Source organism: Brienomyrus brachyistius, chromosome 16 (assembly GCF_023856365.1).
Source record: "Brienomyrus brachyistius isolate T26 chromosome 16, BBRACH_0.4, whole genome shotgun sequence".
Classification (NCBI taxonomy): Eukaryota; Metazoa; Chordata; class Actinopteri; order Osteoglossiformes; family Mormyridae; genus Brienomyrus; species Brienomyrus brachyistius.
The window spans coordinates 1,635,792-1,696,739 of NC_064548.1; the positions used below are offsets into that span (position 1 = coordinate 1,635,792).

Consider the following 60,948-nt stretch of genomic DNA (forward strand, 5'->3'; position numbering starts at 1 on the left):
CCCAGAACTGTTTCTTGTCTCAGACCTCAGTTACATGTAACTTAAATACTCTATTACATTTATAAAATAAAGACTGCTGAGTGTGGATTACTTTCAGTTGCTCTAGAAAGAAAAAACCATCTGATAAACTATATTCCATGATAGAGGAGATCATATTTGGGAATATTTTTAGGATCAATGGGACTCTGGACGATGAGTTTTCCTCGCATGGCTCCCCGATAAATGACCTCAATCAAGTCTATAAAATCTTGCTTAGTCTTGAAACTCCCTACGAACTTTGTGTGATCAGGGGACCTGTAGATGATTACATGGGGAAAAGAAAGACACACCCACATGCACATTTTAATGTTAACCACAAAAAGAAAAATAAATGGTGCATAAACATGCGAGTTCCAGAATTCTGAGTAGTTCAAAAAAGCTATTTAATTTAATTCAATTATGGGTCATTCCACACCAACTCACCTAGAATCTTCATAAAAAAAAAAATCCATAAAATTTGCCCATTTTAGCAAAAAGGTTTAGCAAAAACCCAAGTTTTTCTGTGAACATGTTGTTAAAATAAGTAATTTTCACTATTCTGAACTTACATATGTTTAAGCTCACGAATGGCTCAAATCATAATGGATTTAGTTAGGCATGAATAAGATCTTTCAGATGCTGTCCGCTGATTTACAATTTGATTTGTGTTCCTGAATTTATGTAGCTGTTAATTTAACTTGAACAGGTCATGTTTTATGCATGTGTACAAACATCAATAAAAAAAAAAACAAATTATACTTCAGGTATTTTTTTGTATTACTTTCCCAGATTTTAAAAAGTTGCCCTCGCTTACAGAGTTTTGTCAATCTTAAAAAAACTGTTCTTAAGAAAAAAATCAAAAGCTCCACATTCCTGGGAAAATGCCACTAAAGGTTAAAAAAAAACATTTTATTTGAATTTTGACCATATATTTTCTCAAAAGGGATTTATTTGGTGAGTTAGCATGGAATGACCCTTAAACTCTTAATTGATCTGTGCATCTGCTTAGAGTACACAATTTATAAAAAATTTTAATCTCACAGAAGAACTCAGATATTCAAAAACAAACACCAATGCCACTCTTACCCATAGTCAACCTTCATATGCTGTCCATTAAAGAAAAAAACTGTAGAAGGGATGTAGCTGATGTCAAAATAACGTGCATAAATCTGAACTCTGTCCACATCAACTAGATATATTGATGCCATGTTGCGAAGGTCATTGGTGGTCTTTGCCAGCTGTCCATTGCAAATAAAGAAAAGAGGTTAGCATTAAACCATAATACTGTGCAATGTATATCAAACTGTTAAATACAATGGATGACAAACTTGTTGGTAAAACTGGCTTTTGCCAATGTTGAGTCTCACTTACTACGTTTATTACATAGGCTACAACTCCCTATTGGCATAAATGAGCGATGCGGAGATGAAATTGCTCCCTTCGATATACTAAAGCAAAAAATCTGACTATACTTTACTGTCTACAACATTTTTATTTAGTAAAGTGTATTTGAGAAGAAAAACGTGATTTTGCTGTTACATTTCATTTCTCGGATTTACATTTAAGTTTATTAGTGATTGCTTGGATACCAGTCACATTTCTTACTTTAACTAAATAAAGGCTGGTATACCCTTTACCGTAGACCGTTTAGCTCCTCATCACATTACCATACAATTTCCGACCGCGTATAGTGGGGTCGTGGGGGGGCTGTGGTACACTCAGGACAAAATATCAGTCCGTTGCTGGGCACAAACACACAATGATACACTATGGGCAATTCCCAGGTGACAGTGAGTTAACTATATGCCTTTAAACTGAGCCAGTGCTCAAACACCACTGTCGTAAATCTCAAAGTTTGTTTTAACTTCCCAGTCGTATTTTTGTTACATTAATACTTACTATCTCATCCAACTGGAGACACACCGAATCGTCATCCTTTCCGAACCGTAAAACCAAAACCTTTTCTGCTACGTTCTTTATAACTTCGTCAATTTCTTTCTTAGATGTTAGCTTGGGGAGCAGAAAACTCATTTCGTTATTCGAAACCAACTGTGTTTTATGTGAAGAGTCATGAAACCATCAATCTTGTGATATTCTTCCGGCGAGGTACTCATGACCCGGAATGTGTATAATACGTAAGTTGCAGACGCGCAATTTACCATGTATGCGATTTCCAACCCAGTTTCTTTTTTCTTATTTATTTACTTACTTACTATCATCAAGAAGATATATTCAATATAAAACATAAAATATAGAGTTTAATGCTAGCGGGGGAAATCACTTATATAAAGATTCCTAATTCATATCAAGCCGTTACAGTCCTAACTTCCTTTTGTTTTGAAGAGTAGGCCTACTTAATTGAACAAATGTCTTGTTTGAACTCGTTCTCAAAAGCAATAAAACATGGCTTCTTACTCGCAAATTTACATTTATGTATATGACATTTTGCCATCAAAATAATAAAGGTTAATCAATGTAACGTCAATGTCCTTTTTAAACCTTCGTTTAATAAACCATTTAGCTGGACAGAATCTGTGAATAAGTTTAAAATAAATTTCCTTAATTTTATTTGTAATTCAATATTTATTAAGGAGAAGCCAGAACTTCTTCCAAGTCACATCATCTACAAAGTAACTCCGGTATGAAATCACACAAGGTACAGTTGTAATATCTCTCTGAAACAGACTTTGTACAGCTCTGTTGTTATTACTAGAACCAATGGAAAACATATCTTACCTACAGGAGTATGAACCAGAGATATATAGGGCAGATGTTGGGCAAACCTAATTCTCTGCTGAGATTTAAATATCATATTAACAGGAGAAGATATTGCACCAAAGACTTTCGCATGATCCCGTGAAGGTATAGGAATTTTATATTCTGATAAGAACTCCCGATACTGTACGTGAAGAAAAGACCATCGTTAAGAAATAACTGATCCAGCAATACAATATTGTTACGTGCCGTAAGGTTCAGGGGAGGGGACCCATTATCAAACCACTGTTTCATAAAGAGAAAATTATGCTTATACAAACTGTCCTTGTTATTTCATATATAGTAATTATGAGGAGAAATAAATATGTTTGTAGATGAGGGACAAAGACAAGAAAGCCTGACGACGAAATGCAGATATTTCCAATCCAGTTTCAGTAAACTATGACCCAAGTTGTGTAACGAAACCATTCATTGACAAATGTGTCTTATTTGTGTGCCGTCAAGCGTAACTCGGGTGCTGTTACTATAAACTGAGGTCACAATTAAAACTATGTTGTATACATAGTTAATCTAGATTGCAAAACAGTCGTACAGTTCATGATCACAGGATTCGTTTTCGTTGTCGGGGTTCTTGGTTTACTGGACATGAGTTGGAAAATCGCGTATATGCATTTAGCTATGCTGAGATATTTTACATGAAACATATCGAGAAATATTAAAAATCGTAAATCGTCTTTTTGGTTATTAGTTTCCTTGAACATGCTCTTACATAATTAATAAAGTGGACTGCCTAAATAAAGCTACCTTGCAGTCTTTGGATTTCCCTGCCCCCATCGCCCCCAGATAGCCTTTGATATTTTTCTTTGATAGTTTTTAAATCTATATTTATATCCACAATATACTCCAATGTTCGTCTCATCTTAACCACGTCTGGGTAAAACCGACGTCTAATAATCAGCAATCTGTTGTCGATCATTGTATTCACTTCCTAAGTAATTTTAGCTGACCAAAGAAAACTGCAAATTTCACTTTTATTTATTTACTGTGCTGTTTCTTTCCCACAAGTCCGGGAGCGTCGCGGAAGGGGTCACACGGCGGAAATAGGCGGCTTTACGGCTTTATCAGTGATAATGGCGGAGGAAAGGCGTAATGACGAACAGCTCTCCGATGATGGAGGTGAAATTAGTGTTTTTCTTCAAAGCTCCAATTCGCATTCTGAATGTTTTTGGAAATTAGTTGTATTCATAGAGCTATGATCATTTTAAGACGAGAAATACAGGCCTTTACGAAGTGTAACTATTGTGAGTGTATACCCGTCTGGCGACGGTCTAAGGCTAATGAAATAGCTAGCACGATGTTTTGTTTTTAACATTTATTTCGATAGGCAAAAACGATCTCAAAGGGGTTAGATGGCCGCGTGCGCGCGTTTGAGGTACCAAGACTTAAGGTACATTAACTATGTTTTAGTTGATGCCTGACAAGTTATTTAAGTCATTAGGTTTTGTTTCTGTTAGTTTGTAACGTTTCGGCCTATTCTTAAGTAGGACGGAGCCTAGAATGCCTGCATGAATAGTTTTTATGACATATTGTTTGATAGACCAGATTGCTTTATGTGTTAGAGACAGGAAAACGACGTTTTTCCGTTGAAACTAACTACGTAGACATGGCCAGCTTTTCGTGTATACTATTATATACAATTAGTGATCAGCCTAATCGTTATAAACTTTAACACCACTATGTCTGAACACACGACCATTCTTGGTTTTTATGTTGTAATTTTAAGTACGTTATCCTGTGGCATAAGTGTGGTCAATATTCATGTCGAGGTCCCTTAGCTTGGTTAATAACTGCAGTTCTTTACCCGCTGGCCCAGTGTCAGGCTGCAGCTGCTCCCATCTCCCAGGTAAAAAGTAGCTCACCTTGGTAAGTTGTTTCGACTCCAGCAGGACCGGAGGAGAGGGGAGGCAGTGTCAAAACTAAGACTGTCTCTTCCAGCAATGGAGGGGGGGTTGCAGGGAAGCGATCGGCCCGTGAGCCTGTGGGCCACCCGGTGCTGCCCAAAATGTCCAAGAGTGGACATGGGCTAACCAGCCTGTCTGCTAAGAAGCCTGCCCCTATCTCCATTAAGCTGGGTGCTAACGTAAGTAGCAGTGCCTTGTGTGTCCCGAGTAGCTCTGTGAAGTGTATTAACTGCTGAATAAACAGAGATCCTCCCTGTACCAGTGCAAGTAGTACTGCTGTTGTAGTCAATCCATACATCCATTTTATATCCAAAGTTTGGAGATGTCAGTCAGCCTAACTAAATATGTTGGCACTCTGGGGGAAACCATATTACCTGAATGAAACCTGTGAAACACAGTGAGAGGACAAAGTGGAGGCATGCTGTTATATTGTTAAACGAAATTGAGTGTGTCAGTGGGTTTCATTTTGGGAAATGATCCAGGTTTTGTGTAGTTCACACAGATGTCTTTGTGTAACACAGAAACCGAAAGAGCCTGTCCCTGCTCTTCCTGCAAAGAAACCGGCATTGGCCTCTGTGTTTAATGAGGATGAGGATGTAAGCAGATTCCAATTTCCTTACACACACACACACACACACACACACACACACACACACACACACACACACACGCATTTGTATTCATATCTTTGTGGGGACTCTACATTCATTTCTATGGGGAAAACCCCTTATCCCAGTAATAACACTAACCCCTACCCATCCTTAACCTTAACCATAAGTAACCAAACAGAATTAAATAATTTAGGCATTTTTAGTTTTTTGATTGCATTGACAGATGTTTACAAAAATTAAGGTTTATATTATGGGGACCTGAAAAATATCTCCACAAGCTAAAAGTTTTACCAGTCTTTACCACATTGTGGAGACATTTATCAGGTCCCCGTAATATAAACCTTAATTTTTGTAAAAATCTTGTCAATGCCATCAAAAGCTTTTTAGTTGCACTTTTTAGTTTTTAGATTTATATTGTTCTTGAACGATGCTGATGCCTCTGGCTGCAGAGTGAACCAGAAGAGATGCCTCCAGAGGCCAAAATGAGGATGAAGAACATAGGCAGGTGAGTCGTCATTCAAGTCACACGATTGGGTCTGCTTATTTCAACGTGTCACTTGTGTTGTACTAATTCATTTTCTTCTACTTTCACTCTGTTTAGAATAACGATAATTTGTACTTACAATTAGCTAATCATTTTATGACCAGTAGATAAAACAAGAAGTGCACTTGAATTATATCTCCAGCCGTATTTCCCTCTCTTAAATCCTCCATGCAGGGACACGCCCACTTCAGCTGGCCCCAACTCTTTCAACAAGGGCAAGCATGGCTTCTCTGACCACCAGAAGCTTTGGGAGCGGAAACTTAAGTCCCAAGTTGATAAATAAATTTATCCATATTGTTGCTAGTTGAAGCATGTTGGAGGGAGTCTGGGGCAGGGCAGAGAGTATGTTTAGAGAAGAGTTTTTTTTTTTTTTTATTTTATTTTATTTACTTTTTCATGTAAAATTAACTTCAATTTGTTTGCGTCTACAGTATAAATTGTATATATTTAACACAATGTTAATGTGCTAAGAGCATTTTATTAATGTTCTGCTGATTTATGGCTGTGTAGCATCAAGACTGAACAGTTCACCTGAAAGGACATTTTCACAGCCCACTCAGATACTGCTCAGAGCCTGAAGATTGATACTTCATTAAAACACTGAGTTTCAAAACACTGCTTTATGGCATTCTGTTTATTAGCATGTCCCCTTTGGAACGAGTCATAAAATGGAAGAGGATTAAAGTGAGCTTTTAATATCTGTCGGTGTATGTGGTACAGTGTGCCTCTATTCTCTTGTAATATTGTATAATAGTTAAACGCGTCTTTAATGTTAGTAGCTTTTGGTGTAGATTCCTTGAAGACTACTGGATTCAGTTATTTTACCTCAGTTCTCCAGTGTGGTACAGCACAGTTATAACAGTCCATACCTGTGCGAATATTACAATATAAATCAAAATATGTGGGTGGGTGGGATGATGCGGTAGCTGAAGCTAGACAGTCATTGATATCAAGAGAGCTCACATAAACACATCACTCCAAATGGGCCACCTTTATGGTCTTTATGGTTTCAAAGATATTTGGTTCACCGAGTCCTCCAGTTTATCCATGAATGGTAGTATCTCCTGGGCCATCACATAATTAATGACCTTTATGATACTCCGTTCAGACAACATGACCTCTGTCAGAACACTGATGGCAAGCTCCACCAAAGTGCCCTACTTGTGGAACTGCAGTCCAGCATGATCTTGCCTGGTAAGTGGTGTGTGCTCGTGCACGTGTGAATGTGGGTATTCTGACTTGGGGATAGAGTTTGACTGTCACACAGCTCAAATGAGCCACTCAAATGGCTTCATGCCTGTGGGGGTTAGGAAGCTTTCATCCAAAGCAATATATAATTTGTATTCTTTTAAGAATCTTGGTATTGATGGAAAGTACTTTGCTTTAGAGTCTAAGAGGTACTGTGGTCTTGTATACAGCTGTAAAAAGAAGACAAAAAAATCGAGACAGAAATTCCTATTAAGGGTTTGATAGTTTAGCAATTGAATAATTGATTGATTAATACAAGAACACAAGGTAAGAACCCAGAGGAGCAGTACCTTGGACAACAATGGACACAGAGATGTTGGTGAAATTAACCTTAAGAGCTCAGCCATGTTGTGGGCATGATACCAATCCTTCCATCTGTAGAATTACCACATACCTAATAATGAAATGGTATTTATTAAAGCCCAGGTATTTATTGATGTACCTTTGCTTAACAGAAACTGTTGTTGCAAAACCATCTCTGCCATCACACAAAGCCAGTAAATAAATAAATAAAGCTGGTTGTGGACTTTAGGAAGCAGGCTCCTCTTTCCATCCCTGTCACCATCAGAGGAACAGGTGTTGAGGTGGTTGAGGATTACAGATACCTGGGGGTACACATTGATAAGCTGGACTGGTCCAAGAACACAGATACTGTTTTCAAGAAAGGGCAGAGCCGGCTTTACCTAATAAGGAGGCTCAGGTCTTTCAATGTTTGTAGGAAAATGCTGACTATGTTCTATCACTGTGGTAGAGAGCGTAGTGTTTTTTGCAGCTGTGTGCTGGGGCAATGGGGTGAAGGCAGCTGATGCCAACAGGCTGAACAAGCTGATTAAAAAAGCTGGTTCTGTCCTGGGGGTCAGACTGGAGAACCTGGCAGAGTGTCTGAGAGGAGAATGCTGAAAAAGCTTCTCAGTATCATGGACAACCCCTCCCACCCCATGCACGCTGCCATGATGGGTCATCAGAGCTCCCACAGCAAAAGACTAATTGCCTCCAAATGCAGAACCGAACGCCACAGGAAATCCTTTGTAGGTGATCTTTTTCAGAATTTGTCATTAAGCCTAATTCGGATTGTGCAATATTACTCATCTGTTTGTTATTGAATGTTTGTTTTATCCCATCATCACATGCTGCTATCTCAATTATTCAAGGCACAAATACTAAGTCACTTTTTATTACCATGTGCACTAATAATTAGTTATTTTATTATATTTGTTATAGCTTAGTTATAGTTATTTTTTACTTTGTAAAGAGTATGAGTATTCATACAGTTATAATACAAAGTATGATTAGTCATAGTTATTTGCACTACTACTTCTATTACTATTACTTCTGTTCCCTTTAAACTCTTTACCTTACTTTTATTCCTCTTGTTGCACTGAGCATGTATATGACAAAAGAATTTCCCTCGGGATAAATAAAGTTTTTTCTTATCTTAAACTGGACTCACATTCCCTTCTGGATTCTTAACAATGTAAACAAAGAGGTACCAAATAACACTTTACCTTTACCTCTCCCCCAATACTTTTAAGAAACATGTTGCTAGTCAAGGTGTAAGGTCGTATCACTGGAGCAGGATCCATGCCTGTTTTTGCAGCCAAAAGCTACATGGTGCATAAGGCATTGCTTGGACTTCTCCAATATAGTGTAGTCACATGATAGCAGGTCTAGTAAATACGCATCATTGGGCCATCCCATCTCTCTCTGTGTTCCTGGTGTTTGAGTCCTTCCTAATTGTTAACGACCTTCACCTTTTTCTCATTATTCCTAGCTCTGGTGTTTAGTTAATCATCAATGGTCAGTACCAATTTCTTGACTAGCCGTAGTTACTTGTGCATGATTGTGGTAGCCTTTGCCCTGTTCCTGAAATGGTCATTGTGTATTACTTGCCAGTCCTTCTGTACATGTTGCAGAGTTTAGGTGTTTCTTGCATTCCCTCTGCTTTTCCTTGCTTTTATTCCAGGCCAAGTTTGTTCTTGTTTTCCTACCTGCTTTGGTTTTGACCTCTCATGGTCACTTTATTGTTTATTTAGTTATTTAAATAAAAGCCCCTTGTTGTTAGTAAGTGGCACCGTGGATTGTTCTTTCCATTAAGCGATGCTGACTATGCTCCTGCTGGGAATTTTATATGTAAAGACAATCCTTAACTTGGTCAAATTGTACAATTGGACCATTCTTCAACCCTTTACGCAAGTCAAAATTTACATATGTCAGATTCCCCCTCCTCCCCCATCATTCAACATAGCCTAGTCTAGGCGTCTCTTGCAAAATTATACAATTCCCATAATTTTCTAAATGTCAGACATATTAGATACGGTAATGCAATATGTTTTCATTCCAATCCTACCTTAATCGGACTCATATGGTCCTTAATAGACATTAGCAAAATTGTAGTAATGAACATGGCAGGTTGAAAGCAGTGCAGGATGGAATGAAAATATTCTGGTTGTGGGGGTGAGTCAGGAACAGGATTGAGAACCACTGCTGGAATGGGACATAGGCCAAGTCAATGAAATTAATTCTTTATATTTGTATAAAGCACTACAGTAATTAGAATAGCTGTATTTGTAGCAGAAGACACATGAGTACTGTGAAGAAACACGTGCCTGCCTTGTTTGGCTATGTCAACGTGCTAGTAATGTACTTCAAATCATTTGCATAAGTGCCCTCCATAAATAATGTGTAATGGGACTTCTTACTTTAGTGCAAATTTAAGTAAATATTTGTCTGAACATTTAGGTTGTCGTTAAAGATGTTCTTGAAATGCATGTTCTGTGAAATTTGCTCTTATTAAAATTTTAAATGAGTGAATTGTCAGTGTACCAGTGGAGACTATTTGGCGTGTTAATCAGAATGTGAAGTATTGACTTGCTGTGATGGCTGCCCTGCCATTAAAGTAGTACCTACAGATTTCTTACTCAGTTCATATTAATTTCTTTATGCATTTCCATTAGTTATATTTGCAGTACTCAGGGAATAAAAAGATATTGTTATTTGTTTGTCAAGTTTTACTTTAGTAACACATTTTGATTGCATGCACATTTAGTAGATTTCTTTGCAATGTCAATTATTTGATACACGTGCACGTTATAGTTATGTTTTCTTCTGTTTGAGTTACCCTTTTGCTCTTGTTTCTAATGGAATGTGACAAATAGGTTACGGGGCTAGTGCAAAGAAGCAGGAAACTGGACTGGTCCACAAGGGTGTTGGACAGGGGTGTGGGAGTTGTAGCAATTTTTACTTAACATTTGGATTTGTTCCTTTTCAGCTGGATTAGAATTTCAGTTTAATTGTGGATGCATGTTGTATGTTTAACAGACCAAGTGGATCCCATGCAGCCTGCCTACCATGCACACACAGGTGTGGACGATGCTCTGATCCACTTGTTTCACAGAGCCAACTCCCATGTAGACAAAACTGGCACCACAGTCAGGATCCTGTTCTTTGACATGTCCAGTACCTTTAACACCACCCCGCCTCTCTAACAGGATAACAAGCTCAGGACAATGCAGCTTGATGCTCCACAGTCTCCTGCATCATGGATTACCTAAGTAACAGATGACAGTTTGTGAATCTCTGGGATTGTGAGTCGGAGATGGTGGTGAGTAAAACTGAGGCACCTCAGGGAAGTGTTCTATCTCCCTTCAAAGATGTAGTCAGAGATGTAACCAGAGTACAGAGGTTTGTGAAGGACTTCTTCATCCGGTGCAGGGAAAATAACCTGGAGGTCAGCATCAGCAACACAAAGGAGCTGGTGGTGGACTTCTAGTGTAACAGGAAGCCCCTGAGACCAGTCACCGTCAACGGGGAGGAATTGGAAGTTGTGCAAGGCTACCAATACCTGGCGGTACACCTGAACTGCAAACTGGACTTGACAGACAACTGAGCAGCACTGCGCAAGAAAGGCCAGAGCAGATTCTACTTTCAGAGAAGCCTCAGGTCTTGTAATGTGTGTGGCAGGCTGCTGTGTATGTTTTGTCAGTTCTAGTAGCCAGCATCCTTTTCTATTCTGTGTCCTGCTGGGGAAGTGCCATTGATTACAGTGATGCCAAATGCCTGAGCAAACTCATCAGGAAGGCCATGTCCATCACAGGACTGACCCTGGACCCACTTGAGGCAGTAGCAAAAAAAAAAGGATATTAGCAGAATTGTACAATATTTATTGCCCATCTGCTTCAGGGGGTACTATCATTAGTACTCATTTAGCCACTGGCTCATCCCATCATAGTCTGCTATGACCTGTTTCCGGAGATCATTCCTGCCTGCCACCATCAGACACCACGACGTCTCCTCCTTAGACATGCCACTTCCCACCCACAGCCATAACTCATCAGGAAACATCCTGTTTTGTCAACTGCTTTCTGTTCTGAATTCACACAGTTTCTTTGCATATACTTATTATTCTTACCTTTAAATATTTAGTTTTGGTATCACATTATTTTTCTCAGAATATTTCATTAATCTATGTACTGTGTACTTATTTCACTACATTTACTTTGTGTGTACTATGTGTACTTCATACCTTGTGTCTTCGTCACTATATATATATATATATATATATATATATATATATATGTGTGTGTGTGTGTGTTCCTCTGTGCACTGTGGTCTTACTGAGTTTGCACCAGAAACTTCCCCAGGAATTAATAAGGTTAATCTCAATCTTTTTCTCCCCATGTTCCTTGTATCATGCTCCCTTGGTTTGCTACACCATTCCCAGTAAACACAGACTTTATAAGTTCTATAAGTCTGTTTGGCAGATAAGTTCTATTTAACTGCAGTTTATTTTTCTTTGCAAAAATTTCAAAATCACAATGTGAATTTTTCATTGTTCAAGACAACTTTTAATATTTTAAAACATCCTTTTGCAGCAACGAATGATAGCTCATTTCGTATGGAAATAAATTAATAGAGTAGCCTATAAGCCAGAGAAGTATTGTTAGGATTTTGCTGTTAAAAATAAAGAAATCGCCATTTGTCGTAACTGCCCAAAACAGGGGCTATTAAACATTACTTTAATTTTATGTTTAATTTCATTTCAGTTAAAATTTTAAGCTACTTTTTAATGATTTACATTATCATTTTGCAGCAATGAGTAATATCTCATTTTATAGGCTATGGAAAGAAGGCTGAGTTGTGAGCATGATAAATTGAATAGTGGTACAAAGCCTAGCTAAGCTCAAAATAAATAAATTACAAGGCCCTGATTGTCACGGGAGATCGCAGGCAGAGCGGCGATCGTGCGGGCAGACGTGGAAGGAGCAGGCAGGCAAGCGGGATACGGGGAAAACGGGGGTTTATTTGGGGAAACTGGAGCAGGACGGGAAACAGGCATTGACAACATCACTGACGGACACTGGACTCGGGTAAGACACGGACTGAAATACACAGGACTGATTGAAAACAAACGGAAACAGCTGGGTACAATCCGGGAAACACACGTGGGTAAGCAGGGGCGTGGCACACAGGAGGAGCCGACGAGCAGGGCATGACACTGATGGCATCTTATCTATAGCATTAAAAGAGATAATTCAAGATTCAAGAACTTTATTGTCATTCCACACATGTTACCTCACACTCTGATGTACATTGTGCTCTTGTACCCCTCACCATATCCGCACTGTCACACTTGTAATTTTTTTCTTTTTTTAATATCTCTGTTACCATTAATTTTGAACATACTTCTCTGCTTGCATTTTAGGTTTCTGCACTTTAACCAGTTTATATAATTGGATTTTAACTTGCACAGTCTAAAAAAGAGTGGTTCAGGATGCATTTCACTTTGTGTTGTACTTTGTATGACTATGTATGTGACAATTAAAGAACCTTGAATGTTTGCACATGCCATGGAGCAAAATTAAGTATTCAAGTCTTGGATAAACCACAGAGCTAGTCACACACACTTTTAAATATAAAGATGAAAATTAAATATAAAAGTATTGGAGTATAAAGTATGGAGTATAAATTAGCAGTATGTACAGTGTCCAAAACGCAGAAGCAGACATAGAATGGATGCGACATAAACAGATCTAGGTAAATTACTCTATAATAGTAATAACTTAGTTACTTGTTATAATGAGCATTGCACATATGGGCTTATTGCACGTGTTAAATATCATTGCGGTTGGTGGTGATAACAATTTAAATACTATGTTAGGGGAACATTGCACATATGAGTGTATTGCGCATGTAATATGTTATATATCACTTTGGTCTGCTGGTGGCGGGGGTCGGGTTATAGTCTATTAGTACTTTGTGTGGTGGAGATGGGAGGGGGGGCAGAGTTCAGCAGTCTTACAGCATCTGGAAAGAAGCTGTTACACAGTCTGGTGGTCCTACTCTTGATGCTCCTCAGCCTTCTGCCTGAGGGGAGAGGAACAAACAATTTGTGCGCTGGATGGATGTGGTTCCTCATAATGCAAGAAGCCCTTCTCTTGCATCTGCTGATGTAAATGTCAGTGGTGGTGGGTAAGCTGCTCCCCACCTCCCTCTGAGCTGTCTTCACCACCTTGTGCAGTCCTTTCTTTTCTGTAGCCGTGCAGTCGGCATGCCATTCTGTGATGCTGAAAGAGAGAATGCTCTCCACCGCACACCTGTAGGAGGTGGTCAAGACTGTACTCCTGAGTCAAGCTCACCTCAGCTTCCTGAGGAAACAGAGACGTTTATGGGCTTTCTTGATAAGTGACGATGTATTTATAGTCCAAGTGATGTCCCTGGTGAGGAGTACACCCAGGTACTTGAAGCTGGAGACCACCTCCATAGGTGCTCCTCCGACATGTGGGGGGGGTGTCTGCGCTTCCTGAAATCCATGATTACTTCCTTAGTTTTCTTTACGTTGATGCAGACATTTTTCCTGCATCAATCCTCCAAGTGCTCCACCTCCTATCTGTATGCGGATTCATCATCATTCCTGATGCATCCCACTACCGTGTCATCCACAAACTTCACAATCTGACCGCTGTGATGTTTAGCTGAACAGTCGTGCGTCAGTAAGATGAACAGGAGGGGGCTCAGCACACAGCCCTGGGGGGAGCCAGTACTGAGGGTAATGGTGGAGGAGGAGAGGTCGTGGATATTAACATGCTGTGGTCTGTTTGTCAAGAAGTCCAGGACCCAGTTGCAGATGGGAGAGCTCAGTCCAAGTGTCCTGAGTTTTCTCACCAGTATCTGCGGGACTATTGTGTTAAATGCAGATGTGAAGTCCACAAACAGAAGGCGGACATATGAGTCCTTGCTCTTTAGATGGGTGAGAGCCGTGTGAACCACTGCAGAGACAGGGTCGTCAGTGGATCTGTTCCTGTGATAGGCGTACTGATGTAGGTCCGCAGTGATATTGATGGAGCTCTTAATGTGGGCCATAACCAGACTCTCGAGGCACTTCATGACAATCGGGGTGAGAATAATCGGCCGATAGTCATTCGGGCCTTCCACTGTGAAGCTTTTGGGGACTGGGATGATGGTGGCTGTCTTCAGGAAGCTTGGAACAGCTGCCTGTGTGAGTGAGGCATTGAAGATGTCCATCAGCACCTTAGAGAGCTGATGTGCACAGTTTTTTAGTACCCGCCCAGGGATGTTATCTGGGCTTGCAGCCTTGCGTGGGTTAATCCTCTGCAGGGTCCTACAGACCTCCGCAGTGGTCATGCTAAGGGGCACTTCTCCAGGTGATGGATGGAGCCTGGTGTTGGAGGAAGGGATGGTTTTGGGTTCCTCGAAGTGGGCGTAAAAGGTGTTTAGGGCATCAGGCAGGAAAGGATCCCTGGAGCACTGTGCCTCACTGGGTTTGTAGTCAGTGAAGCACTTAATATCCCTTCACATGATCCTCGGGTCACTGGAGGAAAAATGACTGTACCTTTGCCCCTTTGCAGCCTTTGCCCTCTTTATGCCCACCGTCAGGTCCCTCCTGGCCGCTCTCAGCACATCTTTTTCACCAGACCTGAATGCCGCATTCCTGGCTTGCAGCAGAGAACAAACCTCTGTGTTCAGCCAGGGTTTATGGTTGTTGTAGATGGTGATCTTCTTTGTGGTGGTGACATCATGAACACACTTAGAGATGTAGCTGAGGACAGTCGGGGTATATTCCTCCAGGTCTACCTCTCCCTCACTTGTAGCTGCATGTTTGAAGACCTGCCAATCTGTGCACTAAAAGTAGTCTTGCAGCATGGAGTCAGCGTCACACGACCACACAGTCAGTTCTCTGTAAGGGTTTACTGTGCTTGACCTACTTGAGATATGAATATAGATATTGATTACATGACATTGAATCACTATTAATGTTTGGGTGTTCCATTGATTAATGATTAACACATTGACGTATTGTCATTAAATCACTGCAAATACATGGTTAATATATGATTAATATGATTAACATAATTACTTATACATTTGCACTACCGCATAGCATGCTATATATTGTCTGCCGAAACTATTTTATAAAGCTATAACTGGCTGTGCACCAGTTGGGACAGCTTCGAATCTCTTCCTGCAGGTGGTTTCTCCCCCCCTTTTGTTCTGCCGTCTGCCTCTCCAAGGTCCGAGATTTCCCCAGGGTCTGCGGAACTTACTGCAGGCAGCTATCGTGAAGCGAGGTCACACAATATTCAAAACAATCTCTTCTTGCTTAAGGCCTAAGACATAACAGACCCAATATGCCAACCTCCCGGGCCTACCAATGTCCAATTTTACTTCCACACACCCTAATCAGTGCCTATGCACCAACACTGGACGCAGATTTTAACATCAAAGAAGACTTCTACAGAAGCCTTGATGCAGCCATCCAGAAAACCCCAGTCACAGACAAATTTTTAATTATGGGCGACTTTAATGTCAGAGTGGGCACAGAACATCATGTCTGGAATAAGAGCATAGGCCAGCACGGGCTGGTAAAAATGAACAGCAACGACCATCAGCTTCTCACCCTCTGTGCGGAACAACAACTGGACCTCATAAATACCACCTCTCAGATGCCTTGGAAACCACCTGGAAGCACCCTAGATCAAGACACTGGCATCTGCTGGATTACATCATTGTCCGTCAAAAGGACAGACAGGATGATCTTATCACCAGAGTTGTGCGTGGGGCTGAATGCTGGACAGACCACTGTATGGTCAGGTCCAAAATTCGCTGCGATATTCCACCCTGTCACCCAAAGAGGACCCCAAACAAAAGACTGAACTATGCAGCACTAACTAGTCCCAACACCAAAAGGTACCTCCGTAGACTCCTTGCATGCAAACTTATAGAACTGCAGAAAGATGCCAATGTCCTTGGCACAAGTAGGAAAAATAATCAGGACTGGGTTGATAGCAACTCCACTCAAATCCAGTCACTCCACCGAGAGAAACACAACGTATGCAAAGCTCTCCTGCCAAGCCCTGGATCCTCCATCCTGAAATCAATCTTTTCCAAGGCTAAAGCTGCAACCCAACAGACTTTACAGACCATGGAAGACACCTGGTGGTTGCAAAAAGCGGAAGAAATACAACACTTTGCTGATTGCAATGATATCCAGGGCTTCTGTACTGCCATTAAAACCTTATACGGTCCTAGAAGGCAGATTTACGTCCCTGTTCGATCTGTAGATGTAAACTATTAATAAATGAAATGATTACTGATTTTAGTCTTGGTGCCCTATGCCTTACTGAGACCTGGTTTAAACCAAATGAATTCATGGTACTAAATGAATCTACTCCAGCCGAATATAGCTATAAGCATATCCCTCGACCAAATGGCAAAGGTGGTAGTGTTGCTGCAATTTTTCAGTCCAACCTAGGAGTGTCTGAGAAATGTAGTTTTAGTTTCAGCACATTTGAAACTCTTCGTCTTAGCCTTGCTAGCTCATCTCTTTGCAGCTCTCCACCCCAAATCACCATTGTTACTGTGTATCAATTAGTGCTGTCAAGCGATTAAATTTATTTATCTAATTAATTACATGGTGTGGCGATTAATTAATCTAATTAATCACATTTAATCGCACATCGAACACAAACCTATGAATTAGGTTACAGTATATGACAGTTGTAACTTATTGAACACAAACCAATGACATTGGTTACAATGTCACAATTGGTTACAAATGACAGTTTTAATTATTACTGAACATAAACCAATGTTTAAGGTAACAACGGCCATGACAATTTTGTTTATTACTGAACACAAGCCTATCAACTAAATTGCAATGGACATGACATTGTTGTTATTGAACATAAGCTTGTTACTTATACTACACTAGTCTAAATTCTTATTTCTCTTTTAACCAGTTGCTAAGACAGACTAACTTGTTCACATTTTCTGAGTTTAAAGATGCAGTTTTATTCTGCACAACATTGCCAGCCAGTGAGAAAAGTCTTTCGCATGGTACTGTGGTTGTAGGGGTGGCCAAATATTTGAGAGCTAAGGAAGACAGTGTGGCATGGGCTCCGGCATGAGCTGACCACCACTCTAGAGGACACTGATCCATTGCAATATTGGGCTCAGCTTTGTAATGATGTAAATCATTGCTTTGGTGATTTTCTTCCTCTGAATCAGAGTCTGAACCCAGCAGGAGGATTCTCTTCTTCTTAGCTGGCTCATGTTTCTCACAAGGCTGTGGAGTATTTGCGCTGAGTCCTCCTTCCTCTAGTATTTTCTCAAGGCTAGACCCCATCTGTTCTCTCTCTCCTCTTGATAGGCACTTCAAGTCCTTAAACCGTGGGTCAAGTGCTGAAGCTAGTTCATTCATTCATGTCAGCTTGGCGTTCAGCAAGGTCCTTGCTGAAGGCAGTCTTGAACCTAACCACATAGGCTGGATCCTCATCAGAGACTCTCATTACATGGTGAAGGTGGCAGAATGCAGGAAGCACTACAGAGCAGGAGACATAAGCCTCACCCCCAAGGAGTTCAGTGAGTAGAAGTAGAAGATAATACAAACCATAAATAATGTTCAGTGCATTTAGTTTAGGCAAAATAAGTTAATTTATTTAGCATCAATTACAAAGGATGATTTACTGGAAAATACTTTTTTTTCATTTGTTCATTTGATGACGTCTTAAAAATCTTTAAAAAATATTTTTAGGGTTGTAATTCTCAGTAAGAGCATTTAGGCATGATATTCCATTTCACAGTCTATGACAACATGCATAAAACAACAATAATATAACATGGTACTAATGTAATGTAACTTGCATGGTTCAAGAAGGTTCTGCAGCTTGTGCAGTTTGTCCCACTCAGATGCAGTCAGCATGACTAACTTGTGTTTATGTTGGGCCAGAGTAGTCTTAACAGCCTCTTCATTCCGTAAGAGACAGGTGATCATATTGAGTGATGAGTTCCACCTCGTTGACACGTCTTGTATCAGTTGCTCTCTCTGTTGTCCTAGTGAAATTTGTTGTTAATGAAGTTCTTCTGTATTAGCAGGGCTGTGCTTAAAATGTGCAACAATTTTGCAACACTTTGTCATTGTATCCGCGAATCCACTATCAGAGAGGCAAACAGTAATGGTCCGCTGTAATATATGGGCAGCGCACGGCATGTGATGAAAGGGAAGCTTTCTTGCCGCTGGGACCATGTTGCGTGCGCTGTCAGTTCCGACTGTGGTCACCTTTTCCTGGATTCCCCAGTCGTCAGCCACTGTTAGAAACTGTTCGGCACATGCATCAGAATAGTGCCGTGTGACTGACTTCAACACAGTTAACGCGAAGGACGTAAGTTTCCAGTCACAATCGATTATGTGTGCAGTAACACCTAGGTAGTTGTGATTACTGATCGACGTCCAGTGATCTCCGGTTAGGGCCACATGGTTAGCATGAGCTAAGTTGTCTCGTTTTGATATTTTTTCTGTGTCATACAGCTGATTTATTCTCGAAAGTACTGTACCTCTTGACGGTAGTGTGTAGGTTGTGTCGGAGGAAGCGATTGAAAATGCATCCATAAGCCCCTTGTCTTCCAAGTGCAAGTTGAAATCCAATTATGTAAACTAGTTAAAGGGCAAAAAGCTAAAATGCAAGCTAAAAGTGCAAGCAGTGACCAGTGTGACAGTGCGGATATGGTGAGGGGTACAAGAGCACAATGTACATCAGGGTGTGAGGTGCAATGGCATGTCCAAGTTCATAAACCTTATGGCCTGGGGGTAGAAACTCCTCCTAAGCCTCTCAGTTCAGGCCATGATGTTCCTGAGTCTCTTTACTGTTTTCATAAGCTGAAACAGGCTGTTATTGGAGTGGGATGTGTCCTTCATGATCCTGAAGGCCCTGCTCCTACAACTCTTGATGTAAATGTCCTGAAGAGATGGAAGCTCTGCTCATTCTGCTGCACGGATCACCCTCTGGAGGGCTTTGCAATCCTGAACACAGCTATTCCCGAACCAGGAACTAATGTTCTGAATCAGAATGCTCTCCACAGCGCCTGAGTAGAAAGTCTGTAGGATCGTTGGAGAGACCCTGAACTTCCTCAGCTGTCGCAAGTGGTACAGGCGCTGCTTAGCCCTTTTGGACTGGACTTGGATGTGAATAGTCCACGTCAGATCCTCGGAAATGTGAACACCCAGATATTTAAAACTCCTCACCCTCTCCACAGGAGACCCGTTGATGGGGAGGGGAGTATAGGCTCACTGCTGCCTCCTACTGAAGTCCACCACCAGCTCCTTTGTCTTGTCGACATTGAACTGGAGACTGTTGTTGTGACACCACGTTGCTAGGTTCTCCATCTCTGCCATGTAGGCTGACTCATCGTTGTTGGTGATGGTGGCCTTTCTACACAACCTAACACAGTGGTCAGCAATCTTGGTCTTGTAGTTGATGCAGAATCATGTTTCAGTACTCACATAAGAAGCATTACCAGAACTGCGTTTTATCATCTACGGAATATAACCAGGCTTCGGAAGGTGGTCTCTTCATGATGCAGAAAAATTAATACATGCCTTTATAACTTCCAGACTGGACTTCTGTAATGCCCTCCTTTCTGGTTGCCCAACTAGATCCTTACACAAACTTCAGCTGGTACAGAATGCAAAAATTCGATCACATTAGCCCTGTCTTATCCTCCCTTCACTGGCTGGTTAAGTTTGACTATAAAGTCAAAGTCAAAGTCAAAGTAAACTTTATTGTCATCTCTGCTATATACTGTACAGGTACATAGAGAGACGAGATGACGTGGCTCCAGTTTTTTTTTTTTTTCAGTGCATACGAGAGAAAGACATGTAACAAATAGGCACGTGGTAAATAGAGTAAATAAATATAAGGTATACAAAAAATATATACTATATTTGGAGATAGAGGTAGAGGAGGTTATAATAGTTATGTATGGAAAATGTGCAAATAAGTGGCAGAAGTGCAAAAATGCTTGTAGCAGAGTTTGTGTGTAAAGTGCAGATGTGCAGGAGTCAATTTGTTCGCAGTCCGGGTGTGTGTGGGGGGGTAAGTGTGTTCAGGAGTCTAATGGCTACTGGGAAAAAGCTATCCTGCAGCCTGGAAGATCGAGTCCTGATGCTGCGATAGCGTCTGCCAGATGGGAGGAGTGTGAAGAGTCCGTGTGAAGGATGAGAGGAGTCAAGCACGATGCAGGAGGCCCTCCTGATGCAGCGCTTGTTGAATATGTCTTGCAGCGATGGACGCACCGATGATGTTCCCAGCTGCTTTGATGATCCTTTGAAGCCGTCGGTTATCAGAAACCGTGCTGTTTCCAAACCAGTCGGAGATGCAGCTGGTCAGGACACTCTCTATGGTGCCCCTGTAGAACACGGTGAGGGTGGGAGGTGGGAGGTTGGCTCGCTTAAGCCGTCTCAGGAAGTGGAGACGTTGCTGGGCCTTTTTGGTGATGGAGGTGGTGTTGGTCGTCCAGGTGAGGTCGTCTGAGATGTGAACTCCCAGGAACTTGGTGTTTTTTACCATCTCAACCGTGGAACCGTGGATGCTGAGTGGTGTGTGGCTGGGGCGAGGTCTCCTGAAGTCGACAACCATTTCCTTGGTTTTGTCCACATTCAACGACAGGTTGTTTTCACTGCACCACGTGGACAGCTGCTGAACCTCATCTCTATACGCCGACTCATCGTTGTTGCTGATGAGTCCCACCACCGTCGTATCGTCTGCGAATTTGATGATGTGGTTTGAGCTGTGTAGGGCAGTGCAGTCATGGGTCAGGAGTGTGAAAAGAAGTGGACTGAGAACACAGCCCTGAGGAGCACCTGTGCTCAGTCTGATGGTGCTGGAGACGCTGTTGTTGATTCGAACAGACTGAGGCCTCTGAGAGAAAATCCAGAATCCAGTTGCAGAGTGAGGTGCTCAGTCCCAATCCGCTCAGTTTCACACACAGTCTTTGTGGAATGATGGTGTTGAAGGCTGAACTAAAGTCTATGAACAGTAGTCGCACGTAAGAGTCTTTATTGTCCAGATGAGAGAGGGAAAGGTGAAGTGCGGTGTATATGGCGTCCTCGGTTGACCTATTTGTGCGATCCAGTGATCGGGGGAGGTTGCTTTTCACCTGCGACATGACGAGTCTTTCGAAGCACTTCATGGCGATGGGTGTCAGAGCGATGGGACGGTAGTCATTCAGGCAGGAGACTGAAGACTTCTTTGGCACTGGGATGATGGTGGTGGATTTGAAGCATGCTGGGATGATCATCTGGCTCAGTGATGTGTTGAAGATGTCTGAGAAGACTTCAGCCAGCTGATCAGCGCAATCTCTGAGCACGCGAGCAGGAATGTTGTCTGGACCGGCAGCCTTCCGTGGGTTGACTTTGGCAAAAGTTCTCCTCACATCGGCTGCAGGCAGAGAGATGATCTTGTCAGTGATGGGAGGCGTGGCTTTCGACATATGTGTGTTGTTCAATGCGTCGAATCGTGCATAGAACTTGTTCAGCTCCTCAGGAAGTGTGGCATCTCCCTCACAGCTGCTTGGTGCTGGCTTGTATTGAGAGACAGCCTGGATGCCTTGCCATAGACTGCGAGTCTTTTGTGTCCCTGAAGTGGTTGTGGATCTTTTGTGTGTGTGCTCGCTTTGCCTGTCGGATGGAGCGAGAGAGGTTTGCTCTGGCTGTTTTAAGAGCAACTTTGTTCCCAGACCTGAAAGCAGCGTCTCTCTCTCTTAGCCGTGCACGCACCTGTGCTGTGAACCAGGGTTTCTCGTTGGCTCTGGTGGTTATGTTCTTAAGGACAGTAACATCCTCTATGCACTTGCTGATGTAGCAGGTCACAGATTCTGCAAACTCGTCCAGATTGATGCAACCATTGAGCGTCGCTGCCTCTTTAAAAACATCCCAGTCCGTGCACTCAAAGCAGTCCTGGATTGCTGAGACAGCTCCACTGGGCCAGACTCTGACGGTTTTTTTGGAAGGTCTTGTGCGTTTTAGCAGAGAGAAGTATGTGGGCAGTAGCATCACCGTCGTGTGGTCAGAAGAGCCGATGTGTGGGCACGCTGTTGCTTTGTAGGCACCACGCACGTTGGTGTAAACTTTGTCCAGGCAGTTCTCCCCCCTCGTAGCAAAGTCCACATGTTGATGGAATTTGGGGAGAACTAACTTCAGGTCTGCGTGGTTGAAGTCGCCAGCGATGATGAGAAAGCCGTCCGGGTGCACAGTCTGGAGTTTATTAACAGCCTCATGAAGTTCGGCTAGCGCCTGGTTAGCATTCACGCTAGGTGGCAGGTACACGGCTATAACTAGCACCACGGAGAATTCTCTCGGCAGGTAGAACGGGCGGCACTTTATCACCAAAAACTATCTGTGGTGAGCAGTGGCGAGTCAATTCATTCAATTGAGTTCGTGCACCAGAGTTTCTTAATGTAGATGTACACACCGCCTCCGCGGCTCTTACCGGACAATGAGGGTTCTCTATCGGGCCGATAGCATACTAACTCCTTTAGCTGGATAGCGGAGTCCGCGATGCCCGCGTTCAGCCACGTTTCCGTGAAAATAAAGATGCAGCAGTTCTTTATCTCACGTTCGCTTGCCTGCTGGAGCCAGAGATAGTCCATCTTGTTGTCCAGTGAGCGGACGTTGGAGAGGAGGACAGATGGAAGTGCCGGTCGGACGGGGTTAGCTTTTAGCCTCGCGCTAGCGCCCGCGCGCTTTCCTCGCTTTTGTTTGCGTGAGCAGCGCTTGCGTTTCGGCCAGCTGTGCTTCGCTGCCTCGCCTAGGATCCGTAGCGTCTCCAACGGTAGATTTAGCGGTGGAATCGTGCATTTGGAATCGCCACATAAAATACTGCTATTGACTTATAAAGCACTGAATGGCCTTGCATCAGAATACCTTAGTGATCTGCTGACCTCATACAACCCTCCACGCTTGCTTCATTCTCAAGACGCAGGATATGTTAGTACCTGTGGTAGAAAGAGCTATGGCAGGCTGCAGAGCTTTCTCCTACAGAGCTCCTCAGCTGTGGAATGGTTTTCCACCAGATGTGAGGGATTCAGCCTCACTCTCAATATTCAAGTCTAGACTAAAAACAAACTTATTCAGTCTAGCCTATGGGACTCTAGTCCTACTTTAGGTAATTGTTCACCCCCACTTATATCTATAGTGTGAGGTGTAGAGCTGGGTGGGGATTGGTGCCACTGGCTTTGGATAAACTGAGCTGTCAGTGCTGTCACTCTAGCTTCACACCCCCTTGTGGAATTGGAGTGCTGACATTCAGGGACTCCCCATGTCTGCATTCCTACTTGCCTCTCCCTCCTACTTATGCTGCCATAGCCATATCTGCTGTAACGTATACATTGCACTTACATATTGCACTCACCTAACTGTTAGCACTGCCTATTGTCTCCTCTACTTTGACTAATTCCATATTTTTTTTCCCTACACCTCCTGGGGTATGCTGCCTGGAGACCCCAATTTATCAAGATATCCTGCACACCCTGTAACATGCGATGTCTCTACTATGCATGACGTCCCTTTGTCCAGCTCGCCCTTCTGCCTGTGTTGTCCTCCATGTATGATCGGCTGGCTTACTACTGGTTGCCCAGCAAGCTGAATGAATGCCAACACTGGCTTTTCATCACGTCCCTGCTACCCGGTAGTGACTCATATTTTATGACTTAGACTGTGTGACCTGCCACTTAGCCATCTCTCCAATTTGACTCTCCCTGCCGGCCCCTGGAGGACGGGCTCCCCCTTTGAGTCTGGATAGGGTTAGGGCTTCCTCTGCTGCCCACTGGAGGACGGGCTCCCCCTTTGAGTCTGGTTAGGGTTAGGGCTTCCTCTGCTGCCCACTGGAGGACGGGCTCCCCCTTTGAGTCTGGTTAGGGTTAGGGCTTCCTCTGCTGCCCCCTGGAGGACGGGCTCTCCCTTTGAGTCTGGTTAGGGTTAGGGCTTCCTCTGCTGCCCACTGGAGGACGGGCTCCCCCTTTGAGTCTGGTTAGGGTTAGGGCTTCCTCTGCTGCCCACTGGAGGACGGGCTCCCCCTTTGAGTCTGGTTAGGGTTAGGGCTTCCTCTGCTGCCCACTGGAGGACGGGTTCCCCCTTTGGGTCTGGTTAGGTTTAGGGCTTCCTCTGCTGCCCACTGGAGGACAGGCTCCCCCTTTGAGTCTGGTTAGGGTTAGGGCTTCCTCTGCTGCCCCCTGGAGGATAGACTCCCCCTTTGAGTCTGGTTAGGGTTAGGGCTTCCTCTGCTGCCCACTGGAGGACGGGTTCCCCCTTTGGGTCTGGTTAGGTTTAGGGCTTCCTCTGCTGCCCACTGGAGGACGGGCTCCCCCTTTGAGTCTGGTTAGGGTTAGGGCTTCCTCTGCTGCCCCCTGGAGGATAGACTCCCCCTTTGAGTCTGGTTAGGGTTAGGGCTTCCTCTGCTGCCCACTGGAGGACGGGCTCCCCCTTTGGGTCTGGTTAGGATTAGGGCTTCCTCTGCTGCCCCCTGGAGGATGGGCTCCCCCTTTGAGTCTGGTTAGGGCTTCCTCTGCTGCCCACTGGAGGACAGGCTCCCCCTTTGAGTCTGGTTAGGGTTAGGGCTTCCTCTGCTGCCCCCTGGAGGACGGGCTCTCCCTTTGAGTCTGGTTAGGGTTAGGGCTTCCTCTGCTGCCCACTGGAGGACGGGCTCCCCCTTTGAGTCTGGTTAGGGTTAGGGCTTCCTCTGCTGCCCACTGGAGGACGGGCTCCCCCTTTGAGTCTGGTTAGGGTTAGGGCTTCCTCTGCTGCCCACTGGAGGACGGGCTCTCCCTTTGAGTCTGGTTAGGGTTAGGGCTTCCTCTGCTGCCCACTGGAGGACGGGCTCCCCCTTTGGGTCTGGTTAGGATTAGGGCTTCTTCTGCTGCCCACTGGAGGACGGGCTCCCCCTTTGAGTCTGGTTAGGGTTAGGGCTTCCTCTGCTGCCCCCTGGAGGATGGGCTCTCCCTTTCAGTCTGGTTAGGGTTAGGGCTTCCTCTGCTGCCCACTGGAGGACGGGCTCCCCCTTTGAGTCTGGTTAGGGCTTCCTCTGCTGCCCACTGGAGGATGGGCTCTCCCTTTGAGTCTGGTCCCTCCCAAGGTTTCTTCCTCATAGAGTTTTTCCTTGCCACCATCGCCTCTGGCTTACTCACTGGGGGCTTTGGGCAGGGATGCTGTAAAGCGTTTTGAGTTCATGTAATGTTGTGAAAACGCGCTATACAAAAACAAATCTGTTTTTGTTGTTTAATTAGGTAAATGGTTACTAAATGTAAAAGTGTTATATTTTCAGGTCAAGTGGTGTACTTACTTTTCACAGCACTGTAAATTTCCATGGCTCAAAGATCAAACACCCATAGAGTACGATGTGTGTGTGTGTTTGTTATGTTCTGGTACCACATTCAGGACATTAAATTGACAGCTGTAACGTCACTCGTGAACGAGACTCCGATACACTTGAATTCCTCCCGGATGGTGGGCCCATCTGGGGATGATCCACCATACCTCTTTTGAACTGGGTCTGGCTAGGCCCCAAGGCCCAAGGCCTGGCCACCAGGCGCTCGCCCACGGGCTCCTCACCCAGGCCTGGCTCCAGGTTGGAGCCCCGGTGACCCTAGTCCAGGTGAGGGAAACAAGACCATGCTATTATTTTTTCTAATTAAGGGATTTTTCGGGTTGCTCTTTGTCTGGCCCCTCAACTGGGACCTTTATGCCTTGGGAGACCCTACCAGGGGCAATCACCCCCGACAACATAGCCCCCAGGGTCACTGAGGCATGCAAACCCATCCCCCACAATAAGCTGGCAATGCAAAGGGGGACACTATATTGCCAAACGTTTCGGGACACCCCTTCAAATCATTTAATTTAGGTGTTTCAATCACTTCCATAGCCACAGGTATACAAAAATCAAGCACTTAGTCATGCATACTGCTTCTACAAAAATTGGTAAAAGAATGAGTCACTCTCAGGAGCTCAGTGAATTCAACCTTTGTACCACTACTAAATATTCAACAGTCAACTGTTAATGGTCTTGGAAGCAATTGGGAACAACTCAGCCATGAAGTGGTAGGTCACGTAAAATTGGAGTGGGGGCAATGCATGCTGAGGCGCAGTGTGCAGAAGTCGGTAACTCTCTGTAGAAGCAATAACTACAGACCTCCAAACTTCATGTGGCCTTCAGATTAGCTCAAGAACAGTGTGCAGAGAACTTCATGGAATGGATTTCCATGGACGATGCACAATGCAAAGCAGCAGATGCAGTGGTGTAAAGCATGTTGCCACTGGACTCGAGCAGTGGAGACGTGTTCTCTGGAGTAACAAATCATGCTTCTCTGTCTGGCAATATGATGGACGAGTCTGGGTTTGGCAGTTGCCAGAACGGTACTTGCCTGACTGTATTGTGCCAAGTGTAAAGTTTGGTGGAGGGGGGATTATGGTGTGGGAGTGTTTTTCCAGGGGTTGCACTTAGCCCCTTATTTCCAGGTAAAGGAACTCTTAATACTGCAGTATTCAAAGCCATTTTGGACAATTTCGTGCTCCCAACTTTGTGGGAACAGTTTGAGGATGGCCCCTTTCTGTTTCAGTATGGCTGCGCACCAGTGCACAAAGCAAGGTCACAGATGAGTGAGTTTGGTGTGTGGTACAAAGAACCTTGACTGACCTACACGGAGCCCTGACCTCAACCTGATAGAACACTTTTGGGATGAATTAGAGTGGAGGCTGCGAGCCATGCCTTCTCGTCCAACATCAGTGCCTGACCTCACAAATGCTCTCCTGAAAGAATGGCCAAAAATACCCATAAAGACACTCTATAAATTGTGGACAACCTTCCCAGTAGAGTTGAAGCTGCAAAGGGTGGGCCAACTCCATATTAAAGCCTATGTATTAAGAATGGGACGTCATTAAGGGTCGTATGTGTAAAGGCAGGTGTCCCAATACTTTTGCCAATATAGTATATCTGGTTTACCTTGCTTTCTCTTTATTTTCAGTTTAACTTTACTTGGGGGGGGGGTCCTTATTACACTATTTTATTATACTATTTCTTTATGTTTATGTTATTGCTTTCCACTAATTCTTACTATGGTGGAGTTTATCACCAACGGGTATTGATATTCCCCTTGTTATTCAGTAAAAGGTGCTGGTATTCAGTACCAGAACATATTGAAAGGTGCCGGTACTCTGAAAATAAAAACAAAGAGGTGCTGGTATCGTGTACACGTGAGTACTGGCCCACATCAAACATGAATCCATTTTTTTTGTGGTCATATAATTTCAACAGACACAGATATTGCATCAAGTAAATGTGGAAGGCCTATTTGTATAGTGTGTTTTCGGCAGGGATAATGTAAAGTGATTTGAGACAATGTAATGTGAAAATGCACTATATAAATAAAACTGAATTGAAAAAAAATAAAGAGATATCGATAAACTTTCTAATATCTAGAAATTCCTATTTCACTCCAGCTACTATTTTTCCATATTTTTCCTGAAACCATCCTACTTTGATATTTTCATAAATGGAGGGCTCTGTTAATAGAGATGGGGTACAAACAAGACTAAGAATGGGCAGATGAAAAACTCTGATAATCATTTGCACCTGGTTAAGTATCTTTATGCATCAACCTGACAAAAAGTAGTTTTTAGCACCATGATCTGCAAATTTCATTGTACATACATCAAAATCCATCAAAATACATACATAAAAAAATCCAGCAAACACAATCAAAAAGGGGAACAGTATTATTGAGTTTATTGACTGCCGATCTCCAGCACCAAAATTACCGCTTTCCTCCAACACGAGGGGCACTGGCTTTCATGGGCTTGGCGATTTTCTGCTTGAGAGCAGCCTTGGTAGGAGCCTGTAGAAATCACCATTACAAACTGAATCAGAATAGAAAGCAGAAAACTGTGGCATCACCCATATCCTAAGATGATTAATGCACAGAGAGCAGATTTTCCACAGAAACATTACATTTCAAAATTGCAGTCCCTAGGCTCCACTCCTATCACTGTAGTACACCATGGTTCACTATAGCAGCCAGTTTACGCTACGTATGCAGTGTGAAGCTATCCTATCTAGACTGGAGGGCAATACCTTAAGTCCTTTAACCTTGGAGGCATGCAAATCTGGACCCAACAATTATGATCTCTAGCCAAAAGACAACAAAACAGTAATTCTATGCTATCCTGCCTCATGTGACAAGATCTGTCGCTATCATAATTATATAGCTTCTTTATTCCAGATAATTTCTTGGGACCATCCATATCAACTGAAGGCTCACTAGTGAAAATGAACCATACTTAGAAAGTGTGTGAACACATTACAAGGGCAGCTTTCTAAAAGCTGGTTCATAGTTCTCAACACAAACACAATAAGCTTATTCACTTTGCATATGTGTACATGGAAACGTTCATATTTCCCCGGTCAAGCCACATAATTTGCACATGCGCACAACGTGTTGTATTTATATATTTTTTATTAATAATGATAATATAAATTATTCAGATTTTCCCTGGACACGTACCACAGCAATGAGGACACTAGCAAATTGATCATGCTTAGAATGTCCAGAGCTGTGCGTTCACCACCTATATTTAAAACCTATATTTCAAAATTGATCATTTTTTTTACTAAAGCAAGACCATAATGTCATGAACATCTCTAGAAAATGTGATCTTTGGCTTTTAAGTTGTTAATGAGGTATCTTGACATAAAGGTAGCATCACATGATTTCATATCACTAATGGGCCTTTTTAATGGCAGCCAAACTGACATGAAATAGTATAACAAGCACAGGTGTAAGTACTAACATCAATTAAGGTTACAAATATGTTACAATGAAATTTAATAGAAGCTTCATTAACGTCATTGCAGACACCTGAACTTGCCATACTATTGAAAAGTCCTACATGGCTAGTAAATAAGGCTAATAAATGCCCTGCATTCATCAGAGGTGAGTGAGGTGTGCAAATCGGTGCAGTATAAGTACACACTGAGGGAATCACTCGACTTTGCAAGCATCTAAGGTTATGTCGTGGCTGCATATGATGATAATCGGTGGCTAGGTTGTGTTGAAGAAACTATGCCCAGCACTGGAGAATTGAGACTGAGCTTTTTACATCCTCATGGACCATCTCCATCCTATTCATTCCTATGCCATCCTGATAGACTTGTTACTGTATGGATCATCAGTATGTGCTTTTAGTAGCTGAAACTGTGACAGCAACAGGGCGGACATACACAATTTCAAGCAAAGGCACAATAGCTGCATCAAAGGCTCTGATAGACTATAAATTGAGCATATAGCAATAGTTTATGTTCTTACATTCCCTCCTTCCCTTTAAACAGTATTGCTTGTATGGAACTTATGCATTATTACACCAATGTTGAAATTCTTTCCTTGCCCTAGTAGCCTAAAAGCCTATCTAGTTTGTTTATTTTTGTTGGTTTTTCAGGTTTTTGACAAATGAGGACCCTTTTCAGTAGACCAGTGTCAAAAGTGTAAACTAAAGAGGAAAATAAACTATTCTGATTGCACCAAGAATTCTCTTTTTTTCCGTCACTTTGGCAATATTGTTCTTTTATTCATTTTTAACAGCATTTTTTTATACATATTTTCAATTTAAATTATATTTCCACAGTTAGTTCTGGCAATAGTAGTTGTCATAAAAATAATAACCCTGTATCATGCATTGATCACTAACTGCTATTCTGCTACTGCTAACAGCATTGTAAGGAACTGTAGCTTTGATACACATTTCACATAAGTAATATCTCAGCAACAACCCAAAAACCAAATTTTCTGAAGATGATCATGATATTATGATCTAACTTTAGTAAAAAATTCATCAATTTTGAAATATAGGTTTCTTGTTACTGAATTTTTTATATTTTAATCAGTTAATACATAGTAATTATTCAAATGGGGATGGCATATTATTTTATAGAGCTGGACAATAGCTTTAAAACAATATAAAGACCAATTCTGTGCAGCTTACATTAAGGTAAATATAGCCAGTCAAAGTCATAGCTCCCCCAAAAAAAGTTAAAATTTTGTTCGCTTAAATCTCTTTCAATAATGATCCAAGACTCGCTTAATTTCAGATTCATGAGTTACTCATGTGACCAAATCAGCATGCCAAGTTTCATTAAAATCCGTGATAAGGTCAGAAAGTGTGATGATTTTCAGAAAGACTAATTATTTGTGCAGGCCATTGTAATTACCCTAAAGTGAGGCAAGCGCAATATATGTGTCACAAAAGAATTAAAGAATGTTAACTTGAAGTATACCCAACGTGTTATACAATGTGCAAAATTGAAATGCATAATAATAATAATAATAATGATGCCATAAACACGATGCCACATGTAATATGTAGGAAAGAAGGTCCTTGAGTGATGCAGCTGTAAGCATCTGCGTGAAATTATTAGCTAGAAATGACTTCATACCTATTGTGAAAGTGTTTGTAATATATTAAAGTAACCACTTGAATGACAGACTCTCGAACTGTCTGATAATCAAAATTGAACTTTACATATTCTGTATCTAAATTTCTCTGCTTGTTTGTACCCATAGCAGAGCAGTTTTTTTCCACAGGTAGTACATTGTGTATATACGCGAAGTGCACTGTAGCATCTCCAAAAACCACATACACAATTGCACGCTCACGTCTTCTTTTTGTACCATGAGATATTTGGACTTCATGTGCTATTCACACATTCTACTCTTCAAGCTGATATTTATTATATATAAAGATATTTCTTTTAGTACTGTCCACAAGACCACACTGAATGTATGATGCTGAGAACATACCTTTTTTTTTATTAGCATCTAATATTTCAACGTTAGACATTTTATAACAAATTGGGTACACTTCAAGGAAACATTTTATTAAATTCTTTTGTGACACTTTTTTAGGTACATATCACACTTAGGTCATGTCAGGGCTATTATAATGGCATGCATAAATACCTTGTCTTTTAGCACAAACTTAAAACTTAATGATAAACGTACACAGAATTTTTACACGTTTGGTATCAGTGGTTATGATTAAAAGCCGAAAATTTATCATACATATCATAAGAATACAACACGACAAACACAAAGCAACCAAAATGATGCATTACAAACTGAACCCTTTGCCCTTCAATAGCAATCCAGTAGCTGTACTGTTTTGATGTGGTATAAAAATGCATGCCACCACCAGGTGCGTACTTGGGTGGGGTACAAGGCAATCGGGTCAAATGTGAGTATGCAGTAACACCTTTAAAGATGAGTAACACGATCTGACCTTTGCAGCTATTGCTGTTTGATTCTTGTTTGCCTGCTTGGCCTTCTTGGCTTCCTTTGCAGCCCTGGTCATACAATATGTCAGTCAAATATGGGGGGAAAACAGAAAAGACATATAAAGCACCAATGCCTTTCACACACAAACAAAAAAAACATGATCACTAGTTTAAAAAACAATTACACTTGCTTTAACCCAGAACACCAAACTGATCCTGTAGGGAAACCGTCTATCCCATCTTGCTTTCCCCAAGACACACAGACAAATACACAGGTGACACCAAGCTTTGGGACCACAGAAAAGGGTCAGTCAGCATGCATGCAGCACCCCTGGAGCTGGGGGTAACGGCCTTGCTAAAGACCCAACTGTGCCATCAGTCTGCAGGCCTTGGGATTTGAACCAATGACCTTCTGATCACAAGCATTTAGTTCTAACAAGCTGAACTACCCACCGCCACCCCCATCACTCACACCAATCTTATGCAGATAATTAATCCTTAACTATGGTAAACATTTCTGAGATCAGAATGATGCCCCAGGGACACAGTGGCAGGACACTCACCTAATGGCCTGCTCCCGCAAGGCCTTGCGCACCTCAGGCTTCTGGTTGCGCTTGGCCAAGATTTCAGCCAGGGAGGCACCGGTGATGGCCCTCTGACATTTCACAGCACGGCGGGTACGCTTCTTTGTCACATCTTCCTTTCAGGACAGGGAGACACAGCTATCAAAGACTAATTCATTGCAATAATTCATTGTATTTAAATTAATTGTTAAAGGGTATTAAGCTTATAACTCACTAAAACAATCAGTACCACCATCTGTTCATTTACCTTTTACAGGAGGACCAGGGAACAATACACATCTACCATACAGCAACCAACTGGGGCCTGCATCACAAATCAACATTCTTGTTTAGCCAGATAAATTATCAGATTTAAGGTAGTCTGGGTTAAGTGTAACTGAATGAAGATGACATCCATGTAAGGGTACCCTAAATCCGACAAGTTATCCAACTAAGCAAGAAGTCCGGTCATGACAGAGGCTCCTGGTCTCATACAACTAAAAGCTCTTACTGGACAGAATGCAGAGCTGTAAGGCAGCACTGTCAAACAGAAAAATAAAAAATAAGCAGCAGGTGACTTACAGATTGGCCCTTCTTGTGCTTGCGCCTGTAAAGCACAGTCCAGTTGATCTGCCTGGGGTTTCTCTTGGCCAGGAAAGCTGACTCACACTTAGCGTTAAGGAACTGGAAGACCTGCATCAGGGAGAGGGATTGTTACGATCCATAGAAAGCATCAAAGAAAGTCTACACCGATTACTGCCTATCAGTAACAACTACAATCCAGCTCTTAGCATGCCAGAGTTATAACACTGCTAAACTCTTGAACAAATGACTGAACGGAGGCACTCCTGCTGATAACAGAAACACAGCTACTGTAGTGTGACAAAAGCAAGACAGAGCTTTTTTGCCAGTGCAACGACTGAATTAATACAACAAGGTGTCAGATACAGGCTGTGGCGGCTATTACCTTTCCATCTATCCTTGCATAACGTCGGCCGTGGCCAGGATAGATTTTATACCCACTGAAACTGCAGAGTTCGACCCTGTAGCAGAAAGATTAAATACGGTTATTGGTTTATTATATACTAGTAAGTAGTACAGACAGCAGATATGCATTTGTTTAAGAAAAGAAAGCTTAAATGCCTCCAGATAGTCTTCAAAAACACTCACTTCATGGCGGCTGCAAAGGCAGGAAAAGAAAAAGAGGATTCTGGGTAGTAAATAATAAGTTTGGAAGAAATGCTTATTTTTATTTTCTGTATGTTTCAGCATGAAATCACATATATGTAATTGTATACATTTTAGGAAATAGCAACTTGTTTTTAAATAATACTGCATAATATTCATATAACGGAAGAGTGCACTGACTCCTGTTTCCTAGCGTTAAAACAAGCGAAAAGCATGGCAATCGATAATCGATAATTAAGAGGACAGATAAACGGAAGGCACAAAAGACGCATTAGTTAAATTCTGATATAGAGAAGGTTCAATTTATATACTCCTGCAATATAAAGCTAAATATATGTTTACTATCAGGTGTGTCACCGACTGTAGTTTAACTTATAGTTACCTTGGAGGATCGCCGTTAATGGACTACAACTCCCAATATAACGTTTAACCCGCAATCTCCCCCCTCCGAAAAAAAAATATATATGTACATCCGGCTGTTTTTGAAAAGGATCTGTTTATTCTGTATGAAATTGGATAAATCAGCTAAAGTGCTAATGTTTATTGTCGTGTTTTGAGGAATCGAGTTGTTTCAAATTACATAACGAAGAGTTCCGTTTGTGCGAATGAGTCGTTGAACAATAGTCAATAACAATATTGACCGAGGCAAGCATTTCTTTGTAACGAATCATCGACTGAACTTGTGTAAACATGGGAGTATCAAGTCTAACTCCAGACAACAGTGGTCAGTATTTCATTATGGTCTCTGATTTTGGGATTGTCCTATAAATATACCGTTACCGTCCTATTTTACTACAACTTGACAACGAACGTACATTCTGATGCATTGGTGGGCAAGTAAATCTGTGGTGGGCAACGTATTTTATATACCTTGGAAACATCATTAGGCATGTTATCTTTAATTAATGAGAGGGTCACAGTCAGGTATTGTCAGAATCCTGTATGTTCTGTAAAGACAAGTAAACTGTTAAATAAGAATTATGTAGTATAAAATGTTTTCACCACAACCTAAATAGTATATTGTATTGTATTGTATTGTATTTTTTTCTGTTTAACTATAGTCTTTTGGTCATACTTTAGGTTTGGTAGTGAACAATCTAATTTTGTCTGATCTCATCAGGCCCCACACTTGACTTATCAGCTCAAAGCCTTCAAAAGTTGGAGCCAGATTTTCCATGTCAGGAGGACACCCACACACTTATCCTGGACCACAATCATATCATCAAGCTGGAGCACCTGGACAAGAGTCACAGGCTTCAGCAGGTACTAGTCTGAGTATGCTGATCTGGCTGTGGGGATTACAGGCCCATTTTTGTTAAACTGTGCTAGACGGACATTTCTCATGTTAGTGCTGATTGTGTTCCTGCTTTAAACTTATGTAAACTTCTTTCCATTGTTATGTGGCAGCTCTCTGTGGCCAATAACCGGCTTGTCCGGATGATGGGTGTATCCCGCCTTACTGAACTCAGGGTGCTAAACCTGCCCAACAACAGCATTGGTTATATTGAGGGACTGAAGGATTTGGTGCATCTGGAGTGGCTCAACCTGGCTGGGAACAATATCAAGGTAATGGTACTATCTATACCATATGATTAAGGCTACATCCAAATCATTTTTTTTTTTGCCATGACGTGACACATATTTGATATTTTCAGAGCTATTTGATATTTTCAGAGCTAAGATCAGAAACCTGATCTTTTCAAACAAGATTTGAGTCACTTGCAATATGTGGTCCTAGGTTAGACACGTACACAGGCACTGAGCTCTGTCATCATCAGCCAGCGCCAACAGTGCAGTAAAACAACAATGGAGGAGAGCTACAGCTGTGACGAAATATATCAGTGTGTACATGTGTGCCATTTTGAAGAACAGATGCGTTCACATTACAGTTAGATACAGGACACATGTAATTGTGAAAGTGAACTGTTAAGAGAGGCAAATACGATCTGAGGAAAAAATCAGAATTGAACAATGAGGCTTGTAATGTGAACATAGCTTATGTGACACCTACAGTATATTGTACCCCTGTGTGTGACCCTGCTTTGATAACCATGTTTTAGGTCATGGATCAGCTCAGCAACTGCTCAGCACTTCAGCACCTAGACCTTTCTGACAACAACATCTCTCAGATCGGTGACCTTTCCAAGCTCTCCATTTTGAAGGTCAGGAGGCAGTGCTCATTCTCTAAAAGAAACCCATAGTCTGGGCAAGGTCTGCGTTTGACATGTCATATGTACCATAGACACTCCTCTTGCATGGGAATATCATCACTACACTACGCACTGGCCCAGCACACCTGCCTCCCAGCCTCCATGTTCTCTCCCTCGCTGAAAATGAGATCAGAGACCTTAATGAGGTAACAGAGAGACACTCAGACATGTCACTTAAGTCATTTTCTGCCCCTCACTCAGTCACTTTGTACACTTTGGCCCTTTTAAGGTGTCCTACTTGGCATCCCTTCCAGAGCTGGAACAGCTGTCTGTCATGAGTAATCCCTGTGTGTTGTCCACACCATCCTTGCCTGGATACGACTGCCGGCCATACATCATCAGCTGGTGCCTGAGTCTGAAGATCCTGGATGGATACATAGTGTCACAGAAAGAAGGGTAAATGTCTGTAAATGACCATGCTGTTGCATATACCTCTACACCAGTATACAATTGCTCTGCTCTTTATTTAAGGCTAAAAGCGGAGTGGCTCTACAGTCAGGGTAAAGGTCGCTTGTTCCGGCCTGGGCAGCATGCGCAGCTGGTACAGTACCTGGCTACTGTCTGCCCCCTCACCTCTGCATCTGCACTCCAGTCTGCAGAGGATGCTAAACTGGAGAAAATTCTTAGTAAACAGAGGTGAGTGAGTGTGGATCCCAGAATGCCATGCTTATGGTGTCATGTGATCGTATCCCAGAATGTTGTGTGTTATACCACAGGCTTCATCAAAGACAGCTGCTGCAGCAGACCCAGAGAGTATCCCAGAACCCAGTGCGGCCCATGCAGCTGGATGTAGAACAGCAGCGCCCTCGCCATGTCCAGCAGTCTGGGCTGAAGGATAGGCCAGCCACACCTGAGACAGGAGTGTCCTGGAAACAGATAGGTGTGTGTCACAGCAGTCCTGCTCAATCCTATAAAACAAGCAATAAGTTTAATCTCTATATACATGCTGTAGTTTTTGAATTCCACAAAGGCTGCTATTGGCATGAAAGCTTCTGATTGTTTTTGTTTTTTTTTTTTTAAGCCTTTTACATATCTACATAAGTTCAACAAGAATCTCTTTATTCTTCTCTTTCTGTGTTTGTGTCTTTGTGTACTTGTCTTCAGCTGAGCCAGCTTTAAAGGTGAACACATGGGTGGCAGGTGATCATTCCTACAGTATAGCTCCTTGTGGCCCCACCCCTGCATCTTGCGGGGAGACTCTGTACCTGGAGGATGTGCAAACGGATGAGGATAAGCTTAGCTTCAGCCTACTCTCCTCTGACTCTGCCTTACTGCACCCACCTGTGACCATGTCATCCACAAAGAGAGAGATGGATGAGCCTGTCTCCTTAGCTACTGAAAGCACAGACGCAGGGACTGGTCAGGAGTATCCTTACACAGAACCTGAAAAAGAGTTGGTCCTAGGTGACTGCTCAGATTGCACCGTCGTGGAAGTGAGCCTGCAACAAGCACAACGGTGTGAGGCTGCAGAAGCTGCGCTGAAGATCCAAGCATGGTGGCGTGGCTACTGGACCCGACGGCACCATCTGCAGGCTAGAGAGGTCCGGGCTGAGATCCGATTGCGCAGGATGCAAGAACACATAACCTTCCTTTCGACCGAGCTGGAATGGTGAGCAAAATTTTCTCCTTATTGGAAAAAGTTTCTCTTACTCGCAAAGCAGTGTGATTTCACTTTCAATATTCTTGTATTTTGCAGCCCAGTTGCTCTAAAGCACTTAAATTAACAAGAACACAAGTCTATTTGAGTAATATAGTATGGGAGCAGATACATGCAGACTGTCCTCTTGAGCCGGGGAAGGAACTTCAGTGCAGGTGCATTAGGCTTTATTAAATTGCCCATAGTGTATGACTGGGCATGTGAGTGTATGTGTGCCCTTTGATGGTCTGACATCCCATCCAGTGTGTACCACAGTTCTTTGCCCCATGCTGTTAGGTTAGGTTCCAGCCCCTAGTTAAATCTGGAAGTGATTAAATTTTGAGATGGACACCACAATATTGAAGCAGTACTACTTAGTGATATCAAAGAAAAGAGCAGTTTTGACACTTGGTATTATTACAGCATTCGTCCATCCATCCATTTTCCAAACCGCTTATCCTACTGGGTTGCGGGGGGTCTGGAACCTATCCCGGAAGCAATGGGCACGAGGCAGGCAACAACCCAGGATGGGGGGCCAGCCCATCACAGGGCACACTCATACACCATTCACACACACATGCACACCTATGGGCAATTTTAGCAACTCCAATTAGCCTCAGCATGTTTTTGGACTGTGGGGGGGAAACCGGAGTACCCGGAGGAAACCCCACGACGACATGGGGAGGACATGCAAACTCCACACACGTGACCCAGGCGGAGACTCGAACCCGGGTCCCAGAGGTGTGAGGCAACAGTGCTAACCACTGCACCACCATGCCGCCCCCAATTTAAAGAATCTTTTTCAATTTTTTTTTTTTAACGTAAAATTTCAGTTGGCTCTCTAAAATTGAAACAATGCTGCTTAGCGGCAGATGGCATTTTACCTAATGAATGTGATAAATGAAAATATTTGGATCTTACTACTGCTTCACAAAAACATATGGATGAAAATCTACACTTGGTTTCAAAGAAATTGATTACAATATAGACTAATTGCTGCAAAAATACAGCAGCAGTGCCTTGTGGCCGTATAGGAAGGAAATGCCATATACAGTATAGAAGATACTTGGGGGTGGATTCTCCCACACACTTAAGTGTATTCTCTCATTGACTTAAGTGTGGGGTTTAAGGGCACTTCTCACACACTTTGTATAGAGAGACGCCAAAATGTATGTATTTATATAACCTTTTAAGCACATTTTGCCACTGACTTAAGTGCATTTTTCACTACGTCGTCTAAAGGGCTGTATTACGTCATGCCGTACTATGCAGTCAAACACAATAATTCCATTTTTGAGACCATTTTGGGATGTCTGCTTCTTAACTCAGTAAAAATATAGTTAATTTACTGGTTTTGTAACAAGAATCATTACTTTATTTCAGGGGTCTCCAACTCCGGTTCTGGAGAGCTATTATCCAGTAGGTTTTCTATCATACCCAGCTTCTGATGAGCCACACCTGTTCCTGGTATTTGCCTGAGAGAAGGTGTGGCTCATCAGAAGCCACATTTTTAGAAAATTAAGATGACATCCCAAGATTTTCTATGACCAGTATATATAAATACAGTGCACTCCACAATTATTGGCACCCCTTGTAAAGATTTATAAAAAGGGTTAGAATAAATCCACCTTTTGGTGAAGTAGCTTCATCTCACACTGAAAAAAAAGAGAGAAATCCAACTTTTTATTGAAATATTTTTTTTTTCACAGAAAAACAAATCCTTCATCAAGAAATGATTATTTTCAACAAAAACACATATGGCACAATTATTGGCACCACAGCATTTAATACTCTGTACAACATCCCTTATAACAGCACTTTGTCTTCTCCTATAACATATTAGCAGTGGTGGGAAGCGCACTTTCGAATCCACGACCAGCACAGCACCATCGAGGTACTCTGAGCAAGGTACTGCCCCCAAGCACTGCTCCCCAGGCGCTGAATTAGCTGGCCCCTGCTATGTCACATTGTCACATATGGGTTAAACGCAGAGAACACATTTCGTTGTTGTGCACTGTGTGCTACGCTCGTATGGTGTGTCAACAATGACAATTAATCATTAAATTCTAATTCTAAATTAGATTGGAGAATACCGAATACTGAGACCATTCCTCTTTACAGAATATCTCCAGATCATCCTGGGTCCTAGGCCCTCTCTTGTGCACTCTACTCTTCAGCTCAGCCCATAGGTTTTCAATGGGGTTCAGGTCAAGGGACTGAGATGGTCATGACAGAAGCTTGATTCTGTGGTCAGTTAACCATTTTTGTGTTGATTTGATGTGCTTAGGATCATATATGCCTGCTGGAAGATCCAGTGACGGCCCATTTTTCGTTTCCTGGCAGAGGTTCTTTTCATTATAGCCATCCTTTTTACGCCAAACCCGCCTGGAATGTTTATAGCCAATAAGGTCCATTTTTGTTTCATCTGACCAGTCGAAGTTGTATTTGCTTGTTTACGGAATTGTTCTGAATGAAGAGGGGGAAAAAGCCAAACTATATGTATTCGTTTTTACAATATGCACGATTCTTACAAATTCATTATCGTAACATCAGTTTTCTCTACCTTCTAAAATTTGTTGGACAGACTCATTATTGTCTATGATGTTGATTTTGCTTCTGGTGTAGTAATCAGTTGTGGAGTAAAGATATGAACATACAGCTTATACTAATTGATTGTCTGCTGTGGGTTACTTGTAGTAAAGTTGAAAGATTTAAAAACATGTTATCTAGTTTGTGTTTTGACCTCTGCAACTACTGTTGCAGTTTTATTTAGGTAAAATGGTTAAAGAATCATTAAATCAGAGTTATAAATTCCATAATTTTAGTGTACCTAATAAAGTACTGTCAGTGGCTCTGCACTAAATTCAAATGCTGTATTTCACTGCAACATTTAGTTTTTTGTTGAAGGATTCTCAGGTTTGTGAGAATGACCTAATATGAGTGTAGTAGGCTTCCGCCATGATTTCATTTTCAAAATAGATGGTTTCTGTTGATTTAAATTAGGTTCACAATGTAAGTACAGTAGTCCAGGTTCCACATTTTACTTGTTGCCAAAATAACTGAGTGCATAACCCCCTCTTCTAGTTTGATGCATTTATTACACTGAATAATACACTGTGGCTTCTTTTTTGGTTTAAGTGCATTGGGTGTGTCTGTGCTGACTGGGGAGAATACGCTTAAGTATGCAATTTTTTTTAAAAGCTTTTTTGACTTGTGTGTGTGTGTGTGATGGGAGAATCAACCATTTGGTCTTTCAGGGCTCTCAAGTCTCAAGCATTGACATGCATTTGAAACAGTTCACATGCTCATACCCACACACCACACCATGTATTTCTCATGCTGAGAAGTAAGGGATAATGCCCACCAAGGGACCCCGTCATTTAAAATTAATGAACGGAAACTAAAGTACTGTGGTCTTCTGAACAGAGGAATGCCATAGAATGCATTTTTACAGTATTTGAAATTATTTTCTGGTACCTACATAGAAGGTATGGAAACGCTGGTAGAAAAATGCCCACAATAAAAGCTGATTCTGATTCCGATTCTGAGAATTGGTTTTACAGGCCCATTTACAACCCTATTATTTGGTCATTGAATGGAACAGACTTGTTTACATTTTTTGCTGGGCTCATTAATATATTGATGAGCTCTGCTTTGATTGTCTGGTTTAAAGTGAGGCACTGTGATGGCTCACACAGAACCAGCATCTCTACAGTCATGCGCCGCATAACAATGTTTCAGTCAACGGTGGACCACATGTACATGACAGTTGTCTAAAAGTAACAGCAGAAAAATTTGTAGTGCAACGCATTACTCACTTATTTGTGGTGATGATTGTGTAAAGAAACCTACTGTACTGCCAGTCGTGTAGAAGTATAACACATACAATTATGTGGAGTACATAATCTTGATACACATAATTGGTGTGCAAGCATGCATTTGCCATGTAAAGCGATACATGTGACAATTTCTATTTGCAACAGCACAAATGCATACTTATTCTGCATGCATTTGCGCTGTTATGACAAGCAATTACTATGCATTTTATACTTTATATCGCAAATGAAGTACACATTAGTAGTATAAAGGTTAAAATTCCCCGGCAAATGTATCCTTGTGCACCAGTTTTTTGCATCCTTGGTAATAAACAACTATGCTACTGGTTTACGTATTTATCATGTTGTATCTTTATCATTATTTTAGATTGTGATCTTTCTGCTTTGCTACGCGTAACTGTAATACTTCCACTTGAGTCTAGGCACAATATTAAGATAGACATAACTTTGTTTTTAGCATTCTAACAAGAACATTGTAATTTTCATCAGTCAATAAGTGATTTTACAATACTAGCTTTGTGATGCAATTTTTTATCAAGGACTCCAAACTGTAAGTGGAGCAGCTCATAAATTTTGTTGTTTGTGATGAATTTGAACTGAAGGTTTTTAATTACTTTAAGTATTTATTTCTTTAGCTAACCAAAATTAAGCTACTGGCAGTACAAAAGCCTTTTATGAATGTCATTATCATAGACTTAGTGATGTTGTTTACTACTCCTCTGCTGACTTGGGGTACATTTCCCAAAACAATTGTAGCTAGCAATGTTATGTAACTCGTGTGTGTGTGTGTGTGTGTGTGTGTGTGTGTGTGTGTATTATATAACCATTAATGGAACTACTGAAATTTTATATATGCAGTGTACGTAAACAGCAGGAGGAGGAGAGATTACAGAGGATGGTACAAGAGGAGGCTGTGAAGTTTCTGTGGAAACAGGTGAGTCCTTAGGAATCATACAACCAGTTAGGGCCAGGTATTGCCAACTAGCCAATGGTACATTCCTGATCACGATACCAGTGTCACGATTCAATATGTCACAATGCATCACAATATTACCATTGTATCCAGATGGATAACATTCCAGGTTTGAATTAGTGGAACTACTGAAATTTTAAAACGGGCCAAATTTATTTCACAGTCATTAACACCTTTTTCTCGGCCAAGGGTGACTGCATTTATTTGCACACATTTGTTTAAAATGGCACATATGGAAAAAACATTTTAGAACGAAAGATCTGATTTTATTGTTTCGGAAGTCAACACTTCACTGCATTTTTGCATTGCAGTGCACATAGCATCTGTTACACAAACAGCATATTTTTAATCAGCAAATGTTGTAAAAAGTTGTAAAGTGAAACATTTGACTCTACCAAAGTTAACCAGTACTGCAATCATTTATAGATGTAAAGGTTCAAAATATCAATGCAAAATCATGACAAATTGAATATATCAATGAATTGCAGTATTGATATAGCTCTACTATCCGTATATTTGCACTTTATTTCTCTGTCTTTTCTGCTCATTAATTCACGATTACACATCCCTTCAAAGAGAAGTAGTTACAGGTAGTCAGAATGAGTATATGAAATGTTACTACATGTGCTTGTTGGTTTTTGTTCCAATGTAACCTAAATAGAATATGATATTGAAAAAATTAATATAAGTAAAGAACTATTGTCGCTAAACAAGTATATTAACAACGATTGTAACTAAATACAAGTAACTGAAAAGTAAATTAATAGAAGTTTATATGCTGTTTAACACTGTAAGAGATGTTTACGTTCGTAATTGTTACAGAGACTGGATGCATGGCTGGGTGGATGCTGCCAAAGGCCAGCATTGGTAGAAAGTATTGTACAGCGTATATCTAGCCTAGGATCAGATCAAAATTCAAAGTTAACTACTGAATGTGCATTGCTATCACGCCGTCATAGTCTAAATAAGTAAGTGGAACATCGTAAACGGAGCATTTCTACTTATTCTGTAAGCTCCTTAATAAAGTTGGCACCATAGTGGATAAAAAAGCATGCCATTTTAATATAGGTTTTTGTTGTGCGACTGGATTGTCAGAGATTTTAGGAAGATGTGCTTAGTTTTAGCAGTTTGGCAGTTTGAGTTCAAAGACACATTCCACCACAGAGAGCAGTATTGGGAATAGCGTGATGCTTGGCTTAACATTCATAGACAGACATTGCTGTACTTAATAACAGACTAGTGTCTTCTGTGTGTTTGCAGCTGCAATCTATGCAGGAATGGCAGCGCAGTATGGAGGAGCGTCTGGGTGCTTTCGGGGGCATGCCTGTGCCCGCTGCTGTTGAGCCCCCTACACCAGACTGCAGCAGTGCTGCATCCCCTTACCCTGCCCCTGGTCCCTTGTTCCTGCCTGACTCGGGCTTTCAGTCATCAGGGCTGCCACATGGAGTGATAGATATCCTAAGCAGCGAGCCTGGAGATTTTGTGGAGACTGAGGTCGAGGATCAGGACTGCATTCTTCTGCAGCAGTACCTCTGCTCTGTTCAGCAGTGTGAGGATGAGGAGCAGAATAGTGAGGGGGACAGTGGCATTAGAGGGTTACCCTTATCTCCAGCTCCCCAAGATGAGCAGCCTAATGAATAAGTACCAGCAACAAAAAAGCCTGGTATTTCTTCAGACCCCACAACCCTGATGAGGAACCTGATGTGGATTTCATTATTCATATTGACTGTTTGAAGTCCTGCAACTGAAACTATACTCTGCTGCAAACAACACTGAAAAGACCAATCATCTCTAAAGCTGCATTCCATCTTCACGGTGATGGTCTTATAATATATAATGCATGTAAAAATCACAAATTGTGTCTTAATAATGATACCTCCAAGAATTGCCAAATGCCTGCTGTATGCAATAAGTAGCTGGCCTAGAGGTTTATGCAGTACGAAGTGGGCTCAGTAAGGAAGGTATGTGATCGGAATAAATGGAGACAACCATTTGTCTGCATGGATTCCCCTGATGTCAGCATGCTGAGGAACACCTTTTGCCAAGCTGTACTCCTATCTTAATAGTACCTCTTTGCATGACGAGCTTATAGTTGCAGCATTTTCTGCATGTTAGGAAGTTGTCAGCTTTGATATTTCAAGGAATACTGGGTATCCGTGTTAAGCAGTGGTAATGCACTTAGTCACAGGCTTGTCATTAATCCACACCAAGTTCTGTAAAGCTGCTCACAATATCTTTTTTTTATAATAAAACTTTGTTGCTCCATCTGAACATATGAAATCTTGTGCTCCACTGTTATTACTCCTTTTCCTTCAAAGAAGTATAACCAGATAGGACTGTCCTGCCCTTCAGGGGAGAGTCCTACTTGATGTGTAGCTAATGCCCTCTTAATTATTACTTTTTGATTGTTTGCTAGATATGAGTGAAAGATTTAATAAAAGCTTCTAGGGACCCTTATAACTGGACTGTTAGTTATAATTACCCCACACTTTTGTAATTTGCTTGTTTTTGTATGAATGGTTTGCCTTACTGGGGCAGCATGGTGGTGCAGTGGTTAGCACTGTTGCCTCACACCTTTGGGACCCGGGTTCGTTTCCTCTGGGTACCCCGGTTTCCCCCCACAGTCCAAAAACATACTGAGGCTAATTGGAGTTGCTAAATTGCCCATGTGTGTGTGATTGGTGTGTGAGTGTGCCCTGTGATGGGCTGGCCCCCCCCACTCTGGGTTCCCTGCCTCGTGCCCATTGCTTCCGGGATAGGCTCCGGACCCCCCATGACCCAGTAGGATAAGCGGTTTGGAAAATGGATGGATGGATGGGTTTGCCTTACACATTATGGTACAATATACTTGCAATTTCAATATCATGCCATTTTATCAGTATGAACAGCATAATTACATATTAAACCTAATAATTATATTCCCCCAATGGGAGACCGGTCTGCCACCGCTGCAGACACTTTTTCGTTAAGCTGATAATGTATAAAGTGAAAAATGGAGCTACCTCAAACTTTGCAGAGGCATTGTACCGGTGGATCTCTGCAGCGCTCAAATTTTGAGACAAATCACCCCAAATTGGAAGCAACATCTCTTAGTGGAAGCAAATGGAAGGGTAAGTGCAAATGACATTTGACCTGTGAATATTAAGTCAAAAATTATTTAATGGATCTCATTACTGCTTCACAAAAATGATTAATGGATGAATATCTACACCTGATTTAATTTTGAGAGACATTTGAAGCAGCAGTGTTGTGTGGCAGCAAAGGTAGGAAATGGTAGCTGTACGCTATAGGTATTTGACAGACCTTTTTCAAACTTTGCAGACATATTGTATAGGTGAATATCGGGGGAAAAGTCTCATTTTGAGAGAAATTGCACCAAAATTGCATCAGAGCTACTTGGGGATTGCAAAGAGAAGGGCAGCCTCAGACATTTGATCTTTTCAGCATGATAACTGAAAAAAATTATTTTTCCGATCTCTTCCAAGCCTTGCAGACACATTGTATGGATACATATCTGGACCTGTTCATATTCTGAGACAATTTGCACCAAAACTGAAGCAACGGCACTTAGTGACATTAAAGAGAAGGATGAGATGATAAGAGGCTTATCCTTGTGAACAGAATAAGTCTGTTACTATTACTGTAGCACTTTGGGCTACATTTATGTATGAACGGTGCTATGCAAATAAAATTTATTATTACTCTATTTCTTACTACTTCACAAAAACATTATATGGATGAAAATGTATCTGAAAATCATCCCAATAATACTCTAAATCAGGGCTGTTAAACTCCAGTCCTGGAGGGCCGGAACCCTGTACAGTTTTTGGTTTACCCTCATTTAACACACCTGATTCAACTCCTTGTGCTAATTACCAAACAACTCTTGAGCTGAATCATTTGTGGTGGAACAGGGAAAGAATTAACTGCATAGGGCTCTGGCCCTCCAGAACTAGAGTTTGACACCCCTGCTCGAAATCAACTGAAAATTGTGACCTGGGCTAATTATGAGCTAGAGTCAAAAATGTCAAAGTAAGTTAATTTTTGCCGAAATTGAGATTTTCCCAAAAATGAGTCCATTAAGTCATCATCTATTGATCCCAATAATCAAAATAGCAAATAAATACCTTGAACCATCATAATTTTAATGTTTTGTATGGGCGTTGTCTTCAGAAATTAGTCCTTTTTCTTAAAATTTCTTAGAAAATCCGTGTTTTTCTCCACTCACTCGCAGCATGACTGGGAATCGCCCCACCGATTGTTTGGTATCACCGTGCAGCGAGGCTCGCCTAATTTCTAAAAAGTTGCATAGAATTTCCAATGACAGCACTCTGAACCAATAGAACTCCATTTTATAAAGCCCTGTTGATGTACACAAAAGTGGCTTGTTGCTAGCCGGGCGTTGTAACGTTGTAATTTTTGTGTTGTTACAAGCACCTTAAGAGTATGGTTGCTATGGTGTTTTGATTTGGAACATTCGGAAAACTTTAAACTGATTTTTATCAAAATTGACTTTTCCAACTTTGCTGACTTCTAAGGGATGTAACTCAGTCATTTTTTGTCCGATTCCAACAAACCATACATCATTTTGAAGGTTATAAAAAGGAGAATCTAAAAATAATAATATTATAAATACTTTTCCTCATTCCGACTCATTTTGCCAGCACGGGTCACAATTGTAATTGTAGGACAGAGGGCAGCAAAGGGTGAAATCTAAACGTATTCTGTGGATATTTTTGTAAACTTCCCAAGAACATTGTACAGCTGATTTTCTGAATATTCTATAATAAAAAAAATTTTGTCACCATCCTCACATTATCGGTAGCAGTTCGGTAGCCTTTCAGCAAAATATACTGGGGGGAACTTATTCGTATCTGGGGAACCAAATAAATATTCTGACCATGCACTCAGACCCCAAGCTTCATTTTCAACTTCATATACACTATATGGATAAAAGCATGGTTACACCTGGCCATTTCATCTACCTAAATTTCTATGACATCCCATTCTAAATCCATAGGTATCAATATGGAGTTAGTCCCCCATTGCAGTTATAACAGCTACCAATCTTCTGGGAAGGCTTTCCACAAGATTTTGGAGTTTGTGGGAATTATTGTCTATTCATCCAGACTGGCTCTCCAGCCACCAGAAAAAAACTCACACAGGTACATTCGGACTATCGGTTGATGCTGAGATATCACCTGCCGCATGGCAACCCTCAGGTTCTCATCCCTGAGGTGGTTTGTTGTGTGGTGGTTGTGGCAACACACTTTAATCAGCGCATGCTCATTATCTTATCATCCAGAAGAGCATTTGTGAGGGATGTCATTTGAGTGAAGGCCTGGTTCACAATCTCCATTCTAGTTCATCCAAAGGTGTTCAGTGTGGTTGAGGTCCGGGCTCTGTGCAGGAAAGTCAATTTTTTTCACACCAAACTCACTGTGTTTATAGGCCTGGGTTTGTGCACTGGGGTACAGACATTCTGGAACAAAAAAGGGGCATCCACAAATCGTTCCCACAAAGTTGGAAGCATAGAATTGTCCAAAATGTCTTGGTATGCGGAAGCATTAAGAGTTACCTTCACTGTAACTAAGGGGCCTAGCCCAGCCCCTGAAAAACAACCTCATACTACTGTATTATCCCTCCTCCACCAAACTTTATATTTGGTACAAAGCAGTCAGGTAGGTAACATTCTCCTGGCATTCACCAAATTGAGACTCACTATCTCTATTTTTATCCTCCTTTTATATACTATCATTTATACCTTTATTTTCTAGTCGCTTGTACTTTTTCTCCTGCATTATTTACCTTATCATATTTATCTATGTATCACTATATCTTTTCCTTTTTATTAATTCACCATTCATAATTTTACTCACTATACTTTAAGATGTCACTATACTTTAACCTTTTCCTCATGCAAATTTATGAGATCCATCCATCCATCCATCCATTTTCCAAACCGCTTATCCTACTGGGTCGCGGGGGGTCCGGAGCCTATCCCGGAAGCAATGGGCACGAGGCTGGGGACAACCTAGGATGGGGGGCCAGCCCATCACAGGGCACACTCACACACCATGCACTCTCACATGCATTCCTACGGGCAATTTAGCAAGTCCAATTAGTTTATGAGATCCATGATAGCATTTCCTCAGTTCCAGTTTTTATTGTCAGTTCCTGTTCTTTATTATTGTGTCTATTCTTTTATCATTTGTTTGTTTGTTTACTTATTCATTTATAATTGTCTTTCATGTCTTTTATCCCTTTATTTTACATAGGGTGGGTGAGAGTGGCAGTAGGGGTGGGTTGATATTGTTTTCATTATGTAAAGCATTTTGTGTTGCATTGTGTTTGTAGGAAAAGTGCTATGTATCTAAAGTCTGATTGATTGACAGATTGTTATGTACATAGACATAAATAGCAGTGTTGTTGACAGATGTGTAAGACAAGGTTGTTTCAAGGTTGTTGCTGTTTTAATTGCTGCAGAGGAGTTCCTGAATCTTTTTACATTTAATTTCATCGATGCTGAGTGTATTAAAATTGGGGAGAATCTTTTTAAGGAATGAAGTATAAGTGCCTTTTCCTGAGCCTTTGGTCTTTTGGTTAACCATATTAAATGTATACTTTTACCACTTCATAATTCCAAAAGGCTCCCCATTTCTGAGGTGGAGGTCAAACAGTTTGTAAGATACGTTGACATTACAGTACAATCAGTAAATCAACTTAAGACAGAATGGTAAGCAACTTTTCCATCAAGACTGAAAAAGCCAAGTACTTATCTAACAATTGGCTTCAACAAGATCTCATCCTACAGAGTCATATCTTACATTCTAAAGTTGAAGGTGCATCAAGGCTGGTGTATCCGGCTTTGTCCTTATTTGTTGATTCAAACATGGTTTAAGGTACCAAGTACAGCTACAATAAAGGCATTCTTCTTCTTCTAAAATGCCTAAACAAAACTGTAAAGTTTATAACTGTATATCACTCTGAAGAATGAATACCAGGACAGTGTTAACTAAAATTTGTTAGATGTTTTTTATTTATTTATATTTATATATTCGCTAGTGACCTGAAAATTATATTTACAGCTGGGGTCATATGATTGAGTGCGGAGGTTGTTCTCAGGGTATGTCAAGTACTTTTCATCTTGAAACTGTAAACTTGAACAAAAATGTGCTCCCCCCCCCATTATTTAATCGCCATATGTCAGAATTACTGAGAATATAACTAAAATAAATTTAAAAACTCAAATTCAAATTCAAAGTAAAAACTTCAGAACTTTACTCATATTGACCTCTTTTTTTACCGTTATTACCCCAACTCCCAGTCTTTGTCCCTAAACTGCAAGGTGTGAATGGAGCATAATCTAGTGGTAGTTTTTGCAAAGTACACTATACGGACAAAAGTACTGGGACATACCTCGAGGGCAGGCTTTTTAAGAACAGCTGTTAAGGTAACAGCTGCTAACAGTAGGAACATGACCATGGGCTAAAATCAAAGATATTAATTTCCGCCTGGTACTAGCCATGGCCTTTACAATTAGCCCTAGAAAGGTCCCTAATGAAAACCCTGCATTCCTACATCATTGCGACTCTATTCTCAGCATTTATAAAATATTTTTTGTGCCTGTAAATTTTTAGATAAGATTAAAAATTGAGAAGTTTCAATAGGTACAAGTAGTTTTTCCTCATGAAAAAGGATATCAAGACTGTCAGCATTTACATATCAAATTATGACGCATCTGAGTTGCTGTATATACCCAGAACACAACTACAGGACACCATTTACTCATCCCACACCCCGGCAGACACACTTGTGCTATAGAGCATTATACTGTACATGTAGTATTCGAACTTCACCTGACCAGATGCGTGACTATTAATAATCCAGACTACGTATCTGCGCTGGATATCACCGGCACACCACGCGCCTTGTAGGCGGAGCCTGCATGTCCGTTATAGCGAACAAAACTACAGCTAAAAGCAGCCCTGTGGACCAAATTGTTTGTCAATTATAAGCGAAATTCCGTTATATGCGAGTCCGCTATATCCGATGCTCTTTTGCATGTTCTTAAAGGCTCACGGCCGGGACCAGCGGACCTAGTCTGTTATAGACGATAAGCGAGTCCACTATAATGGAATTTTGCTGTAATTATTTTGGAATTGATTAGAATGCTGACACATGATTTTTATAGGCTTTATTATATTCATTATGTTGCAATCTCAGCTCTGTTCTCCATATGATGGAAATATCACCCAGAGGATTACTTCAGAAAAAATGGTTTTTATTCTCTGCTTTCTCGTCTTGCTTTTACTCACAGCGTTCATACAGTGATCCACAGGCACAGTATAGGGTTCCATTTTTTATATAAGTATATATAAGACTTATTCTCCCGCTAATTCAAACAAAATCATGTCTTTTTCGTGCACCTTACAGGTTAACAAAATAATTAAATCAGATAATGTAAAATATTATGATAGATGATGGCACATAATTCAATAGATTACATGACATAAGTAGTAAGATTTCGTCCGACGGAACGATCTTTTGCGACTCCGTTCCCACACGTCGGACGTTCTTTGAGACAACGCTTAACTAAGCGAGACAGTTAACCTGGTCCGGAGCAGACTTGTTACCATGGCAGCTCAGCTGGGATTCATTTAAGACACACTGATGGAACGGAACTCCCACTTAAATTAACTTCGGTTCACTATACTGAAATGGGCCGCGTACGCACAAAACAAAGACGCAATGACGCGCATGCGCAAAAACAAAGACGTCACTTTATGCTTTATGTTACATGGGGAAGTAGGCAGTTTCAAAACAATTTTTAGAAATTTTGCCTTAAGTGACTTCACTTTTCTTTGGCACTGGAGCCACGTTCTTTTGTGTTCCCGTTCGGAACAATTGTTTCGAAAACTGCCCGATTACGATATGAGCCTTCCAGTTTTGCCTGAACATATTTATCTCCACTAATATTTATTAAATCCAGCGCTTCACTGTCCCTCCACTGGTCAACTTCTGGGCTCTCCTCCATGTTTTGGCACTCTGACTTATCGTGACTTCCGCCAGCGCAGAATTGTAATGAACGTCGATCGAGAGTGACGTAAAAGTCTGCATGAATTCCGATTTCGCTGTTCAGATTGAGGTCGCATTGCAAAAAATCAGACCTGTATTTGATTTATGACCACATATTGAAGTGGCCCAAATCGAATTCCATGTGACTTGTGCTGTTCACATTGTCATGAAAAAATGTGATCTGAATCACATATGAGCAAAAAAAAAAAAATCGGATTTGGGCCACATTTGTCCTGCAGCGTGAACATAGCCAAATGCAGGGAAAAGTATCTAACGTCAACCAATCAGGGACAACCTTTTATTTTGTTTCCAGGGTCATGGGAAGGTTACGCCTACACGTCCTGTTTCTAGTGTTTCTGTGTTTGGAGTTCTCTCGAACTTTCTGAGCACCGCTTTTTCGTTATAATGAAGGACAGCTTTCTATTCGATGTTTGTGAGTAAAGCACGATTAACAGTGATATTCTGGAAATAACTATACGCCTGAAATGCAGAAAGTTAATTCATTGGATGGACTGCGGTTTATGAAAATCCAGCAATAGTTTTCCAGAATGTTTGGATGTATAGTGGCCGGTAGATTGGTGAGTAAAATAAAATTACATATATTTGCAATATTTAGATGACAATTTAAAAAGCTCGGCTTAAAATGTCTATGTTGCTTAGCTCATATATGATCGTTGTATATCTCGTACCAGTCACATTGTGTTAAGTTGCAGTAGTATTTGTATAAGTTGATTTAGCATGTTGCGTTGTTTATGTTTAGCTGTATCTTAGAGGAAGCCTTAAGTATATTTTATATTTAGTTTAAATTGAATCTGGGAACATATTTATAATACTATGGAAATTCATGTCTGTGTTAAAATTAATACTTAGGCTTAGTATCTTAAGTGATAAATTTATTAGTTTTTAAATACTTGAGATAGTAAGATCAACTTAAATTTTGAGTAGCTCTTTACCTGTCCTCAGGATTGCCGTCATGGTGTTAATATTAGATATAAGCATTTTTCCCAGTCATCTTTATTGCACATGTGGAACTGCAGCAGTCGTCAGTCTAGTGCTTGTTTCAGGTCCAGACAGAGCCACAGCAGGTGGCCAGTGACAAGTTTGTCTTCAGCCTGCCAGACTGTGAAAATGTCAACCATGTGGTAGTCTTCATGCTGGGCACAATGCCCTTCCCCACGGGCACAGGTGGGGCAGTCTACTTCTCCTTCCCGGACCCCAATACCAGCCCAGTGTGGCAGTTGCTTGGTTTCATCACCAATGACAAGCCCAGTGCCATCTTCAAGATTTCAGGCTTGAAGGCAGGTGAGTGTGGCAAGTCCAAGTACGGCTTATATTACACTGATTGATGCTTGCTTCACCTGTCTTGTGCTGCTCAGGTGTGGGCGGAGAACATCCCTTTGGAATGATGTCTGCACCCCACATGCCCTCAGTGGCCCAAGTGGGTGTGTCTATTGAATCCCTCGAGCAGCTGGCTCAACAGACTCCTCTATCCAGCGCCACTGTCTCTACTGTGGATTCCTTTACACAGGTGCAAACACCACCACACAAGCACATGCACATTAAGTATGACTCCCTCTCTATCTCACATAATCAGTCTAACTTATGCAGGTTATCATTTATTGTTGGTAGCATTGGGTCTTATATAGGACAAGCTCAGTGGACATTTGATGAATAAAAATGTCCAACTCTTTTTCTTTCCATGCAGTTCACGCAGAAGATGCTGGAGAGCCTCTACAACTTCTCCTCTTCCTTTGCTGTGTCTCAGGCTCAAATGACCCCCAACCCATCAGAGATGTTCATCCCTGCCAGCTCCGTCCGTCGATGGTAGGACCATTGATACCAAATGTCTCATGGGCCTTCCCTGTAAAGTGCCTCCTGTTAGAGCCAGAATAATTACAAGGGAAGTGAAATGAATAATACAAAAGTAGTGACACTAGCTGTGTTGTTTTTTTACTTTTTTGTCTGCTACATTTCCCAGCAGTCCTATCTATATTGTGTTGATTTGTGTTTGAGTAGGTCAGGCTATCCAAGATTGAAAGGTGGTGTTTGGTTTGTTGGTAGTGTCATGGTTTTCCTTTCTGTGCCAATCAAGAGTTAGGAGATGCGTGTGTAATCCTGCAGCATCACACTCTAATGCATCCATGGAGGTGCAGTCAAGGTTGGGCATCCTGCAAGTGTGCCACAAACAATCAGTTTGTTTATTTTTTATGCATATCCTTATCCACTACTTTCTAGTACTTCATAGGCCAGTCACGGGGCCTTCCCTTCTTCATCATCACCTGGCTTTACTCACCCTTGGATCCCCCTTCCACAAAAAAACAAAAAACACAACCATCTCTGAAATAACTTGAAACCGACAAAAGTTTATTGGCATCCCTTATTGTTTATTCCATATTAAACACAAATCATATTGTTTAATATAATTAAACAAATGAAAATGGCACGGACATAAAAGATGGTACCCTTAATCTTTTGTGGCACCACCTTTTCCAGCAATCACTGCCCACAAGCGATCTCTGTACTTCACAATGAGACGTCTGCATTTGCCAACAAGTAGTTTGACCCACTCTTCCTGAGAAAACTGCTGAAGCTGTCTCCAGTTTGAAGAGTGGCATCTCCGCACTGCATTTTTCCGATCTTTCCATGGACGTTCAATAGGATTAAGATCTGGGTTCATGGAGGGCCATTTAAGAATAGTAAAATGTTTTTTTTCCCCAGCCATTCTTGAGTGCTTTTAGCTGTATGTTTTAGGTAATTATCCTGTTGAAGGACCCATGACCTGAGACTGAGTTTTTTTTGACACTGGGCAGTATGTTTCACTCCAGGATGCCTTGGTAGTCTTGACGTCATTGTGCCCTGCACAGATTCAAACTTCCCTCTGCCAGATGCAGCAAAGCAGCCCCAAATCAAAACTGAGCCCCCTCCATGTTTCATAGTAGGTTTGGTGGTCTTTTCTTTTAAAGCTTCGTGTTTCCTTCTGTAAACATAGAGCTGATGTTACAGGCCAAAAAGCTCCAGTTCTGTCTCATCAGTCCAAAGGACATTCTCCCAAATACTTTGGGACTTGTCAACATGCATTTTGGCGAATTCCACTATGGACTTTTTATGTTTATCTGTCAATAGTGGAGCCCTAATGGGCCGTCTTCTATGGAACTCATTATTGTCCAAAATGCTACAGATGGTGAGATCAGAAAGTGATGTACTTTGACCGTGCAGCTCAACTTGAATGGTTTTGGATGGTTTCCTTGGCTCTTTCTCTACAATCCGCACTATCCTTTTGATCAATCTGGGGTTGCATTTCCTCTTGCATCCACGTCCTGGGAGGTTGGCTACAATTAAATGAACCTTATACTTTTAAATAATATTGGCAACTGTGGTCACAGGAACATGAAGCTACTTGAAGATGGTCTTTCAGCCTATACCCTTAACATTGTTATCTATAATCTTCCTTCTGAGCTCCTCAGACAACTCTCTCCTTTGCATTCTCTGGTTCATGTTCACCGTGGTGCACACAGTGATACCAAACAGCACGGTAGCATGTTCTTTCCCTTTAAATAGGCTGAATGACTGATAAAAAGCTTGACGCGTCTGTGATACTATTTAAGGTTAAACACTTGAGAAGCTTGAGAAATGACTATAAATCAAGGATAAATAGTATTGTTAGGGTTACCAACAAATCTGTCCAGTGTTTCCCCTACCATTATATTAGGGGGGCGCCCTGGCCCCCCAACGGCACCTCCCGCCCCCCCTTGAAGATCAAGTTAATTTGATTTAATTTTATTTTCTGTATAGCGCCAGATCACAACAGAAGTAATTTAAGGTTACCTTTCATATAGAACAGGTCTATAAAATAAAAAAAAGCTACTTAGTTTGTGTATCTTATTTACACAAAATTTTTGTCACGCGGTTACAATTCTCCTCTGCTTTGTGTATCGTGCATGGCGGAGTTCCGCCCTGATGCGCGTGCACAGACACGTGTGCGCACACACAGGTGAGCACACTCCCACCAGTGGACAGGGAGCGCGCGTCGGAAAATGTGTTGCACCTGAAAGGCAGACAAAAACATCTGTGTTTAAAAAACGCTCCCAGGAGACCATCTTGCAGCCTGCATGCGGATCTCAATAAATGGGCCAGACGTTTCTGACTTCCCGTATCAAGAGGCTCTAGAAATGTCCTTCCAGAAGCCAGAAAGATACACTGCAGTGACATTTTATGGATAATTGTCATAAAAAGAAATGTTAGTTCAGTTGTCATATTGACTGCTGTCATTAAAAGAAACACATGAAGACCATGAATCCTGTCAGTGTCCGTCTGCCCCTCCCCCCAAAAAAAGCTGTAAACCTAGGAAAAATACTGCTGTCTACACCTTTTTAGAATATCTTTGTAAAATAAACAACAAATAACTTCTTTTCACAATTTTATTGGTTTACTCTATCACATACTAAAGGTATGCAGGTGTACATTAGACAATTACATGTAATTGAATGACTTTGTAGGAGAAATAATGCTTTTTTAAAGTGTTTAATTACTTTAGTGTGCTGTAAGGGTACCAACACATTTATCTGTGTTTGTATGTGCATGCATATATATATATATATATATATATATATATATATATATATATATATATATATATATATGTATATGTATATATATATGTATATGTATATATATATGTATATGTATATATATATGTATATGTATATATATATGTATATGTATATATATGTATATGTATATATGTATATATATATATATATATATATATATATATATATATATATATATATATATATATACATATACATATATATATGCACATACAAACACATATGTATGTTACATATTTTTTGTAATTGAATTATTTGTGTTACTCGATGCATCGTTGCAGCCCTACACAGTACAGAAACCGCTTTACGTAAGGTGACATATGATCTCCTTATGGCTGCAGATTCTGGTAAAGCCAGCATATTTCTCCTCCTCCTAAGCTCTGCATTTCACACTGTTAACCATAAAATCCTTCTCTCCCGCCTCGCTGATATTAGTATTACTGGTGCTGCTCTTACATGTTTTACGTCATACCTCAGTGACCGACAATATTTTGTTTTCATCAAGTCACACAAATCTGATACTGCACCTCTCACACAGGGTGTCCCCCAGGGATCAGTTCTAGGCCCAACACTCTGCACCATATATATACTTCCCTTAGGTCAAATTTTACGTCACTATGGTCTCAGCTACCACCGCTATGCTGACGACACTCAATTGTATGTAAATGCTGACACTAGTACATCCATGCCACCATCTTCGCTAACTATCTTTGCGAAATCACACACTGGATGACTCAAAATTTTTTACAGCTTAATGTTGATAAATGGAAATTCTACTGGTGGGCACTAAAACACTTCTATCTACTCTGTCTAAGATAATTAATGTTAATGGAGTCTTAGTTGTACAAGTACAGTTTGTAACCTGGGCATAATTTTTGACCAGTTTCTCAAATGTCAGTCACATGTTAGCTCTCTGGTACAGACTTCATTTTTCCAACTTTGCAATATCTCTCTGTCCACTGTCCATCTCTGTGTTGCGGATACTAGAACACTAATCCATGCATTCATCACTACCCACCTTGACTATTATAATGCATTGCTTTGTGGCCTCCCATCAAAACTTCTCAACAAACTACAGTATGTTCAGAACTCTGCTGTCCATTTGATAAAACATATGAGAAAATCCACCCATATCACTCCGATTCTTCCTCTGGTTACCTGTCACTGAATCAAATATAAATTTTTACTAGTCACCTACAAAGCTCTCCATGGACTTGCCCCTCACTGTCTGTCTGACCTTCTTCTTCCATACACCCTAGCTTGCACACTAAGATCATCTGGCTCCAACCTTCTTACTGTACCTAAATTCAGACTATCCCTTGTGGGTGGCAGGGCGTTCTGTGTGACAGCACCTACACTATGGAACACATTTCCTCACAGTCTGCGAGAGATACAGTCTCTTAACATTTTCAAGTTTCAGTTGAAGACTCATTAAGAATAAAGTCAGGAGGATAAGGGCTCTCTTCCACAAATGGAAACTAACTAATGATTTCAAAATAAAGCAGGAGTATCTAAGTCTACAGGTTGAGTTAAAAAATAACACTAGACTCACTAAGAGAAATGTAGAAAAGAAGATTGCATTGGACGCTAAGTATGACATTAAAAGTTTCTTCCAATACTTTAACTCCAAAAGAGCTCTAAAAGCTGAAATCACTAATCTGCAGGATAGTAAGGGTCTTATAATTGAAAATCTAATTGATATAGTAAATTAGTTTAATGATTATTTCACACGGGTGTTCATAAAAGAGAACTTGCCACCATTTAGTACAAATACAGTGTCTATGACCAATATATGTATAACTGAGGCTGATGTGGTTCTGATCTTGATTTAATTAGCGACTGGGCTGATACCTGGCAGATGAAATTTAACATAGATAAATGTAAGATAATCCATGCAGGGAGCAGAAATATAAAGCACAGATATTTTATGGGTTCCACTGAAATAAAGGTAACTGATTATGAGAAAGACCTCAGTGTGTATGTTGATACTTCCATGTCCCACTCTCGCCTGATAAGATTTTATCAACTCTGAGCTATTACTTAAGTTCTCCCCAAATGAGCTTGATGGGCCAAATGGCCTCCTCTCATCTGTAATTTTTCTTAATTTCTTATCAGGCACCTGAGCCATCCAGAGTATTCTTCTTAGCCTTTTATTTTAAGCTTTGCCAAAATTTTAAAGCCAGCTAACCATCCTTCTATTACTGTTATTATTTCTGCTTTAAAACAGACTATTGTTTTCTACTTCAGTTGAGTGTAGTTCATCTCCCACTACTGTAAATGTATGGCGAATTTCTTTTGCCAACATTTTTACTGCCGTTTCATATGTATTAACACCTAACTGATTTATCTAATATACTATATACTGTAATATGCTTACTTTGTTAGGATCTGTATCTCACACTCTCATTCCTCAGTCATTCCTCCAAATACACCAAGCAGACCTCTGTGGTTCCTCAGGGCTGTATCTCGAGCTGCAGCTAGACCTATGAGCTCAAACATCTTAGAGCACTTTTCCACCGCAGCAGATACCGTACCTTTGGTACTTTGAGAAATTAGTTTGGTACTTCAAGCAGATGATTTCCACTGGTGTAAAATCTCTGGTATCAGCACAGATTGAAATCACAATGTGACGTGGGTTAATTTGCACTGAATTCGAAAAATGACTGTAGTATATTATAGGGCTGGAAGATGTGTGATATTAATACCAACATCCCATGTTATTCACATTAACTTGCATCGACAGTGAGCTATAAAACAGGTTTACCTTCAATTCTGTATAGACATTACTCAGAGATTTAAAATTTTGCTGTACATTTTAACCCGTTCCCATTGCTTAATCTTTTTTAAAACATAATAGTGGCACAAGCTTATCACTATTTTTTATATACATATTATAACTGCTGAATGGTATATGATGCACTTGTAATACAAAGGGTTTTACAATGTCTTTCTGTGTTTCCTTAAATCCGTACTTCATGTATTTATATGGTTAACATACAGTGCAGTAATATATTGGTACGATTAGATGCAAGCTTAACAATAATGTCATATTTTATGAGAGCATTTCTCAACCCATTACTTGGGGACATTTTTGCTGTCTCCAAGCATCCAGCTAATCAAGAACACAGAATACCTGGTACAGATATGCTGGGAGCTGTGATGGACTGTCTTGTGGTATCTGAGTACTGGGTTGAGAAACATTGTTTTATGTACATGCCCAAAATAAGGTGGGATACACATGACCACAGGTATGACCCCATGTCTTATATTGAGCCAAGCTAATTGACATATATTATTTCCTGAATTATTCTGATTGGGTTTCTCACATACTATGCTTTTTACTCTCTACCTTTTTGCTCCAGGTATGAAAACTTTCAGAGAAGAATGAACCAGAACCCAAACTTCTGGAAGACATGAGATTGTGGAGAAGTTTTTAAATGATTAATTAAAAAAACAAAAAGGGTCCATTCAATAAAACACCCATACACCCCCTGCCAGAATAAATATTAATATTTGTTTGCCTTTTAATAAAATAAAAAATGTAAAGCATTTTTATAGGTGTTTGACATGAATTACCCTGCTGTGTATGTAGATACAATTTTTTTTTTTTGTTTTTTTGCATCCAACCTTGATAAAACGAGACAAAATTCTACTCAACTCTATGGACTCTTTGTGTGCGTGTGTGTCAATGTGAAAAAAGCTTAATATCCCAGAATAGCTTCAGAAAACAACATTTCTCTTGCACTTCCTTGTTCATAAATATATTCTTTTTGCAATTGCATGAAATTGAAATTATAAACAAACTTTTTCTTCTCTATAGAAACCCAGTATAAGTAAACTGATTGTTAGTAAAACAAACACAGAAACAAAATTTCTCTCTCATGAATTCTCTCCCAAATTAATGTTTCTCACATTTTTTAAATAACAAAAATCAGCCTATCTTTACGTCCACATTTGTTTTTGCTCATGTATCCTTTAATTTTGTATCCTTTGATCTTTACTGATTTATTCTATATTGTATTTTATATTGTTATATTAACAATATAATGGCAAAGCAGTATTTTTTCGAAATGTAATGTTATTTGTGGTTTTCTACACCTTGGTATTTTGTGTGTGTGATCCAGACTGCCTTCACCAATTTTCCATTTTAATGATTTTTGTCTTTGGGTTACATTTTTATTTGACAGTGGACAATATTTATCACCAAAAAGGAGGGTGGGGGGTTCCCAGGTTGCTCCTTTGGAATATTAGGCTGGTTTAGCTTTTTTCCAAATTAATTATGTGGCTTACTGTATTTAGCGAGGTTTTTTTTAAATAACTTTTTATATTTAAAATTTCAGTTTTGTAGTAGATACCCCCACGTTTGGATTTTCACAATGTAGATACAATTTTTTATTTTTACACGGTGTACTTTTGAGGTCGTCATATATATATATATATATATAAAAATAAAACCTGCCTTGGGACATTCAGCTTCTCTCAGCAGAAGTTGGACTTTGGAAAGAAGTACCTGTTGATCTATCCATCCATCCATTTTCCAAACCGCTTATCCTACTGGGTCGCGGGGGGTCTGGAGCCTATCCCGGAAGCAATGGGCACGAGGCAGGGAACAACCCAGGATGGGAGGCCAGCCAATCGCAGGGCACACTCACACACCATTCACTCACACATGCACTCCTACGGGCAATGTAGCAAGTCCAATTAGCCTCAGCATGTTTTTGGACTGTGGGGGGAAACCGGAGTACCCGGAGGAAACCCCACGACGACATGGGGAGAACATGCAAACTCACACACATGTAACCCAGGCGGAGACTCGAACCCGGGTCCCAGAGGTCTGAGGCAACAGTGCTAACCACTGCACCACCATGCCGCCCTGTACCTGTTGATCCAAAGGCCAATCTTCCTGTTGTCAGAGAAACTTGTATACAGGCTGAAGCAGGTCAAGCAGATGGCAGCAGGTGCAGATATACTCATGCACATAAGTACAGACAAATGCATGCTCAGTTTGAATAGTCATAAGGTTAGCTTTATCTGCAACTTTTGGGGCATTATTTATATCAGGTGGTGTAGTGGCATCCCCACTACCACGTGAGTTGTGGAGGGAGGCAGTAAATGAGTAATTAACTTGAACAGCTTACTATTCATTCCAAAT

General features: G+C 41.1%; 5 protein-coding genes across 8 annotated transcripts in view; 3 read left to right on the forward strand and 2 right to left on the reverse strand.

Moving 5' to 3' along the window:
* txnl4b (thioredoxin-like 4B) overlaps positions 1-2,142 on the reverse strand; it is a 2,224-nt gene extending 82 nt beyond the window's left edge. Inside the window, exons 1-3 of the mRNA XM_048979079.1 lie at positions 1,918-2,142; positions 1,105-1,256; positions 1-294 (exon numbers count right to left, since the gene is read on the reverse strand). The exon at positions 1-294 is cut by the window's left edge and continues 82 nt beyond it. Coding sequence (XP_048835036.1) covers positions 129-294; positions 1,105-1,256; positions 1,918-2,049 — 450 coding nt within the window. The 5' untranslated portion in view covers positions 2,050-2,142 and the 3' untranslated portion in view covers positions 1-128. The remainder of the gene's footprint in view (positions 295-1,104; positions 1,257-1,917) is intronic.
* A 1,641-nt stretch (positions 2,143-3,783) lies between these two features.
* LOC125709974 (PEST proteolytic signal-containing nuclear protein-like) lies at positions 3,784-6,464 on the forward strand. 3 transcript variants are annotated; one of them, XM_048979075.1, is made up of 6 exons: positions 3,874-3,909; positions 4,607-4,656; positions 4,729-4,873; positions 5,216-5,290; positions 5,755-5,810; positions 6,024-6,464. In XM_048979075.1, the coding sequence occupies exons 1-6, from the start codon at positions 3,883-3,885 to the stop codon at positions 6,130-6,132; spliced, it is 462 nt and encodes a 153-aa protein (XP_048835032.1). In that variant the 5' UTR covers positions 3,874-3,882; the 3' UTR covers positions 6,133-6,464. The 3 variants fall into 3 exon arrangements, with proteins under 3 accessions (XP_048835031.1, XP_048835030.1, XP_048835032.1); XM_048979074.1 differs by lacking the exon at positions 4,607-4,656 and having other exon boundaries at positions 3,784-3,909; positions 4,680-4,873; XM_048979073.1 differs by lacking the exon at positions 4,607-4,656 and having other exon boundaries at positions 3,790-3,909; positions 4,677-4,873.
* A 21,678-nt stretch (positions 6,465-28,142) lies between these two features.
* rpl24 (ribosomal protein L24) lies at positions 28,143-33,814 on the reverse strand. The gene is made up of 6 exons (XM_048979078.1): positions 33,436-33,814; positions 33,233-33,308; positions 32,848-32,958; positions 32,266-32,402; positions 31,708-31,771; positions 28,143-28,274 (listed from the first exon to the last, which is right to left on the reverse strand). Exons 1-6 carry the CDS (start codon positions 33,438-33,440, stop codon positions 28,194-28,196), a joined length of 474 nt encoding a protein of 157 aa, XP_048835035.1. The 5' UTR covers positions 33,441-33,814; the 3' UTR covers positions 28,143-28,193.
* An 85-nt stretch (positions 33,815-33,899) lies between these two features.
* Positions 33,900-44,388, forward strand: cep97 (centrosomal protein 97). Of its 2 annotated transcripts, none has more exons than XM_048979028.1 (11): positions 33,900-34,177; positions 34,574-34,716; positions 34,861-35,019; positions 35,514-35,615; positions 35,696-35,809; positions 35,893-36,059; positions 36,135-36,299; positions 36,380-36,543; positions 36,768-37,272; positions 41,994-42,069; positions 43,369-44,388. In XM_048979028.1, the coding sequence occupies exons 1-11, from the start codon at positions 34,144-34,146 to the stop codon at positions 43,747-43,749; spliced, it is 2,010 nt and encodes a 669-aa protein (XP_048834985.1). In that variant the 5' UTR covers positions 33,900-34,143; the 3' UTR covers positions 43,750-44,388. The 2 variants fall into 2 exon arrangements, with proteins under 2 accessions (XP_048834985.1, XP_048834986.1); XM_048979029.1 differs by lacking the exon at positions 33,900-34,177 and adding an exon at positions 34,186-34,301.
* A 7,101-nt stretch (positions 44,389-51,489) lies between these two features.
* Positions 51,490-59,448, forward strand: hikeshi (heat shock protein nuclear import factor hikeshi). The gene is made up of 5 exons (XM_048979072.1): positions 51,490-51,764; positions 52,251-52,488; positions 52,563-52,714; positions 52,892-53,010; positions 59,159-59,448. Exons 1-5 carry the CDS (start codon positions 51,735-51,737, stop codon positions 59,211-59,213), a joined length of 594 nt encoding a protein of 197 aa, XP_048835029.1. The 5' UTR covers positions 51,490-51,734; the 3' UTR covers positions 59,214-59,448.
* The last annotated feature ends 1,500 nt before the right edge of the window (positions 59,449-60,948 follow it).

Excerpts from the sequence above, each read along its gene's own strand:
- LOC125709974 (XM_048979073.1), top strand. The coding sequence starts at position 3,864 with ATGGCGGAGGAAAGGCGTAATGACGAACAGCTCTCCGATGATGGAG. Across the intron at positions 5,291-5,754 it reads TGTTTAATGAGGATGAGGAT|AGTGAACCAGAAGAGATGCC; the intron begins GTAAGCAGATTC and ends CTCTGGCTGCAG. Across the intron at positions 5,811-6,023 it reads AGGATGAAGAACATAGGCAG|GGACACGCCCACTTCAGCTG; the intron begins GTGAGTCGTCAT and ends TCCTCCATGCAG.
- rpl24 (XM_048979078.1), bottom strand. Across the intron at positions 32,959-33,232 it reads ATGCAAGGATAGATGGAAAG|GTCTTCCAGTTCCTTAACGC; the intron begins GTAATAGCCGCC and ends TCCCTGATGCAG. Across the intron at positions 32,403-32,847 it reads AGCACAAGAAGGGCCAATCT|GAAGATGTGACAAAGAAGCG; the intron begins GTAAGTCACCTG and ends CTGTCCTGAAAG.
- cep97 (XM_048979028.1), top strand. The coding sequence starts at position 34,144 with ATGGGAGTATCAAGTCTAACTCCAGACAACAGTG. Across the intron at positions 35,616-35,695 it reads CCAAGCTCTCCATTTTGAAG|ACACTCCTCTTGCATGGGAA; the intron begins GTCAGGAGGCAG and ends TATGTACCATAG. Across the intron at positions 37,273-41,993 it reads CTTTCGACCGAGCTGGAATG|TGTACGTAAACAGCAGGAGG; the intron begins GTGAGCAAAATT and ends TTATATATGCAG.
- hikeshi (XM_048979072.1), top strand. The coding sequence starts at position 51,735 with ATGTTTGGATGTATAGTGGCCGGTAGATTG. Across the intron at positions 52,489-52,562 it reads GATTTCAGGCTTGAAGGCAG|GTGTGGGCGGAGAACATCCC; the intron begins GTGAGTGTGGCA and ends TGTGCTGCTCAG. Across the intron at positions 52,715-52,891 it reads CTGTGGATTCCTTTACACAG|TTCACGCAGAAGATGCTGGA; the intron begins GTGCAAACACCA and ends CTTTCCATGCAG.